General features: G+C 44.4%; 1 protein-coding gene, 2 long non-coding RNA genes and 1 pseudogene across 7 annotated transcripts; 2 read left to right on the top strand and 2 right to left on the bottom strand.

The window, feature by feature from the left end:
- Window positions 1-14,433: 14,433 nt before the first annotated feature.
- MCM3 (minichromosome maintenance complex component 3) lies at window positions 14,434-30,476 on the bottom strand. Of its 3 annotated transcripts, none has more exons than XM_070456316.1 (17): window positions 30,301-30,476; window positions 28,904-29,016; window positions 28,298-28,506; window positions 27,697-27,827; window positions 24,650-24,888; window positions 23,860-23,968; window positions 23,015-23,168; window positions 22,534-22,665; window positions 21,720-21,928; window positions 19,646-19,820; window positions 19,183-19,309; window positions 18,150-18,300; window positions 17,392-17,532; window positions 16,414-16,517; window positions 15,884-15,990; window positions 15,446-15,515; window positions 14,434-14,722 (listed from the first exon to the last, which is right to left on the bottom strand). In XM_070456316.1, the coding sequence occupies exons 1-17, from the start codon at window positions 30,376-30,378 to the stop codon at window positions 14,524-14,526; spliced, it is 2,448 nt and encodes an 815-aa protein (XP_070312417.1). In that variant the 5' UTR covers window positions 30,379-30,476; the 3' UTR covers window positions 14,434-14,523. The 3 variants fall into 3 exon arrangements, with proteins under 3 accessions (XP_070312417.1, XP_070312418.1, XP_070312419.1); XM_070456317.1 differs by having other exon boundaries at window positions 15,905-15,990; window positions 30,301-30,475; XM_070456318.1 differs by lacking the exon at window positions 28,904-29,016 and having other exon boundaries at window positions 15,905-15,990; window positions 30,301-30,466.
- An 88-nt stretch (window positions 30,477-30,564) lies between these two features.
- Window positions 30,565-39,742, top strand: LOC110146467 (uncharacterized). Of its 3 annotated transcripts, none has more exons than XR_011483879.1 (3): window positions 30,565-30,900; window positions 32,274-32,595; window positions 32,986-39,742. It is a non-coding gene; the product is annotated as an uncharacterized lncRNA (long non-coding RNA). The 3 variants fall into 3 exon arrangements; XR_011483880.1 differs by having other exon boundaries at window positions 32,274-36,044; window positions 36,492-39,742; XR_011483878.1 differs by having other exon boundaries at window positions 32,274-39,742.
- A 10,797-nt stretch (window positions 39,743-50,539) lies between these two features.
- On the bottom strand, window positions 50,540-52,894 carry LOC139031420 (uncharacterized). Its single transcript, XR_011483877.1, has 2 exons — window positions 52,729-52,894; window positions 50,540-50,693 (listed from the first exon to the last, which is right to left on the bottom strand). It is a non-coding gene; the product is annotated as an uncharacterized lncRNA (long non-coding RNA).
- Window positions 52,895-65,311: 12,417 nt separating this feature from the next.
- Window positions 65,312-66,110, top strand: LOC110143506 (ferritin light chain pseudogene; annotated as a pseudogene).
- Window positions 66,111-71,371: the final 5,261 nt, after the last annotated feature.

Here is a 71,371-nt window from a genome sequence, read left to right as displayed (position 1 = left end):
TGGTGGTCAGGTAGTAGACCATGAAGACAACGAAATCAGAGGCTAAAAAATGATGATCAATGTTGGTGGCTCAGACGGTAAAGAATCTGTCTGCAATGCCAGAGACCCAGGTTCGTTCCCTGGGCTGGGAAGATCCCCTGGAGAAGGAAATGGCAACCCATTGCAGTATTCTTGCCTGGAATATCACAGGGATGGAGGAGCCTGAAAGGCTACAAGCCACGGGGCCGCAAAGAGTCGGACACTACTGAGCGATTTCACTTCACTTTAATGTTATGAATGGCAAGACATTTGGTAAATTATTGCATGCAACAACTTCAGAGGCAGATATTGTACTTAGAGATCCAATAATACCTCTAGAGAAAAGTAAAACTGTTAGTCGCTCAGTCGTATTTGATTCTTTGCGATTCCATGGACGGTAGCCTGCCAGGCTCCTCTGTCCATGCAGTTCTCCAGGCAAGAATACTGGAGTGGGTTGCCATTCCCTTCTCCAGGGGATCTACCTGACCCAGGGATCGAACTGGGGTCTTCTGCACTGCAGGCAGATACCTTATCACCTGAGCCACCTGGAGGGCCCTGGAAAACAGAATATCAGCTATGTGTGTTGGAAGCTATCACCTGTATTTGGCAAGGTAACACAGGGAAGACAGCTCAGGAAAGAGACGGCAGGTCTGAAAAAAAACAGAAAAAAGAAAAAAAAATGAAGAGAGTCTAGAAATTCAGAGCCTTGCAAGACTGAAAAAAAAAAAACCCCAACTATTTCTATTCCTCCCCCAAAGCAAAAGATACTATTGGAAAAGCCTTTGAGACAGGAGTCCCCAGGAAAACCTTTCAACCAAATACATTTCCTATACGCATGAATCAAAAAGAAGCATTTGGAAATTTCTTAACATAGGTAAAAGGACTCAGAAAAAAATGGTCTAACGGTAGAGTTCTAGTAATCTACCATGAAATCAAGAGAGGGAGAATTATAGGAATGGAAAAGCAAAGAAGTAGAGATGTTCTAGGAATTAAGCCACAAAGAGAACTGACTTAAATAAGAAGTTCAGCAAATTTTTGAGAGAGTTCTCAAAATTAATCATGAACCAAAACCTCAGTCCCGTAACCATCTAGAAACTGGAACAGGGCACCAAGGAAGCTACATTTGCCATCATTATTTCAGATGTGGCCAAAGAGATCATCGGGGGGGAAAAACCTCCCAAGGCAGGAGGTGGAGGCAACGACCTCAAAAAGTATTGGGGAAGTAAGCCTCCCTCGAAAAGCAGAATTGGGGTATGATCAAAGAACATTCCACATGCTCTGGCCGTGGGATCCCCACAATGTCAGCCAAGCAGGATTTCAAGGTGGTAACAGATCAAAACAACTGCGTACATTTCCCATTCTTTCTCTCTCTAAATGGAAGTGTTTTATCCTAATTTAAACTGACTGAGAGAGATAGTAAATAAGTATAGGCTTCTCTGCTTATTTTCACTTTTTTATCAGAGCTCTGACTCCTTATTAACAGCCAGTTAAACAATGTTGTTATATAACAGGTTTAAAGAATATTTATAAAGAATTGAATGCAAAAAATGAATTATCACTATCTTATTATCATATCATTCACTATGTTATTCACCAAACAAAAACCATTAGCAAATAATTTACTTTAACTCCACTCTTCTTTTCCAAATGATATTAAAACACTCTCTCTAATTTCCCTGAAGTACTGATTTATGTTAGAGTTAGACTCCCTGAATATGGGTTAAAACATTAGGTCAGAATGGCCTCAAAGCATTATGGTTTTTATTCCTAACTTTCAAGTTTTCTTGCAGCTCTTCTCCTCAAACACAAAAATTCTTCCTCCTCTTGGGTTATTCAAACAAATTAAGTATATGGTTTATTTGCCTTTTCAGTCTGAAGATTATTTTGAAAGTGCATGTCCCATTCCCTTTCATAAACCAATTTCTCCATCCCCTAACAGAGAAAAAACATGGATCATTCTTATAACTATAAAGTCAGAGAGCCTACAAACTCCACATGATCCTTTTTTCTCCCTTTCAATGCAAAAGATTGTTTCTAGTTTCAGCATTCTTTGTATCCAATTCATTTTTACCTATTTGTTTGAGTCAAATATTCAAACCCATTATGTGTTGGGTTAGCCAAAAATATAAGATGTTACAGAGAAACTCAAATGAATTCTTTTGGCCAACCAATATTTAATAGAACCTCTGAAAAATGACATTCCATAGCAACCAATTCTTTTTTTTAAGGTCAATGTATTTCCACTGTGAAAAGATTTTCAAGAACAAAATGGCTTTACTTTCAGTTTAAAAATCAGAATTTATTGCAGTGATTGCTTGTCAGGTGAAAATATCGTGCCAGGGTCTTCATATGCTGATGACTGTGGGCATAGGAATTACTCAGGGCTTGAACACGGAAGCCTTCTTCCGTCTCTCTCACGCTTCCTTTCCCTCTCCTTCTCCCTTCCCTCCCTTCCTCTTCCTGTCCTTCCCTCCATGGGTGCGGTGATGTGTGTATCTCTCCATTGCCTAAAAAAACAGTACAATTCCTGATCTTCTGATGAAAAGGTGAAGAACCTATGAAAGAATTACAGGGGATAGAATTCAAAGGGGACAGAAATGAAGGGAGAGGATTGGAAGCAAAGGCTGAACAGAAGAAAAGTAACATATGGTGGGGGGAGACTTAGGAAAGGATTTTCCCAGAGTGCTGTGTGAGAACCCTGGATGGAATAGAGCTGAGGTCACTGGAGAAAAGTTCCAGATTGCATGCAGGACCACTCAATTCTTAATCTATTCTATGAACCATAGAACTATTTGCACCAGAATTTTATCTCTTTGTTAATAGAAACACCATTTATTAAATGCTCATTCTGTGTCAGTCACTGTGCTGAGTACTTGACACAGATAAGAAGAAGAAAATAAAAGTACTATCCAAAAAAGAAGAAAATCAACATTACAGTTTCCTCCATCCAGAAGTGCCGTGAACTTTCTGTTAGACCAGATGGCACTTCTGTTTTGGAGAGAACTCACCTTGGGCCTTTTTGGAAGTGCAAAGAAGAAGCCATCTCTCTCCAGGATAAACACACAGAAGGAAGTTCTATTCTTTGAGGGTGAAACAGAGAAGGAAATTGTTACCTGTACAATTAACAGGAACTTGAGTTATCACCCCAGAGAAGAGAAATGGAGAGAGATGCCAGTTAGAAACTTCAGAAGCTGACGTAACAAGGGAACTTTACAGTGTCCCGAGCCTAGTATTCAAATTGTTTCCACGTCTACATTGTGCCTTAATTCTCTTCCATGATTTCCATGCCTGAAATAAAATTCTTTATGTGCAAAACAGTCCTATGAGGTCCACACAGCAGCAAAGTGATGTAGAAAGAAAGAAAGACAAGGCAGCCTCAGAAAGGAGCCGGCAGAAATAGGTCAACAGGAATTTGGAAAGAAAAGTACTTTCCTGGTGGTCCAGGGGCTGAGATTCCTGTGCTCCCAAGGCAGGGGCCCAGGTTCGATCCCTGGCTGGGAAACTAAGATCCCACATGCCACAGCTAAGACCCAGCACAGCCAAAAAACGAATTTTAAAAAAGAAGGAGAATTTGGAATGAGAAAGTAAGCACAATCCCCGCAACCCCCATCTAGAAAAGGAGATTGTTAAAAAGGCAGAATCTCAGTTGATGGATGTTAACCAGACTTAGTATGGTGATCATTTAGCTATATATGCAAAGGTGGAATTGTTGTTTTATACCTGAAACTAATATACCAGGTCAATTATGTCTCAGTTATATATATATATAAAAGAAAAAGTTAAAAAGTTTAAATTAGAAGAAAATAGATAATGAATATATGAAGAAACAGGCTAGCCTCAAAAGCAAAGTAATGTAAATTAGAATAGAATTCCATATTTAGGCTATGAAATTGGCATCAATTTTTAAATGTGCAATATTAACAGGAGAATAGGAAAAAGGGGCATTTTCAGGTATTTTAGCCAGGAGTGTATTGGTACAACTTTTATAGGGTATTTAATACTGTAAAGCAAAAACCTAAAAAATGTTCTACCCCTGGGAATTGTTCTAAAGAAATAGAGAAGTACTCTAAGATCCACGTACAAGAATATTCAGTGTGGGAAAATTGAAAATACACTGGATTTCTAACAGTAGAGTAATAGTTAAGTACCTGTTAGCATGTATTTATGACAAAATCTATATAGCCACTAGAAATTATTTTCCAAGAAAATTTAATAACTAAAAATATCTTTTTCATAACAAAATTTTGAAAATATTAAGGTACAGTTCTTCATATAAAGCAGGACGTCCCTTTGATGTAGATACAAACATACTATATGCATGCATGTATATATTTGTATATATATGTATTAATGTATGCTCGGAAAAAAGCCTGAAAATATATGCAAAAAATAAATGCAGAATCTTGGGCCCTCATGGCAAACCTATTGAATCAGAGTCTTCCTTTTTATAAAATTTCCAAGTGATTCTCCTCACATGAAAGTCTGGGGTGTACTGCTTTAAGGAACATTAAAGAAAGTGTGGGACATAAGAAATTTCTTATGAAATCACAGCGGGGCTCACTGGACACATTCCATCTTCTTAAGCTGAGAAATTCAGTCAAGTACCCTTAAGAAGTGATTGGGATAAGGTCAGAGCCTTAAATCTCAGAGCTGCACTGCCTTAAAGCTAAGAACTGTTCACCTCATCTCCTGCTCTGGAGGGTCTCTTGGCAAATGCAGGGATGGAGAGACCAGAAAAGCAACGTCTTTTCAGGTCAAAACTCAGCAGCCGCTGCTTTAGGTTGACCTGACCAAGCCACTCATGGGCAAGCTGCAGGCAACTCAGGATTTCGTGCAGGCTTTCACTTACTCAGCAAATAAGCTAATTTCCTGCATTGAGGTGAATGGTATTAGTCAGCTGACTACCGGAGTGCCATGCTCGGGGAAAGCCCAAGTGAGTGTCTGTCAAATGTTCCTGGCTTCCTCCCACCATAATTTCTCCCCGGCTGTTTCTACCAGGGTCTTACAGGAACCGGGGATCAGCAACATTTGCTCCTGGACTTTCCCCAGTCCCAGGTAGACAACCCACAAAGTTTTGGGGTGGTGAGTGGGGATGGAGGAGCTTGCCCCAGAAAGATGTCCTTGCGCTCCACTCTTGCCTCTGGGTGGGGATGACCAATCCCTGAGACAGTGGCCTAAATCCGATGCATGGCCCCGACCTAGTTTGTTAAAGGAAATCACCTTCCCAAACCATCCACATGAAAGAAACTCATTTTCCAGCTTCTGCTCCACAACATGTGTTGTATTTCTGAGCCATTCTCCTCTGAAGGCCAGATCATTTTTCTGGGACGATCATATCAGTTCTTCTGCTGATTTGAAGTGTTGATCGCTCAGTCTTGTCTGACTCTTTGCAGACCCATGGACTGTAACAGACTGTAGCCTGTCAGGCTCCTCTGCCCATGGAATTCTCCAGGCAAGAATACCAGAGTGGGTAGCCATTCCCTTCTTCAGGGGATCTTCCCAACCCAGGGATGGAACCCAGGTCTCCCGCACTGCGGGGCAGATTCTTCGCCATCTGAGCCACCAGGAGATTTAGACTCCACCCAAACTCCTGGACTCTTCCACAAAATCCATCTCCTCTGATGCAAAACCCACTTGTATCTGTCCCTCTTCTGGCCTCTCTGCTTGCTCTCGTGGCATTTCATTCAGCAATTCCTGAAGACAACTTTTCTATTGTCCCCTTGAATGGCTATTTTTATGTACTTTGGCTTTTTAAACTTTCAAGTGTTTGTTTCTAATCTGCTCTCTGAATCTAGAACTCTTTAGAAGGGACACCCATGACTTCTGCACACCCACATCCCAACAAATACACTAGCCAAGGCTGATGCTCAGTGAATACTTACTCATTTGACTTGATTTAATTTGATGTCATACTAGTGAACTTCTTCTTCCACCCAGTTTCTTACTAATGAGAAGGCTTCGAATATGCCACACAAAAAATGCCACTTTGCCATAAGGTTTAATTTGAGCTGAAGGCAAACTGAGAAACAGCAGACTCAGGAAAAACTCTCTGCCTTCCCTGTTTCTGTCTAAACGTACTCAACTCTCTGTGACCCTATGGACTATAGCCCACCAGGTTCCTGTGTCCGTGGAATTTTCCAGGCTATTTTCCAGACAAGAATATGGAGCAGGTTGCGATTTCCTATTCCAGAGGATCTTCCCAACCCAAGAATCATTTGAACCAGAGTCTCTTGCATCTCCTGCATTGACAGGTATATTCTTTACCACTGCACCATCTGGAAGCCTTCTGTCTAGCAACCAGGCATTAATTTCCCTTTGTAAAGGTAATATAGATCTCCATTTGTAAAGGAAATTCACATATTACCAAGAGGTGGACAGCTCTTATGGATGGAAAAGACACCAGCTTGAGTCAGCATAACAAACCCTACTAAATTACCCTTATCTTTAATTAGCTTTCCCCATATACTTACCTTCCCACTATCTACTTGCCCTAAAAATTCGACACTCCCGGTTTCCTTTGTCTAGTTATCTCTCTACATTTATGACTCTTTGTTAAAATGGTATCTAAGCCACTGAGTCTAATTGCATCTTTGAGTCTTCACTTCCTTTCTGCAAAAGCCTCTGTATACACGCATAATAAATCCTTTCTCTGGTAATCTGTTTTTGTTCGTTTAATTTGCAGGACCCCAGGTACTGAATCCAAGAGGGTAAAGGACAAAGTTTTCCTCTATTTCATTATTTTCAATTTCTAGTAGACCACTAGCTTATGAAAAGTCTTAATTAGGACTTCCCTGGTGGTGCAGTGGATAAGAATCCACCTGCCATTGCAGGGGACGGGACATCCGTTCGATCCCTGGTCCAGGAAGATTCCAGGTGCTACAGAGCAGCTAAGCCCCTGCTTCACAACTAATCAGCCCATGCGCCACAGCTACTGAAGCCTGAACCCTAGAGTCTGTGCTCTGCAACAAGAGAAGCCCACTCAAGCAAGGAAGAGTAGACCCTGCTCACAACTAGAAAAGCCCACACAAAGCAATGAAGACCCAGCGCAGCCAAAAATAATTAAATTTCAAAAAAATCTTAATTAAAGAGGGATATTTTGGAGGAAAAAAAAAAAACTTACAGGCACATAACAGAAGTTCCAAGTATTTAGAAAATTTTTTAAAGGGAGAGGGATCAGACAGTCACTAGAAGATCATACTAAAGCTTGATAAACATCTGTAGTGACATTCCAGACAGGAATGGTGCACCAGGGAGCTCTATTTGAACTGGACCATCTCCATGTTCTCTTCCAATTTGGGGATCTGTCTCAGTCTCAGGAGTAGAGGTGTGTGTGAGTGCACACATATGTGTGTGTTTTAGTGTGTGCATATCCGTGGGGGGTGAGGAGTAACGTATCTTTGGTTTTTTTTCCCCTTTTTCTGAAAAGCAATTAGAATCATTCTAAATGCCATCATTTCATGTTTTCCATGAAAATACAGATTAAGAAGAGAAAAAAAATGGAGGGGAGGAGGACCAGAGAGAAAGTCGCTGAAACAACCACATTTCTGAGAAATGTGTCACTTTCACTCCTGCGTGGACTGACTCAGAATGACAAATGAATCTCAGGTTCTCCTAGTGTTCCTAGAAATGCTGTAGAACCGCAGGATGAAATGGGTTTCCCATGAGAGACAGTTCTTCATCTTTGCTGAGGCGAGGGGATGAAGGATGCTTGAAGAAGAGGGTGGAGGAGAAGGAAATCGAGAGAGAAGAGGGGAGGGAGGCAGGAAGGACAGTGGAAGGGGCGAAACAGAGAAGAAGTGCTTCCAGTGGGCAGAGCTCCTTTCAGATCTGCTCCATTGTGTTCATCCAGCAGGAGATCAGAGGAAGGTGGTAGGGACATGGAGAGAAAATGAGGACTCTGAGAAGGTTCCTGGCCACGCAGACCTGAGCACTTACCCAAACTGGAGAGGAAGCTTCCTGTAAATTGCACATGACCATGTGCATTACGCAGGTTTTATGCCAACCAAGAAACCAGAGGGGACCCCATTGCCAGATTTTCTATCCTGTGATCTTCTCATACCCACAGGTGTCCTGAGCACCCCTTCACCTAGCACCCAGTTTAGATTAGCCATTAAGATAGGGGAGACAACTCTATACCTTGGCTGTCTGCTTCCATTGTAACTTTCAGGAGTAATCTGATTCAACCCTCTGACTAACGAGGGTGTTGGATGGTTTTCCTACAGATGGACCCAGCAGGTGAGCCTTGCCTGGATCCAGGCTTCCCATTAGTCTCCACCTACAAATAAAGGGATCTCTCTCTCCAGCTCTTCCAGGGCTGTTTTTCTCTTTAACAAAATGCTATGGGGAGAGGAAAATGATTATAATATTATTAGCCTTACATTGTAGATAAAGCCATACAGCTCACAAAGTTTTTCTCATATATACCACTGTATTTGATGCTCACAACAAACCCATAAATCTCTCCACTTCACAGGTTAAGACTGCAAGGAAGTGCATGGAAGCAGTCATGTCTGACTCTTTGCAACCCCACGGACTGTAGATCACTAGGCTCCTCTGTCCATGAAATTCTCCAGGCAAGAATACTGGAGTGATAGCCATTCCCTTCTCCAGTCAAAAGTCACACAGCTATTAAATAGCAGAGCAGAAACTCAAACCCAGGGCTCATGATTCTGAGCCAAGAGAAGGAAAAATAACTTCCTCCAGATGCAGGCTGGAGAACATGTGAAACTGAGGCTCCCAGGGCCTGGTGGAGAGTGAGGGGTTGTCAAAGAATCAGACTTGTAGGATGAGGAGCATCTTCTAATCCATGTCTGCCCTGAAGTCAGCACATCTGAGACACTGTGCCTGCTCGCTGAAGAAGATGGGAAATAAAGCCAGTCTTTCATCTTTTTTTTATTCTAAATACTCTTTAGCCTTTGCACATAATCTTACACACATTTATTGGAATACCAAGATAAATGAACATGCAATCAGATGGTTTCAAAGACAGCTCTTAAGATGTCTCATTCTACCAACTTATCACCTCTGGTTCTCAAAGATTGTAAAGTGGTAGACAGTTGCCTTTTCTACATTTGTTATGTGTAATGAACTTACCACTTACATAACTCTAAATTGCTAGTGCTACTGAAGGTATGATATGAAAAGTGAATGATATGAGATCTTAAAACTTAATTTCAAATTCCAACCAGAGTAAATTTGGCAACTTTAAATAGGTAAGAATGGGAGGGGAGATGATATCCAATAAATCATAATGGAAAAGAATATGAAAAGGAATGTATATGTGTATAACTGAATGTTGTACAGCAGAAATTAACAAAATATTGTAAATCAACTGTATTTCAATAAATTTTTTAAAAAAAATTAAGATGGCCCTGGGTTTGGATCTAGAATTCACCATCTACTAGCCATGAGACCCTGGGAAACTACGTAATTTCTCTAAGCCTATTCCCTCCTCTACAAAATTGGGATCACAGAACCTACTTCATAGAATTACAGGGAAGGTTTATCAAGATAAACTATCTGATGCCTAGTCTATGGTAAGCCCTTAACCATGATAGTTATTAATGGGAGCCAACTCTTTCATACCTTCCCCAATCACTACTGCTCAAAGCAGTTGTCTCTGAGTCAGAGTTTGCTTGGGAACTTGGGACAGCATCCCTGTGTTAACTTTAAATTGCTTAGTTTTTTTTTTTTATCATCCATCAGAGTGAAAAATATGACAGGTGAACTTTTGCACTTCTTCTGTAGTAAGATTTTCAGAAATCTGAGTTTAATTCAATGTTTCAAAAATACTCCTAATCCAGGACTTCCCTGGTGGTCCAGTGGATAAGAACCCATCTTACAATGCAGTGGACACAGGTCTGATCCCTGGTCAGAGAACTAAGAACCCACGTGCCTAGGAGCAACAAGAGATCCCGCCTGACATAATGATGATCCCTCATACCACAGCTAAGACCAGACACAGCCAAATAAATAAGTAAATAAATAAATATTTAAAAATACTCCTAATCCCTAAATTCCTGTCGTATATGAATGTCAGTCTCAAACGCCTGATCTGTAACTTGCCGATACCACTGGATATGTTGTGAAGTGTCACCTTTAAAACTGGTTTTAAAGTTCACCAAACAAACAAACAAACAAATAAATAAATTCACCAAAAATAAATTATAGTAGTTACATTGGAGTGGTAAGATAATTTTTGTTCTCTGTTTTTCCCAATACTCTATATTGTTTTATTAGTCATAATTATCATTTTTAAAAAACAGAACTATGCCCAGAGTTAAATTTCAACTTTATTCAATGTTTTGCCATGCCCAGTTCTATCATCACTCTCATTCAGGACTCGACCCACTTAAATTAGTACAACAGCAGCAGGAGCTGACCTTTCTATGTCAAAGCTAGATATTGGAACTTAAATGTAGGAAGGTTTAGCTTGCTGGGAGTATCTTCTGGGAGAGCTATTATCAGAAGGCAAACCTCAGCAGAGGTTAATATCCTCCTACCAACTGTGGGGAAATACATAGGATTTTAATAGTAAAAATGTTTAGGAAAAAGAATTTAGAATCTTAATTCTCTCCCTTGAATTCTCTTTCCCTTGAGGGAAAATGGAAGAGAATGAGGTAGAAGTCCATTCTGGTTAGTAAAGAACCAGGCAGAAACCAGCATTCATCACCGAGGCAGTAGACCAGGGAAAAAAAAGAAAAAGAAGAACTTATTAAAACCAATTAAAGTGAAGTTAAATAAAAATTTTATTCTAAATTTTTTTTTCCTAGGAATTAAATACAATTCCCTGAGATAGTGGGAAACATCCTGGAGCTCCAGTCACAAAATCAAGAAGCACAAATATCACTAACCTCAAAAAGTGATAGTAGTGAAAGTAACAGGATAGTAAAAGTGAAGTAACAGGATAGTAGACTCATTCTGACCTGCCTCCAAGTGGTACCAGGGCTAACGTGTCTTCTGGGTAGAACTGACCCGGGTGTCTCATGTGTTACTGGAAGGGACCTCAGAGATCATCACCTAGTTCAACCACCTCCTCTTCCAGATCAAGAAACCAAGCACTTCCCTGCAAGTGGCTCAGCCAGCCTGGCACATGAACTCAGCCACTTACTGCCAGAAAGAAACTCACGCTCAGGGCCCCTGCTGCCCAGTATGTGTGTGTGTGTGTGTGTGTTGGGGGTGGGGGTCCTCACTTCCTCTGCCAACTTTAGGCTTTTGGGGGAGATTACCTGCCCATCCAGAACCAGGGCACGATGCCCCACCTCTCAACTCCCCTCCTGTGGAGCAGAAGTGGTGGCACCTGGCTCCTGGGGAGGGAAGGGGGACACTCGGGGAGGGAAGGACTTAGTTGGTATGAGGATGGAGCAGCCAGGGAGCTGCTCCACAGGTGACCCCAGCACCTGCCTGATTCCACTGACCGCACCCTCTGGGGAAACCTCACCCCAGAAAGTCTGGAGTCATCAGGACAATGGGTGGGTTGAAAATTCAGGGAAAATGAGAAGGGGATGACGGATGGATTCTTGGTTTCAGGGTCTTTCCCCTCCTTTCCTTCCTCATCCACGTTGTCCTGCTGACCCCATCTTGCAGGGCTCTTGTGAGGCCCGACATGACACTGCCCTCCTTGTGCAGGCTTTGTCCCTGGGGGATGGCCAAGAGCCCATTGTCATACACCAAGGCAGGGGTCCTCCCTGTGAGATGGGCCTGGGTCAGAGCTATTCAGACTGGAGGACAGGAACCATCAAGGAAAGCTTGGAAGGACCTCCCTGGGGGCCCAGTGGTTAAGACTTCACCTTTCAATGTAGGGGTTGCGGGTTTGATCCCGGATCGGGGAGCTAGGATCCCACATGCCTTCTGGCCAAAAAACCAAAACATAAAAACAGAAGCAATACTGTAACGAATTCAAAAGATTTAAAAAATGGTGCACATCAAAACAAACAAAAAAAATTTTTTTAATTAGAAAAAGAAAGGAAAGCCTGGAAAGGCAGGAAAGAGGACAGAGCTCTGGGACTCCACAGGGGGATATCATTTTCAATGATTTCAATCCAAGGATAGTGAGTCTTTTCCACACACCAAAATGACTCACTTTGTTTTAGTGAAATTTGGAATTTGCAGTGATAAGGGCAGAACCATGGAGTATTTCCCCGCCAGTTAGCACCTAACAGCTGCCCTCAGTCACCTCACAAAGGAGAGGTGCACCTGCAAAGCCAGAAGTTAGCCCCATTTTACAGATGAATTAGCAGCTCAACACTTGAAGTTATTTGGTAAGTGGCAGAGGACTGGATTCCATCTGCATGGACCAACTCTCTGTTTTGACAACTCTCCTCTCACACTATGTCCTTTATCTCCCGAGGGTTCAGGAATAAGGTAACAATCTTTCAAGATGTAACTGATTTCTCAAAGACCCCCAAAGTATTTGACCTCTTTTAGATGGCACACATAAATGGAAACAAACTTCTCTTTTGGAAAGAAGTGCTTTTCCCCCCTGGTAAATTTGGGCCACCTCTGCCATCTCTGCGGCCACGGCAATGCCCTGAGTACACTGACCCGCAGACCAGATCCCCTCTGCCCAGCAGCCTCCTTCAGGTCCCTGTAGCCGAAGAGGGGGTCTCTGGGCAAGAAGTGAGAATTATTTCCTTTAAATGCTCAGCAATGCTCTTCCGTTGCTGTAAGTTGGGAAACAACACACACATGTTTTTAGAAACTCAACATGGAGATTCACTGGGTACCCGAGTCAGGTTATTTAATTCAGGTAACATCTATTTTGACAACTGATACTCTTCTACCTTCCATTCTTATGGCTAAATGTGGTATTATAGCTGGTGCCAGATCACCTTATTCACCTAGTTACTCTCCCACCCCGTGCCTATTTCATCAGGTGTGAAGGGGAGAGGACTAAAGTCCCACTGACAAAGTATTCGGCCTTCCAAGAAACGCTCCCCTGAGGAGACCTTAGCTCTTCTTCCTACAGCACCACATCAGAAGCTCCCACCTCTTCCTGACTCTCCTAGCCTGTCAGTTCCTTCAGCTCTCATGTGCGTTATTTTGGTTTTCAACTCTTCATTGACACATTAGACATGTATATCCCCAGCCTGGAGGCCTCCAGAGCGAGTCCTCTAACTGCACCCAGCACAGTCCGAGACTTGCTGCCGGTGTGCAGTTCTGTCCAAGTCCTCCTCTCGTATCACTGCTCAGTCCCTGGGCTGTACTCTCTGGGGCTCTGCCAACAGAACTTGGTATTTCACATCTGTGAAAAAAACATGAAGATAAAACTGAACTCCCCACCACTGCTTCATGGCCTCAGGGTGACAGGCCCCCTCAGCAACAAGGGGAAGGAAGCAGCTCCCAGATCTCACAGCTGGGAACCCACACCACCTCTTCTCAGAGCAGACTCAAATCCATGCGACCCAGGCCTCCCGTTGACTCACAATTTTTTTTTTTTTTTTAAATAACCTCAAAAGTTCCTCGGAAGCTACCAAAACCATACAGATTGGATAGAAGTCTTGACCTGGACCCTCCAAGACTTCTGTGCAAACAAACAGACCCCAAGGGCTGGACACCAGGTGTTAGGAGGTTTCACAAGGATCCTGTAAGGGGATCTCTTAATGGGCAAGAATTCACCAATTCTGAAGGTCTGATATACTGGGTATTATTTTTGCATGAAGGGGCTTTGATTCCTGTTCAGAAAAGCCATGCAAAGGGTCAACTCTCCTAGATGTTCACACACTGGCCTCCTGTGGCCACTAAGCTATCCTGAATTGGCAAGGTTTGGTTTGCAGTTTTAACAGATAAATGCTGATGTCCTTGTGGAAGAAATCAGCCCAGAGAAGGCCTAACCCCAAAGAGCACGGCAGCCTGCTGCCATCTATTGGTGATGCGGTGCAAACGCAGGCAGCCCATCCCACAGGGTGGAACTTTGGAGGAAAATACAATGAAATGAGTCTAAAAAAATCACACAGTATTTAGGTCACATGGAGAGCATAAAACATGAGTGTTTATTAAATGTCTTGGATGTTTGGGTCAAAACTCCATGAGTCTTAACTGGTGCTACCGCAAAGCAAGCTTTCTAGGCCTGAGGATTTGCCTCAGTTTCTCCATCAGCACAGAACCACCAGAGTCTGTTCTAGACCAAACTGCTGGGGGGCAGAAGCAAACACAGAAAGGATGAACAGAAACAAGCTGTGACCCCCTAACATACTCAAAGTTGTGCTGTCTACAGTGAAAAATGGTGTGGCTTGTCTGGGGCCGGCAGTGGGGATGGTCCAGTCTTGTGCAGTGAAGATGCATTGCCTTGGTCCCGTCCACCTTCTCTTGACCCCACGGCAGTTTTCCTGACCCGTCCTCAGGCTTCTACCGAGTCCTGACTCTGCTTGTCACCCACCCTCCACTTCAGTTCAATTCAACACTGACATTCAAGGAATGAAGGCAAAGGCTGGGCTGGAGGGAGGGTGAAGAGGAAACTGGAAGGAACGTTCTTGGCTGGACCCCACGGTCGAAAGACGAGGGCCCTCAGATGAGGAAGACGATGCCCTCGGAGACCATGACCTGGTTGTCGTCCTGCATCCTGCTCAGCGCAGCCTGGATCTCTGTGGAGGAGAAGGGCTCTTCGTTGTCTCGGTTGACGGATTCTGTGAGGCGACTCATGCCAACTGATTGTGCGTGAGCTTCCCGGAACACCTCTAAGAGGGCCGCCTTGAAGGCCTTCAACCTGCCCAGGATGGGAGAGAGAGGGTGAAGGAGGAGGAAGCTGCCACAACGATGCCGGAGCCCATGAGCATCAGTGTACCCCACAGACTGCCCCTGATGGCCGCTCCGTGCCTGAGCTTCGCCCTCAAAGCTAAGCGATTAGGTTACAGAGCTTCCTGCCCATAGAGAAATAACAGCATTTTAAAAACCAGAAGCCACTGAGGATGTGGGAAACTGGCATCTGTACACTGTTGACAGAAATTCAAACTGGGATGACATCTTTGGGAAGCAAGTTAGCCACATGTGTTATAATTCTGAGGTGCATCTCCTCTGACTCTGGGAATCTATTCCTAGAAACTAACCCCACAGGTCCATCCTCACCACTACAGTGACATGTGTTAAGAATGCGTTTTACTGTAAACAGCAGTCTTAGGAAAGTCAGACATCCCTCATTAGAAAACACAAGAATGTACATGTTCATACTATGGAAAACCCGCAGTCACTGAAACGAGTCCTCCAAGATTCAAAGTACTTTCAAATGTAGTCGATTCGCTGTCCTGGGGGCTGGAGTTACACTTGATCTTAATGTTTCTTCCTGAATACTTTACACAATTTTCTAACTTTTTTCAAGCCTGAAATTGCCATCAGAATATAAACATTCTAGAAATCCCTGGGCCTCTAGTTTTGAGCTCTGTTGATAACAGCTTGTTTCCTACCTCCAGGGAAGAGGTCCTTCCCTACTCACCTGGATTCACTCAACTCCACCTTCTGGGACTCCTTGGTCTCCTGGGAGTCTGTAGCCTTTGGAGTGTGCACTTGAGGGGAAAAGGTTACAGAGAGCAGAAAACAACAAGGTGAAGCCACGTCCACGACCCCAGAGGCCCCTCTCCACCCGCTGAGCCTGCAACCCTGGGGCTCACGTGGGGCCGGCCAAAGCAGCTGGAAGAAAGGCTCTGGTCAGGCAGGAGCCCCCCAGCCCATGGGATCTGGGGCGCTCGTGCCAGGCCTGGCAAAGAGCATGGTGCACCGAGGAGGTAGACGAGAGGACAAAGCTTATTTCCAAAGCTCTGAGTTTCCTGGATTCTTGGACACAGGGCCCCAAGCAGTGAGCTGAATGGGAACCCACAAGCAAATGCATAACACAGAGCATTAAAGAGCCAGGAGACCCAGACCATCTTTTTACCAGTGGGGGCTGCTCGCTCACCCTGAGGCATTTCCTCCTCCGTGTTGGTGAAGTCATAAGGGTCATAGGAGTCCCCTTCCTTGGCATCCGAGGGATGGGTCCTCCTCCTAAAACACCGACAGTCCAAATGGAATGCTGGGCCCGGGCCTGTACAAACCGCTGCCTTTTCTCAAAGAGACCAAAGGTCCCTGGACTAGAGCACAAGCAGGCCCTGCTTGCCAAGGCTCTCTCCCTGTCGCCCACCCTCAGAAATTCAGTCTCAGGCCTGAAATGATAACCCAGAGGAAAGACTTCTGAAATGTGAACCCAGCAGTCCCCCAGAGCTTCTCTAGCAAGGCCAAATCCTCACACGGAGGACAAAGGAGGCTGTAACCCTGTCTGTCTGGGTCACCTCCACCCTCCAACCCTCTGCAGCATTGGTCTGGTCACCCCTTCCTGCAGCTATGACCTCCCCCCCCCCACCCCCCGCCGAACATCCTCCCCAGTCCCAACCAGAGTCTTTCATCTCCTTCCTCTGTGCCCCATCCAACCTCTTCGTCTTCTGCTCCTGGTCCTCCTGGCTCTTCTCCACTTCATCTTCCGTCTCTGATTCATCCTCATTTCGCTTCTTACGTTTCTTCTCCTTCTCGAGAACCTAGGACCAAGCCACGTGCGGGTGGGTGGGAGGGTCATGGATACCGGGGACTGAATGAAGAACAGCCCCCACCTGCCCGACTACCAGCAGCAGCAGTGACGCCCCTGGGTCTGATGCCCTGGCCTCTCACTCATTCCTGAGCCCAGGAGGGGGTGCAGGGAGTCGGCTGTGACCCATCTTTAAAACTGCTAGGAGTCGTGTGCCACACCCTTCTCACAGCATGCACTCTAAGAGTGTCCACTGAATACAGAAGTGAAAGAAAAAGTCTATCCCATATTGCTTAAGTGGAAAAACAAGCCATTTCTTTATAGATTAGGTATTTAAGACAACTCCCACGCGAGCAAAGAGATTGTCAAAAAAAGCTCATCAGACCCACAGTTGAACACCCAAGGGCTACAGTCCATCCGACTGGTGGGTGGGGAGGACAAGGTACAGAAAGGAGTCGAGGCCTCCAGGCCCACTGTGTAACCAGACAGACACAGTGTCACAGCAGCAGACACGGGGGACTTCCAGGAGGAGCTGCAGGTGTAAAGGACACCTGAAGAAGCTGCCAAGAGGAAGGCCGAGACTCTGGAAACACTCGCTTCTTCAAGAGGCAAAGAAGGAGCAGACAGAGGAGCCGTCAGCTGAGGTGCCGCTCATCAATGAAACCAGAGTCTTTGAGGCCTCCAGGGGCTCTGACTTCAGTGTTTTACAGCCTTCCAGCTGGTTCTCACATGCACCACGGCTGACAACCACTGGAGAGGGAGGGCACCGGAAAGGCCGCTGCTCTCTGCCCATGTTCCAGATGCCGGGGTCAGCCATGCCTGGCTGGGAGGCCCGAGCACAGACGACCCACTCAGAGGAGCTGCAGGCGCAGCGCCTGGACGCTCACCTTCTTGAAGTAAGCGTACTGGACGAGCTCCACAGCCTCCTCTGCGTCCTGCAGGTCCACGGTCTTGCTCATGCGGGCCTTGGCGTGGGCCGTGGCCAAGCGAATCAGGGTTTCCAGGGTCCGGGCTGTCACTGGAGACGTCTGGGGGGAGAGAACAGGGGGGACCATCCTCCAGAAACCCGGTGGCGTGCCCGTCAAACCCACCTGCACAGGGAGGGAAGTCCAAGCCACCTAGCCAGAAAAACGACGTGAAATTCCCAAAGAAAAGTAACCAGGGAAACATGATAGAGAGCGCTGAGGGAGGGGGGACGAGCTGAACAGGGAAGACAACCAGGTGCCTCCCGGCTGGAGTGAGGACAGTGGGGAAGAACCTTCGCCGCAGGGCCCGCCACACGCCAGGACCCCGCTTTCATGTTCGGTGTCAGTCATTAATAATCTGGAGCAGCTTTAGAGATGAGGAAGAGGGGACTCAAGAGTTTCAAATACTTTGTCCAGAGTCACACCCACATGTCGGGGGGAGGGGGTTATGAGAGGGGTTATCCGACGACAATCTTTCTAAAGCTGGGAGAACCCACTGAGGCCCAGATGACGAGCAACGGGGTAACAGGAAGCCCTTCAAGCCAGAGAGGAAAAGGGAAGGAATCACGGCACTAAAATGACTCCCGTGCTCCTGGGGGCGCGGGCACTCCCTCCCCGGCCTCATCCTGAGGGGCTCCGGTCCCCACTCTCCGGGTCATCGTCCCCGAGGGTGGGCTCACCCTGGCGGTGTCCGAGCTCATGCTGTCCTGACTGCGCAGGCGTGAGTACTCCTCCGCGATGTAGGCGGCTGACTCCTGCGTCAGCACCGGCTTGATGATTTTGGCCACGTGGATGTACTTCCGCATGAACGCCGCACTCACCATCCTCTCCCTGGACCCACACACACGGTGACTGTCAGTCCCCTGCCGCAGCCCGGGCACCTGCCTGGGGTCCTGGCCTTGCCCCTCCTCGGGGAAGCCAGGGTCACGCGACAGGGCACACATGACCTGGAACCCAGTGTCACAAACCCCTTATACAGGACATGTCCAAAACCCTCTCATGGGTTTTATTTAATTCTACAGTATTACTTAAGTATTACTTGTGAAGTAGGTAGTTTAGGTGTTATCTGTCCTGCTTTATCGGTGGGAGAAATATGGCTCAGAGAATTTTAAGTGGACTCAAAATTCCTTTTCTGACTCCAAACTCTACATTCTTAAACCAGTGTGTTTCAAGATTACACAGTGTTTCCTACTGCACCATGGCCAAACAGGCATGCCATGGCTACCCACTCCAGTATTCTTGCCTGGAGAAGTTTATGGACAGAGGAGCCTGCTGGGCCATGGACCACGGGGTCACAAGGAGTCGGACACAACTTAAGCAACTGAGCACACCTGTCAGGCTCTGGGCGCTTGAGCACAAGTCTCCTTTATCCAAATCTGCCTGCAGATTTTCCAGTGTTTGTGATCTACCAACCCCTTCAACATGCGCTCCAAGGGCCATGTGACTTGTGCAACGCTTCACGTACATGGGTAACAAGACACATCCACCACCGGTTAGGCGGGTCGTCAAAGCCTTCCGTTTTAGGAAAACACCAGAACCTAAGTTTGATCACCCACAAACATTCACAAGGCAAGTGACCATGAAAAATTATGCCAATCCGGAAAAGAAAACAGATCCCCACGATGATGACTCCAAGCATGACCTTGGCATGGGCAGCTCTAACGTGACACAGATCTCAGGTTCCCTCCAGGAGGAGGTGTGGAGAATGCTTACTTCTTCTTCTTGACCCCGTGCAGAAGGCTGTCATGCTTCTCGTAGATCTGGGTGTCCTGCTGGTCATCCGGGCTGAAGTTGGGATCATCAGTGGCCAGGATATCCACAGCGCTGCCTAGAGGCATAGCTGAGAAGCCCAAGTTGGGAGAATGGAGTAAGAAAGAGCTGAACCCAGAGAAAAATCACTTTTTCTGAAGACAGGTGAGACTCACAAAGTAAGGATCCAGAAGGAAGCAGACACATGGGCCCCACAAATAAGGAAGCAGAACCACTTGGTCCACAGGAGATGCTCTGAGGTGCTCCCAGACCCCAAAATGGACAAGAGACACACCATAGGAACCAGGGAGGCGAGGGCGCCTTCACATCACCCCAGATGCCACCACGCCCCCCGCCCCAGGCTGGGCCTGGGTGCGGCCTGTGTCTGGGCGCCCCCCACATCAGTCCGGCTCTCCCCCCGCCTCACCATCACCATCCTGCTCTCCGGGTGCCCTGTAGCGGTGCATTCGGAGGACGTGGTCTGAGATCTCCCGGTCCTGCTCGGGATCCATCTGGTCCAGCATGATGAAGAGGAGGTCGAATCGGGATAGCAGTGAGTCCTGCAGCCCGATGTTCTCCATGGGGGTCTTGTACTGATCATACTGTAGGGGGGAACACGGAGAAAAGGAGCAGGGAGATAACGTCGATCACAAGAAAGAACAAGGAGGCCAGATCAGTCATGGGAGTGAGAACAGAAGGCCAGACCCTCGGAATACAAACCAAACAAGCTGTGAAGAAGTACAGCATTTCAAAGCTACTAGGAAATGGAATTCACCTCCTCTGTGTGCAGCCCTTTCCTCATCTATGCTCTGTGAACAGAGCCCCAGCCTCCCAGCTCCAGTGCCTCTAACAGGCCGAGTGTGGGTCTCAGAGCCAGCCTCCTCCTTCTCAAGCTTTACTAGTGCTCACTCCCAGGCAGATCAGCTCTGGAAGATGAGTCCCTCTTTCTACCTGTGATGAAGACAGATAAGCTGGCTAAGCCAGAAACACCTGAAACCTTGGGCCTCTTTACTTGGAAGGTACTGCGTAAAGTCTCAACAAAAATGGGTGATAATCTATAAGCCACAGTACCTTAAGGACCCAAGGAGGTTTTCCTGGGATTCAAGAATGCCTATGCTCTTATCCTTCAACTCTAGGCCTACCAGCCGATGGCTCCCCACAGTCAGAGGCCTAAAAACCTCACAGGTAACATTCAGGTAACATTCCTGATCGCGTTCACATTTCAGGACCTGCCATTTTCTCCCTACATTTTCCAAATAAACCTTCAGAATGACGTATCACATGTTACCATTAATCTAAAAATCATACAGTTCTCAACCCACACTAACCCATTAGAAACAACCTACGGAGACTTCCTAAACCAGAGCCCCCAGGAGCCCCAATTCAGAGATTAGGATTCAGAGACTCTGGGCTGAGGCCTGAGCACCTGTATGTTTAAATATGCCACCAAAACAGGTGTTTCCATGCACTGTGGGATCATAAACTGTCCACGCACGGCATGGGCTCTGGGTTGAAACCCTCTCTGTCATTTTCTAGTCTGTGACTCAACAGGTACTTAACCTTTTGTGCTTTCATTTTCTCATCTGTAAAATGAAGATAATACCTCCCTCCCTCACACAGTTAGTGAATGAGAGGAGATAATAAATGTATAGCGTCTGTAAATATTAGTTAACAGTATAACAGTGGTACGGTCTTTAAAGGGGGCTAGTTGGTAATCTCTACCATAAAAATGCATGTAACTGTTAATCCAGTAATCCCATTGCCAAGTATTCATCCCTGAATGTTTAACATAATGCACATTAAGGGGTATTCACTGCAGCTTCAGTCATAGCAGCAGGCAGGAAAAAGGGAAAACACCAAATGTCTATCACGTGGAGACTGGCTAAATAAATCTTAAGTCCATACAATGGAATAGGCTGTTGCTTAAAAAAAAAAAAAAAAATCAACCCCCCAAACTAAGCAAACCCCAAGCTGCATAAATATAAAAGATTACACCTAAGCACATCATAGTCATACCAAGAAACAAAGACAAGTAGATTAATTCTTAACAAGGAGATAATATATTTACTGGCACACGCTAAAGTTTTGGTTTCCTGAAGCACTCAAGAGCTGTCAGTGGTCTTCTCTTGGGAAATGAATAGGAGAGAGAAGGCGGGCTGTCAATCTCCGTATTATATCTCTCTGCTCTGTTCATAAACCCTTCCACCACCTGCGTACAGTACTCTCATTTCAATGTCAATATCAGCTACCTGGGTTGTGACGCTGCAGGTCACTTTGGTTTTCTTCCTTGTATTTTTAAAAATGTGTTTTAAGTACCTTCCCAGGGGATTCTGATGTGGATGAATGGGTGAGGAACCACCGTCCTAAACCAAGGGCAGTAACAAGATGACGAACTTACTGTAGTCTGTGGTCTGGGTCACCTGGAATAAACTCCACAGCCCAGTTACTCAGCAAAACCAAATGAAGGTGAGGACAACAGCTGAGTGCCTGACTCCACTCACCCTGCCGTAGACGGGGTTGGCAGCTGCCAAAACACTGCAGCGGGCGTTGAGGCGGGCGTGGATGCCGGCCTTGGCGATGGTGACTCGGCCCTGCTCCATCACCTCGTGAATGGCCGTGCGGTCCATGTCAGACATCTTGTCAAACTCATCGATGCAAACCACGCCTCGGTCAGCCAGGACCATGGCCCCCGCCTCCAGACGGCGCTCACCTGGGAGGTGGGGAGGGAAAAACACACACTACCATCCAGGTTGTGGGGGGACGGGGGGGAGATGTCAATCTACTTTCTAAGCATCTTGCACCATCACATGAGTGGGAGAGTGGAATGAAGAGGTGTCAGCTTCTAAGACTCAGAGAAGACCCTGGGGTCATCTGTTCAAGCTCCAATCTGGACAGTATTACTTGTCCCACTTTGATACCTAAGTAGCCAGCCTCCAACGGCCTTCCTTCACAGATTTCCTCTTTGAGCCTCATCTTCAAGCCATTTCCCAACTAGATCTCTGTTCTCTTTTCACTGGCCTTCAAAACCCTATCTAATGTATAAAATAGTAACAATCTTCATTTTTATCTCTCTTCAAATGTCAGAAGCTTTTTCCTTCAGAACTCTCTCTGACAACCTTCCAGGAGACATTCTTGTCACTAGACAGCCACCCAAACCATTTACATGATTTACCCACTGTTGCCAGTCCCCTCCAGGCAGGCCTGCTCTAACCTCTCAGGTGTATCTTCCCAACACCAGCCAGGGCCCAGAGCAAGCTCAAACCATCTATGCGCACCTCACTGCCAGACCTCTGCTAAGGACCCTTCCACCCTTACCTGTTTCCTGGTCTGTGGTGACAGCGGCCGTGAGACCCACACCGGAGGAGCCCCGGCCGGTGGTGGGGATGGCCCGCGGTGCTGTGCAGAGCACGTATCGCAGCAGCTGGGACTTGGCGACCGATGGGTCTCCTGTAACGGGACGGGGCAGCGGTGACTCTCGGAACCCCCCCCACCCCCAGCGCCCTCAGCCAGTGCTGCTTTTCTAGCACAGATCTTGACACAACAGAAATATATAGTAACGGGTTGTTCATGTAATTTTTTTTCAATTTCCCTTTACCATTCCTGGAAGAATAGACATTAAAAATCAGAAAACCCAGAAATAATAAAGATATAACTTTAAAAATTCACTTTAGACTTCTGCCCTTTGAAGGAACTGAAACACAGCTAGGCACAGACACACACATTGACAGATGCCAGATTCCTGCAACCACACCCCACAGGGGAAGACCAGGCAGCTACCCAAGGCCCCACACCGTACCTATGAGAAGGATATTGATGTCCCCACGGATGTGGCTGCCGTTCTCGAGGTCTCGCTCCACCCCACCCAGCAGCAAGCAGAGGATCGCCTTCTTGACATAGTCGTGCCCGTGGATGCTGGGCGCCAGCGACCTGGCCAGCTGGTCAAAGATATCCTAGAGGAGGGACAACCACTGAGTAAAAAGCCTGAGGAAACGCCCTGGGGCTGGATGAACTGGCTTCATACTTCAGGCCACAGATGATGCTTGAAGAAATATTCTGTTTCTAATGGTAAAAGCTACTCCTCTAAGACTTTCACAATGATCAGAGCATTATCAGAATAGACACAGAGAAAGCCGGGATTCCAACTCCTGCTTGGAGCTTTAATTTTTAAGAAAAACAAAAAGTGTTTCCAGGCCCAAAACATTTTGGGTTTAGTAAGACTGTGTACTGTGCTTCAGCAGTAACCTTTGTCACACATGCACATATTCTGTTCAGTTCCAAATATGGGCACTCTATCTTTAAAGAGAGAAATTTTTTAAAGAAAAATAAGAGAACTAAAACAAAAAAAACATATTTCAAATTTAAATAGCAATCAGTGTATCACTGATATATCCCATATAGACTTTGTACACTAATATTCTAACTCCTATTCTAATATTTATATTAGGTTCACTTAACAGGGAGCACAACAGAAATATTAAAGAAAAACACCCTTTTGCTTACTGACTCAAAACTAGAAGCTGGCACCAAATACTTCAGAGAAAAAACCTTGACCTTCCTCCTGATCCAGGACAAAGATGGCCATGCCCAAATATGACCCTAACAAATTTATCTCCACCCTCAGATCCCCAGAGGACGCCAGACCTTGGAGCGGGTTTTACTGAACTTCTTGATCTTGGCTATGTCTTCAGCAGAGAAGGAAGGCTGAACATCCTTGCTCATCTGTTTCACGTTACAGGCAATCAAGACAGTCCTGGGATAGAGAGGAAAGCATGAGGCTATTTTCAGTTGCCAACACCAAAACCTTCTTGGGCTTCTAACCTAGAATGGCAAATCAAGAAAGGAAGGAAGTAGAGGGGAGGAAGAGTACAAAGAGGGAGTAAGGAAGAAAAAAAGAAAAGAAAAGCTGTTCTGAATTCAACCAGATTCTCTTCAGCTACACTAGTGGTAAAGAAGCTGCCTGCTAATGCAAGAGACATAAGAGATGTGGGTTTAATCCCTGCATTGGGAAGATCCCCCGGAGAAGGAAATGGCAACCCACTCCAGTATTCTTGCCTGAAGAATCCCATGGATGGACAAGCCTGGTGGGCTACAGTCCAAAGGGTTGCAAACAGTTGGACACGACTGAAGTGACCTGGCACGCATGACACAAATCTGCTCATGGCGCCTCACCTTGTGAATTTACCCCCTGCTGACCTAAAGAAATGAGTGTCCTGGAGGGAGGTGGAAACACACGAGAAACCCCCAGGCAAGCCAGGAGGCTCTAACATGAGACCAGTAATTTCCACTCTTAGCAAAAGACAGTTCATCTTGCAGGCAGGCAGTGTTCTGTCCATCTAATGGAACTCTCAGGACGATGGCAAACTGGAGAAAGATTGCCACCTGAATGCACTCTGCCAGCTGCGTTCCGGACACCTCAGGACGGACCAGGTACCTGAAGGTGCCCGAGGTGTAGCCTCCCTTCTTTCCCGGAAGGCAGCGGTAGGTCCCCACCACCTGCACCCGGTCACCGGGCTTCACTCTGTCCACCAAGTCGTCATCCAGGATGACGTCCACGGAGCGGGGAAGCTGGCCGGCGGGAGCCTTCTCCGGCATTTCCTGGATGGTGATGGTCTGGTGGTCCTTGTAGACAGAAAGGCCGTATTCTGTCTCAAGGGGATTGTTTTCCTCATCCTGAAAAAGGCACACGGAGCAGCAGTCACCTCAGCCCTGTCTTAGAAACACACTCATTTTGTTACAGGAAACAAATATAATTCAGATACCCTCACAAGATTAGTATCTAGGAACATAATGCCCCAAGTATCTTCTCCAGTTCTTCACAATCCTGTCCTAGTAACGAACCATCAATTGGAAGGGGTGATCTACAGCCAGAGGGACCATGGTTATATTAACACGTACATATAAGATACTCAATTCTTCTGTGCTAGGAATCGGCTTTTCCACTCCTAGGTTAATACCTAACACAAATGTTCACCCAAAGCCACATACTACAATGTTCACAGCAGCACTACTTGTAATAGCCCAAAACTAGGAAAAATACAAACACCATCAACAGGATGGTTAAATAAGTGTGGTACATCCACGTAAGTGAACACGACGCAGCAATGAATGTATGGAGTGCACCTATACACATGGATGAATCTCAAAAATATACACTGAACAAAAGAAGCCTGACACAGACAAGCATTTAAACATAAAAACAGAGAATACTCGTAACTGCTGTAGATGTCAGGATCTTGAGGGCAGAGTGGCCTCAGGAGGGACTTCTGAGCACTAGTAAGGTGCTGCTTCCTGCTTTGGATGTTGATTTTATAGTATATTCATCCTGTGAAATATCACTGAGCTGTACACTCAATGTAAGCTTTTCTGTACATTGTGTGTGTGTGTGTGTGTGTGTGTGTGTGTGTGTGTGTGTGTGTGTGTCTGCTGTGCTCAGTCATGTCCGACTCTTTGCGACCCCCTGGACTGTAGATCACCAGACTCCTCTGTCCACAGGATTCTCCAGGCAAGAATACTGAAGCAGGTTGCCATTACCTTCTCTAGGGTTCTGTATATTAAACTTGAATAAAAAAACATTTTGAAGTTTTACTTCCTTGCCATTTAAATTTTCTAAAAACACAACAGCTATCACTTATGGAGTGCCTACTATGTGCAAGGCACTGTGGTGTAACTTCATAAAATTATCTCGTAGGATCATCATCACAACTCAGTTCCCAAAGCAGGCCTTTTTCACATTTTACAAATAAGGAAACTGAAGCTGGGAGAGGTTAAAGAAGTTCCCCACGGTGATCGCCAAAGCCCATGCTCTTAAGAACCATGCTAGACGGTCGCCGGAACACCTGGTCTGGTATATTTCAGGTCCTGAGCTAAGAAGTTTGGCCATAGCAATCAGGAGAGTACCCCCTGAATAATTCCAGGAGAATAAATTCTAGAGAGTAGGGATCCTAACGAAAAAGAAAGCTGGGTGCCTCAGAAAATGCAAGTGGCCCGAGAGTAAAAAGACAGGGTCCTAGTCCTTGGGGCCATCAGTTACTGGAACATAAGCAAGTCATTCCACCTCTCCGACCTTCACGTTTCACCAGGAAATAGGCTAAATGGCTCTCAAGAACAACTCAAGTTACAATTCTAAGAAACTAAACCTTGCTTGGAGAAGGCAATGGCAACCCACTCCAGTACTCTTGCATGGAAAATCCCATGGACAGAAGAGCCTGGTAGGCTGCAGTCCATGGGGTCGTGAAGAGTCAGACACGATTGAGCGACTTCACTTTTCATGCGTTGGAGAAGGAAATGGCAACCCACTCCAGTGTTCTTGCCTGGAGAATCACAAGCACGAAGGGGCCTGGTAGGCTGCAGTCTATGGGGTCGAACAGAGTCGGACAGGACTGAAGTGACTTAGCAGCAGCAAACCTTGCTTATATGTTGATTCCTCCACCAGGTGATAAAACTGAAGACAAGGACCGAGTCTTCTTTAGATCTGTGTTCTCCGCAATGCCTGACAATCCTTTGGATACAGTCGCTCTAAATTAACATTGGATGGCAGGAACTTTTAAAAATTGCCAGTTTTCGTGAGATGCAAGTAAGATAATTTGGAACCAGGATATTAATGATTTCTCATCTTGACTTTTTTTTTTTTCAATTCTAACATAAAATGAATTTGACTGGAAAGGGAAACGGCTACTGGGAAGCAATTTGCTACTGTTACAGTTATCTGTACATTCCTTATTTAATTGAAAAACTAGAAATGGAGATTAAGAATTTAAGAGTACTGATTGGATGATTAGCATTGGCTTTTACCTTTTTGTTCTAACAGCAGGAAAATCATTTCTTTATATCCCCCTCCTTCACCTGTATCAATTTTGTTTTCTACTGTTAATTACATTGTATATTTATAGTTCTTTACTTACTGTTGTGCAGGTACTGGCAATAAAAACATCACTTGGAAAAAAAAAAATCTGATGGCAGGGACAGAATCAGTTCAGACATCAAATAATCAATGTTAATCATCTTCTTTTGTCTCATTCAGTAAGAAGGCCTTACACCATCCTTAAGTCAAATGAATTTGAACACCAAGACTAAAATCATGTTCTACGCCAACCTTCTCTCAAACCCAGAGTAAAACATTTGCAAAGATTTCAGAGTAACATGACTGCATTAAGTATTTTTCCATATATATTACTCTAAGTAGATTGTGAAATCATGATACTTTAACTTTGCTAAAAGATAAATGTACATTAAGTGACCTTTTTGCTTCCTTCAACTCTTCCCTAGTTTTCCAAATTTCCTAAGAGAACATTTTCCTTAAAAAAAAAAATTGTGGCCTTTTCATATTAAACGATGGCTAGCAATCTTCCTTCAAATGAATCCTTACTTTTCACCCTAGTCACATCTAGAGGAAGACTTTACATATTACCTAACTACTTGCATTAAAAAACAACTTTGAACCCAACCTCTGAAGAGGTCCGACTAATTGATTCCCCTCACCTTGGTGGGATAGACAGAGCTGGAAGGAAAGGCCACCAGGGTGGTGAGATCAGAATAACGTCGCTCTATGGTCTTCTTGGTAGCAGGACAGTAGTGGACACTGCGGACGACTTTGGGACGAACTAGAGAGCCTAGGAATAGAAAGTCACCCAACTAAGCAGTGAAAAGGGGATCTGACCCAGGCAAGTCCATGACGACTCCAAATTATGTTCTTCCAACTAGTCAAGTTATCCCAATACTAGCTGTCGTTAATTCATTTTTATATTTACACATAGAATAATACCATATCCATGTAAAACCTTAAAGTACCGCTGATCCCGACCAAGCAGAAGGAGGAATTCAGGGTCAGAAGGAGGAGACTGCCAAGAGCCAAGACTCCTCCATTCTCAGCAGATTCACCATTCAGCTGGCACAGGTGGCCACTCAAAGCTCCCCTAGTTACTGTGCAACGCTTGAGTTCCTTCAAGTTTCACCCGGTAATTCCAGGGCTCTACCTTTTTGAAGCCACAAGCTCCCCAACTCTATTCGGCCTCTCCTGCCTTCCACACGCCCAAGTCTACCCCACCTCCACTCCGCGGGTCTCCAGCCTTAGCCCACTTACATTTAGTAACAATGCCCTCCACACAGACGACACAGCTCAGGAAGCAGGAGGTAAGGGTCCGAGGAGAGACGTGCTTGGAGCCGAAGCTGCCCTCCAGGCCTATGTAGAACTCCTCATACTGCTTGGCGTACGCAGCATCAATGGAGGCCACGAAGTCCTTCAGAGCCCGCTGGAAGGCCACCAGCTCCTCAAAGGCGCTGCTCAGCAGGCTGCAGGAGTCCGTCAGGCGGAGACGGCAGAACTCAAACACTCGGCCCACAAAACACAAGTGGGCATTCTCACCTGACCAAAGCTTCAGGGGGGAACATCTAGACTCTACTTTCTCCTGCCATCCTACATGGCCCAGTAGAACACATCAGAGCTGCGGGCCAATTTTAACTCAGTGATGGGGAAATGATACTCAGTTAAACATGGAAGGAGAGGAAAACGCCCACCACCTACTTTGCGAAGAAGTAAAAAAACATAGAAGCAGGTGAGGGTGACGTACTAAGGGCTTCCTGGTCAAACATATTTCATCCAGGTCCTCCCCTGGGAAGCTTGCTCCAACATGGGGAAGGGAGAGGAGCCATTCTCACTCAGGACTAGGGATGTGACTTGGAAACTCACCGGTTAGCCCTCTTCTCGTTTTTCCTACGCAGGTCATTCACGTTGACAATCAACCGGTACTGGTTATCACTAATCAGCTCCCGAACTTTGCTCTGATAAATTCCCTGGTCTTCCTGCAAAATAACCACCACATGCTACAGCAGCTCACAAATTCAAAAACTGGATGTTTTTAAAGAGAGGTAGCTCTCACAGCAAGATAAATATATCCATCCCTGCGGCAGACCTGAGCCCCCACTTCACCCACATTTTCACTCACTAGCTTCGGATTCCAAATACACCCTAAAAAGCCAGTGTATAAATTATAACAACTTCCTCAAGGTTATTATTCCTATTATCACCAACAGCTCTTCTGTATGCAGTCACTTCTCAACTTTTAATGGGGAATTAAAACAAGCTCATAAGAAGTCTAAAAAGACAAGTAAAAAACTTGTCAAAATGTAAATTAAAAGGGCTTTTAATATATCAAAGTAACTATAACTTAGTTGCAGTAATATATCTGCAACTTCTGTGGCAGAATCTTGTATGAAAATAAAATATTTTACTTCCCTATCATCTGTATAATATAAAAAAAGTTCTCATATAAGGGACCTAGGAGTTGGGAGCCTTAGTTACATTTACAAACAGCACTATCAATCCTTCAAGATGCTTTACCAATATTCCATGGCTGTCAATCCTAAATTGCCTAAAGTGAAAGTGAAGTCACTCAGTCGTGTCCCACTCTTTGCGACCCCATGGACTGTAGCCTACCGGGCTCCTCCGTCCATGAGATTTTCCAGGCAAGAGTACTGGAGTGGGTTGCCATTTCCTTCTCCAGGGGATCTTCCCAATCCAGGGATCGAACCCAGGCCTCCCGCATTGTAGGCAGACGCTTTTACCGTCTAAGCCACCAGGATGTCTATAAAATCCCCTTTATTTGGGTACCAACCCTCTTTCCCCGCTTCCCATCAGGTACGGAAAAAGAATGCGGCCAAATTATAAAGTCTTTTCCTCCGGGTAGGAAGTCAGTCATTAAAGCCTGGGGACCCTATAACGGGGCGGGTCACTACCGATTTCCCGCGGTCCTTTCCCCACTCTCCCCCCAAATTAAGAGAGCGGGAAAAGTGGGAACGATCTCTAAAAGGTCAACGTGGGCTTTGCACTTGGAGAAAACCTGTTGACTTTCGTGAGACCTAGCCACCATTTGTACTGGAGAGAAAAATTACAGGATTGCTCTTAACCACTCCGTCGCCAGGAAAGCTACCAGATCGGGGCGGAAGGTCCCGAGCAGCCACCCAGCCGCCGCAGCCTGGAGGCCCGCGGTCGCCCTTGGCCCCTAGTGTCTCCGCGGCCTTCCTAGGCTCCTGCGCGGCCCCTGGGCCTCCGAGCGCCCTAATTTCGTGACTCGGCGCCTCTCTAACCTCGTCGTCCAGGAAGTCCAGGTAGTCTCTCTGCGCCTCTCGCAGCTCCACATCGTCCAGCACCACGGTCCCCGCCATGCTCGCCGCCCGGGTATTTCTGCGCGGAGTTCCTTTGGCTGACAAACCCCGGCGCGAAAACTTCCCAACTTTTCCCGCCAAGAAAAGTAATCTCGAGGAGGGGGCGGGGTATCGTGGAGCGTCTGTACATTCCGATTGGCTGATTTTCTTACGCTACAGCATCGAGCATCCAATCGAGAGCTGCTTCTTTTCCGGGTTTTCCGCGCGGCGTCTCGCAGTGGCGGGAAATGTTCCATCCGGCGCCCTCCCCTCTCCGCCCTTACTGACGAGAAGGCGGACCAATTGGACGAGGGGATACTCGCGAAACCAGGTCATTGCAGAGCCCGCGAACGCCCGGAGCTGCATTCTGGGAGTTGTAGTCGTCCCCCGTTTCCCGGTACTTTTACAAACGTTCGTGTTTTTTCCCACAAGTTGTTTCCTGACCTGCTGAAGAGTGAAGAAACTCAGCCCGGCTGTTGGACTGAAAGTAGCTTAGACGTCAGAGAACAGAGGTTTAGAACGCAGGGCGATAAAAACATAAAGGCAAGTCGTTTAAAAACTATATTCAAATCAGTTGTGCCTGGATATATTTTTCAGTCAACCAGTCTCTGGTGGTATCCGGGGCGGGTGGTTGGGGGGAGTGAATTTCGAGAATCTGAGGGGAAAATAGAATAACATCTTTGGAGAGGTTCTGTAGTTCAGTGACTTGTTTGCTAACTGAATACCGGGGCCTGAAGTAGCTCATAAAAATATCAAGCCGCAGAAGAGGGAAAAATAAGATAAAAATGGTCGGGATGTTACCCACTCTCACCCCTACTTCCCGCTGCCCTCCGAGGTGGCCTTATATATGTTACACGAAATTGTGGACGTAATTACTACACCGTCCTACTTGCAAGCGGGTAAGTTAAAGGCTTTCTCCCCTTATTAGAAGGTCACAAGTTCTTTTTTAAAAGCTTAGTTTATTGAAAGATAATTAGGAGAAACAAAGTTGTTTCAAGCCTCTTAAGTAATGAACAGGACTAGACATTTGGTAACCATATCTGAAATTTCGACCAATAACTTATTAAATTATGTTTGAAAGTCTCTGGGACTCACTGTACACTTAAATATAATCCGCCCAAGCAAAATGTATATGCCATCTATTTGTATGTGTGTATTCTTAGTTATTACACAGTTTATAGTTAGCATATTTTTTGTGTCATCCTAGCGGGCAGATCCTTAGTCAGAGGAAAAAGGCTGTCATCTGGCTAGCTGCTTTTGTTTATAAAGGGGAAAAAAGGAAGGAATTCTAGATGAGGATTCTGTTTGCAAGTATGTAGTAAGAGATAATTATTTATTCACTTGAGAATGCCTTTATCACTTGATCTTAACTGTCAGTTTATGACTATATTGAAGACCCAATGTCCTCTGCTCTGAAATCAACATGAAATTAATGCTAAAAGAACCAGGAAGCTTAGTTCAAATAAGTAAAAAAAAAAAAAAAAAATCAAGTTATTTGTAATGGAAAGTTCAAAAAAGTAGAAATATGAAAACCAAATCTTAATGTTTCCTTTTTTTTTTTTTTTTTTTTGGCCCTACTGTGGGACTTGTGGGATCTTAGTCCCTTTACCAGGGATTGAACCCAGGCCCCCAGCAGTGAAATTGTTGGAGTCCTAAGCACTGAACCACCAGGGAATTCCCAAAAATTTCATTCAGAGTTGTGGAATTTTGCACAGAGAACCGTCCTGCCATGGTTCTGGATAAAGACTGGGTTTACTTTAATGTCATTATCCTCAGCTGTGAAAGACATTCAGATTTTTTTTCAAGTTTTCATTTTATATTGGAGTATAGTTGATTAAAAATGTTATGTTAGTTTTAGGCATACTGCAAAGTGATTCATTTATACATACATGTGTTTCTATTGCTTTCACATTTAGGTTAGTACAGAATACTGCACAGAGTTCCGGAGAAGGCAATGGCACCCCACTCCAGTACACTTGCCTGGAAAATCCCATGGATGGAGGAGCCTGGTGGGCTGCAGTCCATGGGGTCGCGAAGAGTCGGACACGACTGAGCGACTTCACTTTCACTTTTCACTTTCATGCATTGGAGAAGGAAATGGCAACCCACTCCAGTGTTCTTGCCTGGAGAATCCCAGAGACGGGGGAGTCAAGTGGGCTGCCATCTATGGGGTCGCACAGAGTCCGACACGACTGAAGCGACTTAGCAGCAGCAGCACAGAGTTCACTGTGCTCCACAGTAAGTCCTTGTCAGTGACATTCAGATATTTAGTCTGTATTATCTTCCTTTCATTAAGGAGTGAGATATTTGAGCTGAGAAAGTGTATTTCCTTCGTTATGCTCTGCTTCTCCAAACTGTTCAGAAGGGACAGTCAATCACATTATTGCTTAAAAAAAAACGTTATGCTCTGCTTCTCCAAACTGTTCAGAAGGGACAATTAATCACGTTGTTGCTTAAAAAAAAGTTAGGGGCATTTGTATGTATGTCATATAGAATCCAGCAGAGCCAGTGGCCCTCCTCTACTTACCGATAATGAAGAAACAGGTGTCACCTGATGAAGCCCGGCATCTGTGGTTTCCGTTTTTGCTCACTTGTTTTCTCTCTGCATCTTTTTTCTTTCTACCCTAGGCCTTGGTAGACCTAAACCAGTCTCCTAAGCTGAAGAAACACTAGGGGTCTCCTTGTAGAGCAAAAGTATGCAGGAAGCCAGTGAAAAACAGATTGCAAAGTATGGTAATACTTAAATTTTCCCTTGTCCTCTAGGAATGAGAGGTACCCATAGGCACAAAACAAGCCCATAATAAATATACTAAATAACATATATGTTTGTTCAGACCAATGAACAATATTATAAGTTGCATAACTTTTTAAATAACACTTATGATTAATAACTAGTTTAAACAACACAGGGAATATAGTCAATAATACTGTAATAACTTTGTATGGTGACAAATGGTAACTAGACTTATCCTGGGGATCATTTTGTAATTTATAAAATAGATCACTGTGTTGTACCCTTGAACTTAATGTTGTAAGTCAATTATACTTCAACTTTTAAAACAAATAAAAGAAATATTTGGAACACACAAAACCCTAGCTTTAGGCACTCAGGAAAGTGCTAGAATCCATTACAGCTTTTTGGCAGTACCTCAAAGACCACAAAATTTTGGAGGTCAAAAACTGCACCTCTAGGTGTTGGAGCAGCTTAAATAAAAACCTAGGAGTCTAGGCTTTCCCTGATGAAGCAGATCTGTTCTCTTCTTTATCAGAAACTTCTCCCAATGCTGGAGTCTAGGGTCAAAAGGGGGCTTACCTGGGCTCAGTGGTAAAGAATCTGCCTACCAAGAAGGAGAGGCGGGTTCAATCCCTGGGTCAGAAAGATCCCCTGGAGAAGGAAATGGCGACCCACTTCAGTATTCTTGCCTAGGAAATCCATGTCAGAGGAGCCTGGCAGGCTACAGTCTGTGGGGGTTGCAGAAGAGTCAGAGGAGACTTAGTGTCTAAACAACAACAACGGGGTCAAGAACACCAAGACAAGCAGGCTCATTTTTCTTCTGGGCTGCTCTGCTATGTGACTGTGGTTAACTTAACCACTCTGTACCTTGGTTTTCTTTCCTACAAAATTAAAAGTAGCATCCAGTTCAAAGAATGGTCTGAATTTTGACTGGAACCAGTCCAGACACTTCTTTGAGTGAGACCTTCTTTGCTGCAAATTGGCTAAAGGAGGTATTGTTTGGCTCAGGCTCTGCCAGTATTGAAAGCAGTCAGAGGCATTTACTTCATGCTTAAAGAACATTGTGGAAGAAGATCACAAGGTCCTTAAGAGTTAGCCAGAGTGTCTTGTAAAGACAGGAGAGTTGCACAGCCTTTGCTCCATCTTTTGCTTCCTGCAGTCCTTCAAATTAGATGTGCTACAAAGAGCAGAAAAATCCAGGAGCCAGAGAGCTTCAGTGATCCTAATTTGCTCATTAGATTTGACAGCATAGTTGACCTGCCAACATTTGTGGTTCATTGTTATTTGCCAAGGTTAATTTCAGTAGCCAGGTTTCTTAGTCCCTGAAAAGTAATCATTCTTTTGGGGTTTTTTTCAACTTTATTGAGGTAAAAGTGACAAGTAAAGGGTCATCCCCATTCTTAATTGCACAGATTTCACAGAAGCTGTGTTTGAAGAGTTTTACTTCATTCCTTAAAGACTTCCAGAGAGAAATTACAAAAAACTTGAGTGAATATAGTATATGAAATTTGCTATTAATCACCCTACTCTGTAAATCGTGTCTAGATTTATATGCATTAAAAAAATAGTCCTTTATGCTTTTAACTGCCAATGCAAAGAAATGATGAAGAGATTTAGCTATATCAATCAACCAATCAAATATTAGTTGAGCATCTATATATTTTTGTTCTTGACCAGACTTTAGGTCAGCACTGCCCAACAGAAATAGAATGGAACACACTTATATAAAAATTTTCTAGTACCTCCATTTTAAAAAGTAAAAACAAACATGTTATATATGTATAACTGAATCACTTTGCTGTACACTTGAAACTAACACAACATTGTTAATCAACTATACTCCAACTTTAAATAAAAGCTTTTTAAAAAGGAGAAAATTTTTTGAATACTAAGAGAAAAAAGAAATGTGAGATTAGTTTGATAATGTGTTATTTAACACAGTATATCTAAAATAGCATTTTAACGTATGTGTGTGCTCCATTGCTTCAGACATGTCCAACTCTTTGTGACCCTATGGACTGTAGCCCACCAGGCTTCTCTGTCCATGGGATTCTCCAGGCAAGAATACTGGAGTAGGTTACCATTCCCTTTTTCAGGGGATCTTCCCAACCCAGGGATCAAACCTATGTCTCCTGTAGCTCCTGCATTGCAGGTGGATTCTTCACCTCTGAGACATCAGGGAACATGTAATCAATGTTTAAAAAATATTAACGAGGTATTTTGCATTTTATTTATAATGAGTTTTTAAAATCTGCTGTGATTTTTATACTTCCTACAACCTGGTTCAGACTAACTACATCTTAAGTGCTCAATCACCACATGTGGCTAGTGGTTACCATATTAGACAGCACAGCCTTACATCTGTGCTAATGATTTCCTGAAATAGCCTATAGAATCCGCCTACAATACGGGAGGCACAAGAGATGCAGGTTCAATCCCTGAGTCAGGACAATCCCTTGGAGAAGGAAATGGTAACCTACTCCAATATTCTTGCCTGGGAAATCCCATGGACAAAGGAGCCTGGCAGTCTACAGTCGATGGGGTTGCAAAGAGTTGCACATGAATCTGCAGCCAAGCCTTAGTTTGACATAATAGCAACCATGTACTGAACATGTACTTTATGCCAGACATTCTGCTAAGTATTGTGTAATCTCATTTAATCTTTTCAGTACCTAGTTACACGGTTTTTAAAAAATACTTATTTGTCTGCACCAGGTCTTAGTTGCAAAACTTAGTTGCAGCATGCAGAATCTTTAGGTGCAGCATAGGAACTCTTAGTTCATTGCATGTGGGGTCTAGCTCCGTGATCAGGGGTGGAACCCAGGCCCCCTGCATTGGGAGCGAGGAGTCTTAGCCACTGGACCACCAGGAAAGTCCTGTGATATGGTTATTTTCAATCCTTATTTTACAGGTGAGGAGACTACAGCATAAAAGATCCCAGTAAAGAACAGAGGTAGGATTTGGCCCCCGTCTATATGACTTTATCAAATAGCGTTTAAGAACAAATGAGTATGTTAAGATCCAAATACAAAATCTAACTCATGAAATTCAATAGAATTTACTTAAATATTAAGCAAACAGGTGTTTTATATTTTAAAATACTTTACTTGCATTAAAAACACAGTATATTGTATTTTTACATTAGTATATTATAGTTTTGCTTATCCATTTTACTGTCAAAGGTTTATAGGGACCTTTCTCTGGACATTATGGATAGTTTAAAATGGAGCAGCATCACACAACCTTATAAGTCAATTATACTTCAATTTAAAAAAAGTTGGAGTAGCATCTGTGTTTTATAACATTTGCTTATTCATTCATTTAATCAATTGCATGTAAGCTATGTATGAGACAATAAATTGTATGTAATTTATAATCAGTTTTTATTCTATCTTTCAAGTAAACCATACATCATCATTTTGTGTGGAAAGCTCGGCGGAGTAGACTCTGAAAAAAGGACATGGACAGCCTCTCTGGGAGACTGACAAAACTTTACTTCTACAGCAAATCATTTTATACATGAAAGCAAGGAAATAGCTTACAAAAACCAAGGTTACACAGATGGAGCTTGTACAAAAACCAAGGTTACACAGATGGAGCTTGAGCATGTACAAAGTTGATAACAGCAAGTTTACAAAGTTCATGAGACACATAGACTCTATTTTCTCAGGATCAAAAGACAGTCTGTTTTCCTCAAGGCAAGCTTGTTATCCTCAGCACTATTCTCATGCAGTCGTAAAAGCCATATATGCAGGAAATGTTTCCCAGGGCAAAACCTCTAGACATGCCTGGCGGCCCTGGCCCTTCGCCAGTTCCTTGTGAGGACCTTCTCCTCAAGGCAGTCGCGTAGTTTCCCTCAACAATTTTGAAGCTGCAAAAATTTTAAATACCTGTCTTTATTCAGCTTTGAGGTGAATTCAGCTTTGAGATGCTGGTATTTATTCATACTGTAAATAATACTACTGGTATTTTATTATGTGCAAGATATTTAGGGGGAATACAAAGGTAAGATGAAACGTGTACAATACAGTATCTAAAATAAGGCACAAACATAAATAACCATGAGAAAAGGCACATGTGTTCTAGCATGGTTCAGGGTGCCATGTGTATTAAAAGAGGCAGATTTTTATGCATGTTTTTGAGGCACCTTGCAGTACAAGCTGCAGATAACAAATTTGCACAGGAGTGATGAGGGGAAGCAAAAGAAAGAGGGTAGTATTTGATTTGAGGGTCAAAAGGTGGGCAGTAGTTCCTCTAGGGAGATGTGACAGCGGTGACATTCTAAGCAAAGTGTAAAGGCAGCGTTGACTGGGAGAGGCCGAGGTAGATGGAATGAAGGGTCAGTGGGATGGGTTGGGGCAGGGTAGAACTGGAAGCAATCAGGTGCATCCAGGCTGACTGTAGGGGACACTGACCAGCAGGGAAAGGAGATGTGCTTCAGTTAGTAGGCAAGAGGGAGCCATGGATAGCTTTTGAGCAGAAGAGAGACAGTATTAAATTTGTGCACCAGGAAGACTAATGTAGACAGAGGATGTGCAAAATGGATTATTTTAATCAGATTAAAAGAAGAGAGCTGGAAAAGATATTCAAAGAAGGGACAGAAAGAAGAGGATGAGAGAGACATATTCCAGAGTAAAAAATGGACAGATCTAAAAGCTGTTTGGATGAACTGAGAATGACGGGGAGAGAGAGAGAAAAATTACCTATATGTGGAATAGAATACATTCTCACAGACAGTGCCTCAAGGACTTACAAAAAGCATATAGTTTGTAAATGATCTTTAGTAAGAATCAGTAATTATTTTGCAGTTAGGACACAGAAAAAGAAACAAGAGACAAACAAGTCTCTTAAAACACCAGTAGTTGGGAGAGGAATACAATGCTAGTGTTAGTTTCACAACTTTATCTCAGACAGTATGGAAAAGGAAGGAAATTTATATTTTGTTGAATTTTAAAATGAGGTATATGTAAACTATATCTCCATAAAGTGAAGTATGTATAAATTATGCCTCAGACAAGTTTATTTTGAAAATGTAAGCGAAGAAAATAAATCATAAAAGCACTATGTGTGTGGTCAGCTTGACATGAGGGGGAGGAAGAGCAAGTGCTCTTTGAAGTAAGCTGAATGTTCCTTTTAATTGGTACCGTGCCATTTGCCTAAAAACCTACAGTTGCAGTCCATAGCATTTACAGTTTGATAGAGGCCAGGGTTTGGAAAGACTGAAATCTCTTCCTATCCTCTATTCACTAAACATTTGACAACAGCAGAGCAGGTTTTGAAAGATATATTTGTGAAGCACCGTGGTATACAAGCTTCAAAAATGGTTGTACTGATGACTCATCTGTCCTTTACAGAGATACACTTAGATCACCTCCTCTAGGCCCCACCCTCCAGCTCGTACCCACAGTTCACTTCTAGGACCTTACTATATTCTTCTAGCTCAATTGTGGAAATCTTTAGATAAAAATTAGTACAAGCCTTTGTTATCCTTCTTCCAGCCCTGCACTATTCTGTTTTTTTTTTTTTTAATAGTGTAGAAAATCCTTTAACACTCTTAATTTTATATGTTAAGTGCTACAATGTTCAAAACAAAATCTCTGAGAAGCAGAGAGGTTTAGTGTTCACCTCTTTCCCCAGCCTTTCACTGGGTTCTTTGATAAGCCTCCAGAAATATCTCAGGTCTGAAACCAAACCCAGATGGATATTTTTCCTGGCCTGTGTTCATCTGGTTAACCACCTGTTTCTCTCTGTGCTAACACAGGAAGGGGATATGAGAAAATGGAAGGTGTTGGCTCAGAGCCCGAGAGGTCTGGGGAGGGTGGCTTTTAAAATAATGATCCTTTATTCCCTGCCATGTTCCAGTGCTGCCTGCATTAATGTAAATTCAGAGTGTGCCAGCGATGTTTATTAGAAATAAATGAATATCCGAATTGCAGAACTGGAAGTCACCTTAGAAGCCATTTAGTCTAAAGCCTCATTTTATAATCTAGACAACTGAAGCCCAGTTTGATTCTGAAATCAATATATTTAAACCAGATTTTTTTTAAAGGTAAAGAAATATTCAGGAGACAACAAGACCCTGAAGGAAGGGTAGATTTGAGCAAATCAAACTTTTACAGTTGGAAAATAGTTATTGAAAGAATAAATTAAGACTAGTCAAAAGCAGAATAGAAACATTTGTAAAGTAGAAGATGGAGCTGAGGAAATTGCCATAATACAGCAGAGTGGGGAAAATGAAAACTAAAGAGAAATTAAAAGAAAGAAATGATAGAATGAAAAAGTTCAAAATACATCCAGTGGGAATTTCAGATGGAGAAAAACAAAGGAAATAATAGTTGAAAATTTTCCAACATTGATCAAAGACTAGAATCCTCAAACTAAAGAATCACAATGAATCCTAGGCAAGGAATATTAAACCTTCACTTAGACCCACTGTAATGAAACCCAGAAATATGGGAAAACTATTCAAAGAAATCCCAAAGAGAAGAGGAACATTCTGAATGATAATAGATTTCTCAATGTAATATCAAAGGCCAGAAGCAATGGAATAATATTTTAAAGGTTAAAAAAAAAAAAAACCAAAAACCTAACAACCTATAATTCTGTACCTTGTTAAACTGTTATTAAAGAGGTAAAATATTTTCAGAGTAACACTCTGGACCTTTGTTGAATGGACTCTGTATTTTTCTCTAGGGCTGCCATAACAAAATACCATAGGCTGGATGGCTTAAACAACAGGTCTAGAGGCTGAAGTCCCAGATCAAGATCTGGAAGGGTTTGGTTTCTGATGAAACCACATAGTCCTCACATAGTCCTTCCTTTGAGCATGTGCAGAGAAAGAAAAAGCTCTCTTACACTTGTAGTAAGGCAACCAGTCCTAGTGGATTAGGGCCTCACCCTTATGATCTCATCTAACCATAATTATCTCCTAAGGACCCTATCTCCAAATACAGTTAAATCGGGGGTTAGGGCCTCAACATATGAATTTTGGAAGGACACAGTTCTGCCCACAGCCAGCTCCCAAAGGATACATTTCAGAAAGAAATGAAATTGAATATGGAAGTAAGGAATGGGGTGTAAAAACATTGGTGAGCAAAGAAACTGGTAAACATAAAGGTAAATCTAAAGAAGTATTGACTCTAAAAAGCAATACTGCTAATAATGACTAATTTGGAGGGAGGTAAAAACTAGATGGAAATAACTCCATTGTCCAATAGTACCTTCCACAATGATAGTTTTCTATATCTGCTCAGTTCAGTATGGTAGCTATTAGCCACGTGTGGCTACTGAGTGCTTAAAATGTGGCTATGCAACCAAGGAAACGAATTTATTTAACATTACTTAGTTTAAACCTAAGTATCCACATGTGACTTGTGGTTACTGTCTTAAATAGCACAACTTTAGGTAATAGTAACATGGCAAAATTAAATGTTTTAAAGTCTTTATTCATTTGGAAGGAGAATGACATCTTGAAGGCAGTTATGTTAAAAGTTTATGTTAAAATTTTTTAGGGCTTCCCTGGTGGCTGAGCTGGTAAAGAATCTGCCAGCAATGTGGGAGACCTGGGATCAATCCCTGGGTTTCGAAGATCCCCTGGAGAAGGGAATGGCTACCCTCTCCAGTATTCTGGTCTGGAGAATTCCGTGGACTGTATAGTCCCTGGGGCCGCAAAAAGTTGGACACGACTGAGCAACTTTCACATACACACAGGTTAAAAATTTAAGGACAGGGGCTTCCCTGGTAGTCCAGCGGCTAGGACCCCATGCTCCCAGGTTCAGTACCTGATAGGGGAACTAGATCCTACATGCTGTGACTAAGAAGTTCGTGCACTGCAGCTAAGACACAGTGCAGCCATATAAATAAATACATCTTTTTTAAATTTAAGGGTAAAGACTAAAAAAAAATTTATCACTGCCAAAGCAATAAAGGGAAAAGAGAAAACACTATTGATGCATAGAAGACAGTAAAAGAGGTGGGGGGAAAAAATCAAAGAAAAGCTGAGTAAATAGCATAAGAACTATTATAAATAAGGAGTGAATTGGTTATTCTTATAATGGAATGTAGACATTTAATCAGGAGACTGCCACGTGAAAAAATAACATAGCAAAAGATACGTACAGTCCGTTTTATATGAATGCTCTCCTGGCCTCTCATTGAAGTCCTCCAAGCCTTTCTCACTTGCTCCACTACCTTCACGAGTCGTCTTTGAGACGTTTAGAATTTTAAACTTTGAAGTCTTTTCTCTCTCCTGCTCTAAGCTAGGACACTCAAACCAGCTTGCAGGGATCGCCCAGGGTGCTTTGTCAGGAAGACAAGGGAGACAGACTAGGGGCAGTGTCTGGAAATGAGAACTTTCTGGGGGGCCCCAGAAGCAGCACAGAATCGTACATCTGCCTTGTCTTACCTTGTGGGAGCTGCAGCAGGGAGCCAAGAGGGTAATGGAGAGGGATGTGACAGTTGCTGACACCTAGTGTTCATGCCCTTCCTACCCTGTGTCCCCAGCTGAAGTGCGGAGCCCCCAACAGCCTTCTCACACCCAGTCTTGGCCTTCCAAAGCCAGCCCTGGTCTTTATAACAGTCCTCTCTTTTCAAAAGGAGTCAGCTGGTGCTTACAGCTGTGGGTGGTATCTTAACAGAGACAGCAGTCTGGCCCAGCAAGATATTTCTGTCAGCTGTGCTGTGCGAACCGATCTGTTCTGTTTGGTTTCCATTGCAGGGATTTTCCAACAAAGATGTTTGTGCAGATGGTATGGTGGAGGGTGACTGGCCCTGCCTTGAGCCAGCTTCCTCACTGGCCAGCCAGCCTGAAAGATCTGCTGGCCTTTAGCAATGAGCAGTGCAGGGGCCCTGTTGAAGTGGAAGCAAGTAAGTGGGGGGCCAAGTAAACCCCCCTGCACAATGCAGTGAAGCAGACACACGAGGGCAGAGCAGTGGCTCATTTGGAGGAAGCCTGCTGTTTGCTTCAAGAGGGAACAAGACAATAGGTCTATACTTACCTCTCCCTGTTGACAGATCGGGGTGGCTGTGGTGGGTAGGAAACTCCTTGTTGGGACCTGGGCAGGTCTAGGTCAGCCAGAATGGATGAAAGCCAGGAGACCAGCTCTCTGGTTCTGTCCCTCCCTGCGCAGGCTCCAGCTGGAATGAAACCGGGGTCCAGCCTAAGGGCCTCGGACATTAGGAAGCGTTACTGTCTTGGACCCTCCACAGCATCATCTGTTGTACCAGGCACATCCCTAATTATCTCCAGCTGCTAAAGGAACCCAAAAGGCAGCAGCCACAACAAATTCTGCAGCAGTGGGGCTTCTCTGGGAGTCCTTTTCTCAATAACATCATCCTTCACCTACTGCCATTCCAGCCACTCTCTGAAATAGAGGTAGGAAGAGAGTGCAGGGCCTTTTGTGTTAAATTGGCCTAGGTTAAGCTAGGTTTAGCTCCACCCTGACCCTCCCATCAGCCCCAGCACCTTCCAGGGTGTCTGCAGTGCCCCCTACAGCACACGTGAGCCAAGTGCGCCAGCTCCAGCCCAGAGCCACAGTGTCAGGTGCCACCTGACTTGCTGCCATGATTGCCTCTGATACAGTAGAGAAGAGGTGCCTGGTCAGCGAAGTGGCCTGGGAATCAGCTGCTGGGCCACCAAGACCATCACAGTTCCCCCATGGCAGTCCTGGTCCAAGACACCTATACCCGGCTCCAGGAGGCAGAGCCATTCTTCAGGACAGAATGGGGTGAGGGTGATGACTAACTGCCTGACCTGACATTGGAACATTCTTGTGTGGTATTATGGTAGGTGTCTCGTGTACAAATGGTTTTAGTCTTTGTAGGCATAGATACTGGCCATTTTGGGCCTTAGGGTCTCAAAGCATCCTTGGTGTCTTATTTAGGGTCATATAGCAGAGAGTAGGGGGCTTCCCAGGTGGTGCAGTGGTTAAAAAAAAATCCACCTGCCAGTGCAGGAGACATGAGTTCAATCCCTGGGTTGGGAAGATCCCCTGGAGAAGCAAATGGAAACCCACTCCAGTATTCTTGCCTGGGAAATCCCATGAATAGAGGAGCCTGGTGGACTATAGTCCATGGGGTCTCAAAGAATCAGACTCGACTGAGCACACACTCACACAGTAGAGTAGAATACACAGATAACTCGTAATGATCACCTCCAACTCTCATCCTCAGGGGGAGGTGTGTCAGTGGATATTTTCAAACTGACGGGAAGACGGTCTCCTGTGATGCTCTCAGCAGGTGATGCTGAATCTGTGGGAGAGACTTATGTCTTTCTGTGCTTTTGACTTTCTCAACTTCTGCGCCATTGTTCAACTCCCCCCCTTAGCCTGGCCTCACTGAGGCCATGATCAGACCTCCAGGTAGATACCTGCCTTCTGTGGTTCCAGAAGGTTGAGGCTGCAGGGACAGCCTCTCTTCCCTTTCACTGTCACCCAGCTCCACCCAGGAACTGGGACTGACTCTGATCAGCAGCCAAACTTGACCGACACCCCAGAGAATGCTGCTGGGTCTACAGTGCTTAAGTACCGTGACATTTTCACATGAGAAGCCGAGTGATCCCGGAGCACCCTGATCTCAGTTGGGCTCGCTTGTGTAACAGAGAGACCAGTTGAGACCTGAAGAGATTCCAGGACCTTGGGGTCCTAGGAGATGGGCTTCCTGAGTTCAGAACTTGTCCAACTTTAGGATCCACCCAAAGCTTACCTTCACAGACCGCCTCAGCTCTCTCCCCAGAAGTTTTCTCTTGGCAGAGTGCCTGCGCCAAGTGAAACATGAGCCTGGGCTGTGCTTTTACCCTCCTGATCCAAGGACTGAGTGCCACCCCTTCTCCATGGTCACTGATTCCAGCTGCCTAGGGTCCCTGGGGCCCCAGGACCAGCCTTCCTCTTGTCTCAAGCCTGAAACAGCTCAGAAGGAGGCTTGTTCCTCTTCTTTCTCACCTCCAAATTAGCAAATAAATGCCTGTCCCATCTCTGCTGTACCCCCTGAGCAAAATAAAATCTTCCTTGTCGTCCTTGTTTTCATCATTAACATTAAAAACCCCCCACCAACGCCCCCCAGCATAAACCTTAAAGGAGGGGAAAAGAGTAACAAAAACTTTTACTAAGTTACACTTTTTTGACTGTAGAGCTATCTCATTGTGGTGTAGTTTTCACCCTGAAGTCGTCCCCACACCCCCCACCCACCTCCCCACCCTTACTGCACACACAACATGTTCACCAGTGAGTTTTTTCACTTCTAGGACACTGAGGGGAGGAGAGAAAAGTGAAAAGGGGCAGGACACAAGGTAAACACGGCAAAATCAAATCGTAGCTGGGTCTAGGGGTTGTCTGGCTCCACTTCGAAAGATGGGGAAACCAAGGCTCCTGTCCAGCTCTGCACGACTCCAGCCCACCATTTGTCTCTGACAGTTGTAGCCTCGGCTAGGTGGGTGAGGGTAGGCTGGAAGGAGGACCGAGATAGGCCAGGGAAATGTTCTCGCCTTCTGAAAACTGTAAGGGTCAGGGCAGAAACCACCTCTTTCAGGAATCCCTCTGGTTAACTCAACGCGGAGAACGAACAGCCCCATCATCCAATGAGCTACTGGGCTGCAGTCCTACAATGGCCAATCACAACCGGAAAAAGGCGGGTGCTTAACAAGGCAGAAGTTCTTGTTGGTCTAATTGATTACCCTGCACACACACGTATCCTAATTGTCTACCACACACACACCGCTGTACAGTTCACTCCACCCTTCCCTTGTAACTCCTGCTCCTCCTAGCTGGTCCTCCTGTCCCCAGCTCCCTCCTTCCCCCTCCAGTTCATCCCTCTTTACTCCCGAAGGGTTATCTTTTTTTAAAGGCCAAAGTGATCATGGTGCCTCTCTGGGTAATTTCCGTCAGTGACTCTCTTTGGCTCTTAGGAAGGTGTTCAAGCTCCTTAGCTTGGAGCCTCTGCAGCCCCACACCTCCCCTCTCACCCTACCCTGCAGAACTAACTGCAGTTCTCCCAAAGGACCGCACTGTGTCACCCCTGTGCCTTCTGCAAGTCCCACTTGTGTTACGTTGCTAAGTTTGTGGCAATTTGTTACAGCATATGTGCTCTGCATGTTTGCCTGCTAAGTCACTTCAGTTGTGTCCGACCTTTTTCAGCCCTGTGGGCCGTACCCTGCCAAGCTCTTCTGTCCACAAGTTTCTCCGTGCAAGGACACGGGAGTGGGTTGCCATCCCTCCTCTAGGGGATATTCCTGAGCCAGGGATCAAACCCATGACTCCCGTCTCCTGCATTGGCAGGCGGGTTCTTTACCAATAGTGGCACCTGGGAGGCCTGATACAGCAACAGTAGGAAACTAATACCGATGATTATTTGAACAGAGTTGGTTAAGAGAAGGGCATATTTGTGTGTGTACTGGTGTAAAGGGATATAGATAAATATTTATACCTTTATGAGTGATCAAAGTGGGGCCTAAGAAATTTAAAGTAGAACCAACAGATGAGTATGTCGGCCACTATCAACTACTTGGGCTATAAAGCAGCCACGCACATGTAACCAGTTGTTTACAGGCTCCTTTGACAGTGAAGACAATTTGTTCCCCTATGGCTGGGGATGATCGTGCATGCCCTCTCTCGGCACTTTATAAGAAAATAGAACACCTTGGAGCCTTATTAATACAAACATCAGCAACAGTACTTTCTTCTCAGGAATGGAAAAAGGGGGGTTAATGTGGAAGGAAGGAAAAGGACCTGAAGGGAAAAGTCAATGAAAAAGCAGGATGGATAGTTATCACCTCGGGTTGGCCCCGCCTGGAGTGCCAGGTGCTGGCTGTTGGCCTGATGCACTTGGAACTTCAGCGGCCTTTGTGCCTCATCCTTTGCGATTCTTCTCTGTGCCATAGCAAGGGTGGAGGCTGTGGTCCAACTCTGGGCATTAGACCTCTCCTCAAACAACCCAGAATATTCTTTGGAAGGACTGATGCTGAAGCTCCAATACTTTGGCCACCTGATGCAAAGAGCCAAGTCATTGGAAAAGACCCTGATGCTGGAAAAGATAGAAGGTAGGAGAAGGGGACAACAGAGGATGAGATGGTTGGATGGCATCACCAGTTCAATGGACATGACTTTGAGCAAGCTCTAGGAGATGGTGAAGGACAGCAAAGCCTATTGTGCTGCAGTCCATGGGGTCACAAGGAGTTGGACACAGCTGAGCAACTGAACAACAACAACAGCAATGCAGATTATGGAGCCAGCAACAACCAGTGACCACCTCACCGGTACACTCCGCTTCCCAGTGTCTATACTGCTGCTGGCCTGTCAGCTGCCTGAAGGCCTGCTCCACAGTGCCCCAGACAGCCTGCTGAAACAGCTCCTCAGGGGTGACAGGTTGGTGGTACTGGGCTGTATACCACTGATGGAGAGGTTACGTTCCACCGCCCACTGGGACAAGCCCTGTGACACCCCCCTATTTCTTTCTGGACAGTGGGTAAGAGAGTGCCTGCATCTCCCCTATGGCAAAGCTGACTTACTTCCAACACATGTGAATTATGGCTGGATCCAAGGCAGCTGACAAACACTTGGCTGAAATAAAGGTTGAGACCAGCAGGACATGAAGAATCACTGAAAGGCTCTGACAGCTGTTAAGATAGTTTTCCACATAGGCCTCCAGTAGCCCCACCTCATGTTGGGATCTTTCCACGACCTCTTGTAGGTCAGGCTGCCTTTTCTGGAGGTCCTGAAAGATGGCACAGATGGCATCTCCAGTGTCTCGAAAGGCATGCCCAGCTCTAGATCAACACTCAAGGTCAGAGGCACCAGGGAGGCCAGCCAATATGGTCTAACAGCTGCTTTCTGAGGCACAAAGAGAAGCAGTTCCAAGTGGGTGGCCTCCCTTTGAAGCTACAGGCCAGCTTTTTGCAGATATAATAAAATGTCTCCTGAGACATCCGCAAGGCTTGCCTCCATCTGTGGGGGCTTAGTCTACACACTCAGAGGTCCTGCCAAATATGAAGCAGCGTGGGGAGCACCCTGGTCCTGAGCTTGTCTTCCAAGGTCAGGGGGACAAAGTGTCTCTATAAGCAGAGTGTGGATGACCACAGATAGATGATGGCTTGATTCAGTTGGACCTGCATGGCCTGGGCCGGGGCAGCCACCACTCAGCCTCCCCACTCCCAGCCACAGCATGGCAGCCATGCAGCGCTTCCCCAGCTGGATCCACAGAGCCTGCTTGGGGGGTTGTAGGTGCCACTGAGCTGAGCTGGCCAGAGTGATGTGTGGGTGTGCATGCTTTTCCTCATGATGGTCAGTGAAATGTTTCTCCCCCAGGTAAGTATGGGCACCCACCAGGAAGCTCAAGGTTGAGTTAGCTGATGAATATCAGCCCTGCCATTATGAACCGTTTAAGGGTGTGAATGTCATTGCATCTGTGTAAACCACATATGGGCATCCTCTGCCCATTTCCTTACAGACTCAACAATACAGAAGCCAGGACAAAATGGTGGTGATTTAGTCACTAAGTACTGTCTGACTCTGGTGATAGAAGGGCCCAGAGCAAATAAAACTAGGTTCTTAGTGGGAATTTGAGATTGTTTTCTTTTCTTCACAGATGATTTCTGCTAAAGGACTTTTAATTTCTCCAGACCTTCTGATTCTCTTCTCCAAGCTAACATATTAGTGAAATTCAATGGAAAGTCCCCTCCCATGCACTAAAATCAAAGAGTGCCTTGAAAAACCAAATTACTTCACAGATTTTACTTGTCCCTGATCATGCAGTGCTCCCACAAAGAAACACATGAAGAGATAGTATTTTTTTGGACAAAAAATACAAGATCCTTTTCAATCTCAGATTTCTCTGGCTTTTAATTAAAATTTTAACTCTGGATTTTGACTTTATTATTATGAAGAAGGATCTGCTTCACAGGAGTGCAGAAAAAGGACAGATAAGTTATTCCTTAGCATTTTCAGGATGAACAACCACAAGGAAGAATAGACTTTAACATGAGAGTTCTGACATTGCCAACTCACATGGAAAGCCCTATGAACTGCCTAGAGCCAGAACTAAGAAGCTGCAGAGGACTTCTGCTCAGGCCACTGCAGTGCCTTTCCTGATCCTTTTCCTCCTAATGAAAATCCACTTTGATAATATGTGTCCTTTAGGTTACTCCTTCTCTAAGAGCTAGCATTCATCCTAGACAGAATTAGAAGTCAGAGATAATGCATTTGTATCCTAGCTCTTATAGGCTGTGTGACCTTAGAAAAGTTACCATCCCTCTCTGATTTTCAAGTGTTTCTTGTAGAACAAATAGGTTAACTCACCTTGCCCTAAAGTCCCTTGCTGCACTAACATCCTCATGCATGTCCAACTCTTTGTAACCCTATGGACTGTAGCCCACCAGGCTCCTCTGTCCATGGAATTCTCCAGGTAAGAATACTGGAGTGGGTCACCATTTCCTACTCCAGGGAATCTTCCAGACCCAGGGATAGCAATGGCATCTTCTGCATTGCAGGGGGCTTCTTTACCCACTGAGCCACCTGGGAAGCCCACTAACATCCTCAGGTTCTTTTAAAAGACCAGATCCCACAGGATGTCAGCTGAGAAGATGGCTGAATGCTATATCTCAGGGTTTGTCTCCAAGGTAGTTTAATAAATATAATGGAGTAAACATGAAACCAACAGTGCATTCCACAAATATTTATTGAGACTTACTATGTTCTAGGGATTGCAATAGGCACCGAGCATAAAGTGAAATAACCATCATAGATACAGAAACCAACCAAATTTCATGTTGGTTATTGGACCAGCATCTTGGAGAAGGAATGTACAATGGTCATCCCCTTCTAGGTGGTTGTTTATAACTGAAAAGTCTGCTTGTTATTGATGGCTGATTTTTGACTTGGACAGGACTGAATATTCTGACACTTAAGCATTTAATGATTAAGATTATTCCTTTTATGAAGTAATTAAACATATTTCCTAAAACCCTATCTGGGGTAGAGTTTATTAGCCACTGTCACAATCTTGGGGCTGACTTAAGTTTCATTGTAATAGCATATTCCTTGCCCACCTGTCTGGAAAATTATCTCACTAAACTTTTATCATTTTTCACTTAGAAATGACAATGTAGCCAACTCCTACTGATCTAGAGGAAATGTAGGTTTCTCTTCTGCTTTCTTGGCTTTATGATTTCCTTTGATGTAAGGTAAGACCTCTTCATGACCCGTCTTCAGCAATAACTTCTAAGATCTTCACAATTCTGGGCTTCCTCCTTAGTTACTACTAACTCATTACCATCTTAGGACTTCTCACAAATCATTTAAAGTTCCTCCAAGCAGTCCTAAACTGATCTCACTGGGCTGTATGCAAAGAGATGGAGGTGAAGGGGAGTCAACTGCTGATTTTCTCCCATCCCATCGCTACATAAGAAACAACTGCTGCTGCTAATAAGCCACTCTCTATTAATTCGTTGGTGAAAAGAGAGGAAAATTAAGGTTCCTACCTGGCCCCGCCCCACAGCTGGGGAAAAAAAGAAATGCATGAGGAAGGTTTAAGAACTTTATGTTCCCATTCAGGTTCAAAACTTCTCTCACAGAAGCTAGTCCCCATATCTCCTTTACTAATTGCTCAAATCGCTCCGTTCCCCCAGAAGTGTCTCTCCCCCCAAGCCACCCTCCAACCCGCGCCACCCGCAGTTTTTAAAGGAAAAGGTGTTCTGTTAAACATGAAAACCTGCACTAGGTCGTTGCAGTGCAGAAACCACCGATGAACGAAGACCGAAATCCTCGCTTTCCCGCCTTCCTGGTTCACTTCGAGAGGGGCTTCTGTTCACAGAACTTGAGCTTCAGGCTTCAAGCAGAGGCAGGTGAGAAACGCCGTCCCCGCCCCACCAATAGCCCCCTCTTCCCCAGAGCACTGGAAGCCGGTGGTCCACAAGCTGTGCACTCGCAGCCCGCACCCACCTTGCAGTCCTGACCGCCCGTTGCCCCGCCCCTTCTCCCGCCCCGCTCCTCCTCCTGCCGCCTGACACTGTCTCCGACCCCCTCTCAGACTCTCTGCTCTCGCTCTTTACGTTCTTCTTTTCCTCCTTCTAGCTTCCTCCACACAGAACTTAGTCACTTTTGTTAAAGTACCTTTTTTTTCTTCTTCAGTTTATGGGAAACTTTCAAAAAGGGTCGGAGGAATCCCCTTCCGCCATCTACCTAAAGTCGCCAGTGGTCGTCTTTTGCCCCATTTACCCTCCGTAAGTAGGAGGGGTCCTCTCTCCCTCCCCAGGCCACCTGGGGGTCTCGCTGCCACCCACTGAGGGCCTGCAATTCCAAGGGTGGGACGCCGACTGTGACGTTAAAGACGTTAAAGAACTGCAAAACCTTCCTCAGGAGGGAACAGGTGACCTCGAGTACCTTCTCAAACCTCGGGGCTGGGGGTTGGGGCGGGGAGAAAGAATCCCTGGGCCGCTGACCTGGCTCCTATTCCCTCTTGAAGTGAGGGAGTGTATTGGCTTTATTCCAGTCAGATTCTTAGCTGAAAGCAAAGGAAAGTAGGTCCTCAGAGACAGGTCCAGGGCGAGGGTGTCCCCGTCCAGGACCGTCTGACTCGGATTCTGCAGTTTGTGAACTTGGCGCTCACCAAGGGAAAGCTAGAATGAAAAAGAGAAAAGGGAAAGAAGAAAGTACTCCAGTGAAAGAACAAACAGAACCCCAAACAAAACAGAAGTTACACGTTCTGACTTCCCACTTCCTCTGTTTGCAGTCAAGGTTTTCCTGAGCAACTACAAAACAAAATTCAGAAGTAACACTCACTGGTGCAGCACGTTGGCCACTAGGGAACCTAAACTGTTAGAGAAGTTTACACTTAAATTCCACCTGTGAAAGTGAAATTGCTCAGGCTTTGTCAGCGTGCTTCTAGTTCTGTTGCATCTACAACCAGCTGTGTAGCTTCCAGAGTCCAATGTAAACGACTGGGGGGCTGTTTGCACCTAAAACATTGAACACTCTGAGGCCAGTCTCTTGGTCCAGTGCGCTCAACCTGAAACTTCACACTTCAGATGGAACTCAAACCCACAGTCTTCTAATTGAAACCACACAGCCTGTCTTAGGACTTTGTGAAGCCCAGGTTCTTTTTGTCTGGGCCAGAAGGAATTCAGCAAAGTGATAGGTAAGAAGTAGATTTATTAATAGCGTTTGTAAAGAGGTTGCAGGAAAATGGGGCTCTAGAGGATGGTCATGTCCCAGGTCTCAGGAGAGTTATGAAATAGGCTGGCATGTGAGGGTCTTTAGCTTTAGGTAGGAAAGAATTCCCAATGGCAACCCACTCCAGTACTTTTGCCTGGAAAATCCCATGGACAGAAGAGCCTGGTAGGCTGCAGTCCATGGGCTCTAGGAGTTGGACACGACTGAGCGACTTCACTTTTCACTTTAATGCATTGGAGAAGGAAATGGCAACCCACTCCAGTATTCTTGCCTGGAGAATCCCAGGGACGGCAGAACCTGGTGGGCTGCTGTCTACAGGGTCACACAGAGCCGACACAACCGAAGCGACATGGCAGCAGCAGCAGGAAAGAATTCAAGAGCGGAGCCATAGAAAAGTGAAAGCAGAGATACACAGTCCCTAGGCAGAATGAGGTCTGTCTCGGAAAGTGAGAATGGTCCCAAAAATATGAGGTAGTTAGTTTTTATGAGCTGGATAATTTCACAGGCTAATGAGGGGGAGGATTATTGCAACTATCTTGGGGTAAGAAGTGGAGATTTCTAGAAATTGGGCCACCACCCACTTGGGACCTTTTATGGTCAGCCTCAGAACTGTCATGGCACCTGTGGGCGTGTCAGTTAGCATATGCTGATGAATTACAGTGAGTGTATACTGAGGCTCAAAGTCTACTAAAAGTCAAATCTTCCTGCCATCTTGGGCCTAATCAGTCTATTTGGTTCTAACCAGTTTATGTTGTATCCTCAATGGCTGTGTTGTACCCTTTAAAGCTTGTGCCCTGCCCCCTTACCCCCTGTGTCAGATCTGTCTGTGGTCTTATGTTCTTTTAATTTTTAAAAGTTAATTGCTAATACTAAAATATGAGGAGATTTGTTATAAAATCTGGATTTCCAGCTTTGGGGAAAAAAAGATTCATTCTTTTCATCAACCCTGGACCTTTATTTCATCACATTTTAGCAGAAGACAGTTATTAGATACATTAGATGCTGTCCTTACCACACCAGATGCACATGTTGCTTCCTGTCCAGTCCCTGCGGGAATTTGAGTGTGGGCCTCTGCCCTAGCTCTCTGCCCACTGGGAGCACTCCTTCCCAGAAGGCTGGCCCTCATCTTCTGCACTTAGCCTACTCTCATACCTCCCAGGGACTCTTTGGAGCCTTGCCCTGCCTCTCCCAAGTCTTGAGAAAATATTTTAGGAAGTCAAGTTGAAGCCACCAATTGATATAAAACCAAAGGAAACTGAAGAGAAAAGGAAATGAATATGGTCATAGATGACAGTTAAAGAAATTTAACTACTTCATCAAAATAAATAAAAAGGAGTTGATAAAAGACTATTAGAAGACCTGTGAAAGGATATGGTTATTATTAACATTGGTATCCTGTGCTTCATTCTATCCTGTGCCCTCTTCTAGTCCCATGACTTAATAGTTTGTTGAAAATAATAATTCTCTCTATTGAATATTTACCATACACAAAAGGTAAACTCCCCAGTTTGGTAGCTGCCCAATATGCTACTGGAGAAGAGTGGAGAAATACCTCCAGAAAGAATGAAGAGGCTGAGCCAAAGCAAAAACAATGTCCAGTTGTGGGTGTGACTGGTGATGGAAATAAAATCCAATGCTGTAAAGAACAATGTTGCATAGCAACCTGGAATGTTAGGTCCATGAATTAAGGTAAATTGGAAGTGGTCAAACAGGAGTTGGCAAGAGTGAACATTGACATTTTAGGAATCAGTGAACTAAAATGGATGGGGATGGGTAAATATAATTTAGATGACCATTATATCTACTACTGTGGGCAAGAATCCCTTAAAAGAAATGGAGTAGCCCTCATAGTCAACAAAAGAGTCTGAAATGCAGTAGTTGGGGGCAATCTCAAAAATGAAAGAATGATATTTGTTCGTTTCCGAGGCAAATCATTCACTATGACAGTAATCCAAGTCTATGCCCCAACCACTAATTCCACTAATTCCAAAGAAGCTGAAGGTGAACAGTTCTATGAAGACCTATAAGACTTTTTAGAACTAACACCCAAAAAACATGTCCTTTTCATTATAGGGAACTGGAAGCAAAAGTAGGAAGTCAAGAGATACCTGGAGTAACAGGCAAGTTTGGCCTTGGAGTACAAAATGAAGCAGGGCAAAGGGTAACAGAGTTTTGCCAAGAGAACGCACTGATGATAGCAGACACCCTCTTCCAACAACATGAGAGATGACTACTCTACACATGGGCATCATAGATGGTCAATACCAAAATCAGATTGATTATATTCTTTATAGCCAAAGATGGAGAAGCTCTATACAGTCAGCAAAAACAAGACTGGGAGCTGACTGTGGCTCAGATCATGATCTCTTTATTGCAAAATTCAGACTTAAATTGAAGAAAGTGGGAAAAACCACTAGACCATTCAGGTATGACCTAAGTCAAATCCCTTATGATTATACAGTGGAAGTGACAAATAGATTTAAGGGATTAGATCTGATAGAGTGCCTGAAGAACTGTGGACAGGGTCTGTAACATTGTACAGATGGCCATGATCAAAACCATCCCTAAGAAAAAGAAATGCAAAAAGGCAAAATGGTTGTTTGAGGAGGCCTTACAAATAGCTATGAAAAGAAGAGAAAAGCAAAGGAGAAAAGGAGAGATATACCCATTTGAATGCAGAGTTCCAAAGAATAGCAAGGAGAGATAAGAAAGTATTCCTAAGTGATCAATGAAAAGAAATAGTGGAAGAGAGTAGAATGGAAAAGACTAGAGATTTCTTCAAGAAAATTAGAGCTGCCAAGGGAACATTTCTTGCGAAGATGGGCACAACAACAGGCAGGGACGATATGGACCTAACAGAAGCAGAAGAGACTAAGAAGGGGTGGCAAGAATATACAGAAGAACTATACAAAAAAGATGTTCATGACCCAGATAACCACGATCGTGTGATCACTCACCTAGAGCCAGATGAAGTTAAGTGGGCTTTAGGAAGCATCACTATGAACCAAGCTAGTGGAAGTGATAGAATTCCAGCTAAGCTATTTCAAATCCTAAAAGACAATGCTGTGAAAGTGCAGCACTCAATATGCCAGCAAATTTGGAAAACTTTGCAGTGGCCACAAGACTGGAAAAGGTCAGTTTTTATTCCAGTCCCAAAGAAAGGCAATGCCAAAGAATGTTCAAACTCCTGCACAGTTGTACTCATCTCACACGCTAGCAAAGTAATTCTCAAAATTGTCCAAGCTAGGCTTCAACAGTATGTGAACTGAGAACTTCCAGATGTTCAAGCTAGATTTATAAAAGACAGAGGACCAGAAATCAAATTGCCAACATCCATTGAATCATAGAAAAAGCAAGAGAATTCCAGAAAAATATCTACTTCTGCTTCATTGACTATGCTAAAGCCTTTGACTGTCTGTATCACAACAAACTGTGGAAAATTCTTCAAGAAATGGGAATACCAGACCACCTTACCTGCCTCCTGAGAAATCTGTATGCAGATCAAGAAGCAGTTAGAACTGGACATGGAACAACAGACTGGTTCCAAATCAGGAAAGGAGTACATCAAGGCTGTATATTGTCACCCTGATTATTTAACTTTTATGCGGAGTATATCATGCAAAATGCCAGGCTGGATGAAGCACAAGCTGGAATCAAGATTTCTGGGAGAAATATCAATAACCTCAGATATGCAAATGACACCACCCTATGGCAGAAAGTGAAGAGAAACTAAAGAGCCTCTTGATGAAAATGAAAGAGGAGAGTGAAAAAGCTGGCTTAAAACTCAATATTCAAAAAACTAAGATCATAGCATCCATGGCAAATAGATAGGGGAACAATGGAAACATTGATAGACTTTATTTTCTTGGGCTCCAAAATCACTGCAGATGGTGACTGCAGCCATGAAATTAAAAGATGCTTGCTCCTTGGAAGAAAAGTTATGACCAACCTAGACAGCATAGTAAAAAGCAGACAGATTACTTTACCAACAAAGGTCTGTCTAGTTAAAGGTATAGTTTTTCAAGCAGTCATGTATGGATGTGAGAGTTGGACTATAAAGAAAGCCGAGGACCAAAAAGTTGATGCTTTTGAACTGTGGTGTTGAAGAAGACTCTTGAGAGGCCCTTGGGCCACAAGGAGATCTAACCAGACAATCCTAAAGGAAATCAGTCCTGAATGGTCATTGGAAGGATTGATGCTGAAGTTGAAGCTCTAATACCTTGGCCACCTGATGTGAAGAACTGACTCACTGGAAAAGACTCTGATGTGAGGAAAGGTTGAAGGTGGATGGAGAGGGGATGACAGAGGATGAGGTGGTTGGATGGCATCACTGGCTTGAGGGACATGAGCTTGAGCAAGCTCTGGGAGTTGGTGATGGACAGGGAAGCCTGGTGTGCTGCAGTCCATGGGGTCACAAAGAGTTGGACTTGACTGAGCAACTGAACTGAACTGGACTGAACCATACACAAGGAATAGTAAGGTTAGTAATGTTATTATCTCCATTTTATGGGTGAAGAAGCTGATGCCCAGAGAGGTCACGTTCTTTCACAGGTCACAAAGCTAGTGAGCTCGTGGAGCTGGGATTTGGACTCAGGGTGTAATTCCAGAGTGGGAACTCTGGTGTCTGTGCCTTGGAATGCCTTGAAGTCTGGGAATTAAGTCTGCCTTTTTGCATCTCTCCAGAGAGATATAGATGCTCAGAAATTATTAAATGATAGTAAGGAAAGGAGAAAGAAGGGTGGAGAGAAAAGAAAGAAAAGAAAAATGGTGGTGAGAGGGATAAAGTTATCTTTCAGAATATGTAAAGCTGCCCTCATTCTGACTGATTTACCTGGTAAATACCTACTCTTGTTTCCAGTTATAATCTCAGTGGTTCCTCCTCTGTGAATCCTTTTCTGATTTAGATGCTAAGTGATGCAGCACTGCACCTAGTTCATGCCTTCACTGTTGCACTTTTCTTGATTACTGTAACTTTATATGCCTGTGTTGATTACAGAAAAACACAGCTTGAGTTTCAAGTTGTTTTATTTGGGGAACAAAACCAAAACAACAACAAAAGTTTTATTCAGAAACCTTACTGAAGACTATAGCCTGGGAGATAGCCTCTCAGATACTCTGAGGATCTGCTTCAAAGAGATAATGGAAGAGCCAGGATAGATTGATTTTGTTGGGAGAAAAAAACCCCACAGCTGAACATCAATAGATCACTGCTAATCACAAAAAAAACCCCAGATATCTCAAGTAAATAATTGTAGTGCTTTTCTATATATTGGAAGATGCAAGAGTCTGGGTTCACTGAAATGAACCCTTTGACATGCATCTTAACTATGTAGGGCCACTGTCCTGTTTTTTCTCCATCCTAAATCTCCCAAAGGATGCACCATCAGGGTCAGCTGTATTGGTTGATGGCTTGATGGTGGGATGGCTATCAGCATTCCTTTTCCACACATGTCTTCCACACTATGCTCTAAGCTCTTTGAAGGTAGGAGCTCTTTGGATGCCACCTAGTGCTTAGGATGGGCGCAAAATCTATAAATCATTGAATGGCCTATTATGGGGTCTGATCACAGATTGACAAATAATACCCTTCTATCCTCTTGCTACTCAGCCACAAAGACAGAGAGAATAGGAAGGAAAAATAGGAAGAGAGATGCAAGACCAAGGAGGCTTCAAAGCTGTATATGCCACAACTTCTACAGGCAGCCTGTTTATTCATTTCACAATTATTAAGCACCTGCTGTGTGCTGGTGCTGTGGTTGGCAGTTGATTACAGCTGTAAGCAAAACAGTCAAGATTTCTTTTCGCATGCTAGCTAGGCGGGGAAGAAATAATAAACAAGTAATTAAACACATACATATTTTTTAAATAATAAATGAAAAGAAATGAAAGAAAGAGGGAAGGTAAAGCAGAGTGAGCAGACTGGGCACCATAGGGTGGGTGATCAGGAAAGGCTCCCTTGCAGAGGTGACCTTTAATCTGAGACCTGAATAATGAAATGCAGTGAGATCTAAGTATCTGGAAAAGAGTGGATTGTTTGGGTTTTTTTAAAATATTTATTTATTTACTTGGCTATGCCTGGTCTTTGTTGCAGCACACAAGCTCTTTTAGTTGCTGTATGTGGGATCTAGTTCCCTGACCAGGGATCGAACCTGGGCCCTCTGTACTGGTAGCACAGAGTCACAAAGTCACAGAGTCTTAGCCACTGGACCACCAGGGAAGTCCCTGGAGAAAAGTGTTTTGTGTAAAGAGAATAGCAGGTGCAAAAACACTGATGCCTCTTTGTGCCATTGGCCACAGGAATGAATATCTGAATGCCATCTGAGAATTAGCTGGTATACTATTTTTATTTTGGGGGGCTGTGCCGTGCAGTTTGTGAGATCTTGGTTTGCCAGCCAGGGATTGAGGCCTGACCTAGCAGTGAAAGCACCAAATCCCAACCACTGGACCGTCAGAGAGGTCCCTATTTTTAAATACAAGTGATATGGTGCCTGATGTTCAGGCCATTTATAATGTGGCCATGCATCTTATTTAACTAATGTGATTACCTCTCTCCTCTCATTAGCCATCCCTCCCTTTAAGAGAGCTGGTGCCCTCCCTCCTAAATTCATCCATGTCTCTGATTTCTTTCTCTTCTTTACTCTGAAATACTCTCTTCTTTCCTTTGTCCTTCAAAGCTTACTTAAAATTTCATCTCCTCCATTAAAATTATTTTTGATGTGGAGCTATTCACTACCTTGACTGCAATGGTCAGTTCAGTTCAGTCACTCAGTTGTGTCCAACTCTATGTGACCCCATGGACTGCAGCACACCAGAATTCCCTATCCATCACCAACTCCCGGAACTTGCTAAAACTCATGTCCATCTAGTCAGTGATGCCATCAAACCATCTTATCCTCTGTTGTCCCCTTTTCCTACTGCCTTCAACCTTTCCCAACATCAGGGTCTTTTCCAGTAAGTCAGTTCTTTGCATCAGGTGGCCAAAGTATTGGAGCTTCACTTCAGCATCAGTCCTTCCAATGACTATTCAGAGCTAATTTCTTTTAAGATTGGCTGGTTGGATCTCCTTGCACTCCAGGGGTCTCTCAAGAGTCTTCTCCAACACCACAGTTCAAAAGCATCAATTATTCAGTGCTCAACTTTCTTTATGGTTCAACTATCACATCCATACATGACTACTGGAAAAACCATAGCTTTGACCAGACAGACCTTTGTTGGCAAAGTAATGTCTCTTCTTTTTAATATGCTTTCTAGGTTGGGCATAGCTTTTCTTCCAAGGAGCAAGCGTCTTTTAATTTCATGGCTGCAGTCACCATCTGCAGTGATTTTGGAGCCCCCCAAAGTAAAGCCTCTCAGTTTCCATTGTTTCCCCATCTATTTGCCATGAAGTGATGGGACCGGATGCCATGATCTTAGTTTTCTTAATGTTGAGTTTTAAGCCAACTCTTTGACTCTCCTCTTTCATTTTCATCAAGAGGCTCTTTAGTTCCTCTTCACTTTCTGCCATAAGGGTGGTGTCATCTGTGTATTATTGATACTTCTCCCAGAAATCTTGATTCTAGCTTGTGCTTCATCTAGCCCGGCATTTCGCGTGATGTACTCTGCATATAAGTTAAATCAGCAGGGTGACAATATACAGCCTTGACATACTCCTTTCCTGATTTGGAACCAGTCTGTTGTTCCATGTCCAGTTCTAACTGTTGCTTCTTGACCTGCATACAGATTTCTCAGGAGGCAGATAAGGTGGTCTGGTAGACTGCAATGGTAGATGAGCAGTACTGCATAGGTGATGAAATTGTGTAGAATTTAATGCACACATACAGATAAGTACAAGTAAAACTGGAGAAGTCAGAATAAGATCAGCAGGTTATATCATTAACTTGATTGTAAAATAGTACTGTAGTTTTGCAAACTATAACCACTGGGACAAACTGGATAGTGTACAGAAGAGCTCTCTGTTTTATTTCTTACAACAGCATGTAAATCTATAATTATCTCAATTATTAAGTAAACAATCCAAAAAATTAAATTTTTCCCTGAAAACAAGGAGAATTTAAATTCGTTATTAATTTGAAAAAAAAATTCCAACTTGCTTTGAGTCCATAAATGCTCATTATAATAAGCAAAAGACATTGTCTAAATGAAAAAATAGAATTCTTTTACCCTATAAAAAAATCCCACTGAGATTCATCTGGAATAATGTCTTCTCAGGGAAAACATGCTGGCACCTACTAATGATTTCTTTCCCCTTTTTGATGTTCATGAAATGCCCTTCAAGAACTTGCCCAGGACTGGCTCCTACCATTGGAAGAATCAACTTTCTTCCCCCTCTCCCAAATTGGAACAGTGTGTGCCCATTGACAGTCCTCTGGCATCCCTCCCTGGCTCCAGAGTCTCTGGAAACCTGCCACTGACCTTCTCATATATAAATTCTATTGGTATCCCAGCTGGAATTGGTCCAGGCTTGGAGACATAGCTCATTTAAAGGCAAGCATGCCTTCCCTTATAGTATCCCACACATTTTGTGCTTTGGTATCTTCCTACTGATATTTGTATGATGTGTATCCAACATCATGAAAGTCAGACCAGGTAAGGTGTTCTGACGTGGGAGCCAGGAGGTCCTGAATGCAAATCCACATCCCATGATTTTCTAGAAATATGATCTTGGGCTCATTGATCCAATTCTCTGACCTTCAGTTTGCCCATCTGCCAAATAAAACCAATAGGACTAGTAGTAGCTACCATTATTCTTAGGTGGTAAGATAATAGTGAAAAATAAATGAGATGGTATCTGTAAGGGTGCTGAGCACAAGTTGATAGTAACAACAGAGCAGATGAGATGAGTATATCTGCTTCCTCGTCAGTGTGTGGATATATATGAATTCACGGGACTGCAAGGTCCTGGAGAAATTGTCCAGTCCTCCCTACCACTTACTGAGACCAGTGTTCATGGAACAGCAGATTTCAGCGTTAAACTCCATCACCCAGTACCATCACAACTTCTGCACATGAGCAACATACCTGTAACCTGCTGTGCTCTGTCAGAACTTGGAAAAGCCCTTTTCTTTGGTCCAGGTACTTTAAACCTCTATCTCATTAATTCTTACTACAATCCTGTAATGAATGCCCATTTATCTTCATTTTACAGCTGTGAAAACGGAGGCTTAGAGATGTTAAGTAACTTGTCCGAGGTCACACAGTTAGTAAATGGGATTCAGCCCAATTCTGTCTGAATCTGAAGTTCTTGCTCTTTTCTGCATGATTTCACTACTTTAAAAAAAAAAAGTGTTTATTTTATTCAAGTCTTGTCCCCCTTTTGCTATGGACTGAATGATGCCGTCCTAAATGTGTATGTTGAAGCTTTAACCTCCCATATGATAGTATTTGAGGATGGGCCTTCAGGAGGTATTTAGGATTAGTTGAAGTCATGAGAGTGGGGCCCTCACAGTAGGATTAGTGCCCTTATAAGAGGACTTCCCTGGTGGTCCAGCAGCTAAGACTCCAAATTCCCAATGCAGGGAGCCTGGGTCAGGGAATTAGATCCCACATACTACAAATAAAGACTCTGGATGCCACAACAAAGATCAGAAGTGCCACAACCAAGACTCAATTCAGCCAAATAAATAAATATTTTTAAAAATCATTATAAGAAAAAAGAAGGAAAGGCACAAAAGAGCCCTCCCCACCTCCCTCATCCTTGCCCCCACCCCATGCATGCAAAGAAAAGGTTTTGTGAGCAGTCAGCGAGACGGTGGTCACATACAAGTCAAAAGTCAAGAAAGGAGGCCTCCCTCAGAGTGAAGCCTCCCTTTGCTAACACCTTGATCTTGGACTTCCCAGTCTTTAGAATGTGAGAAATAAATGTCTGTTGATTAAGTCTCAGTCTGTGTATTTTGTTCTGACACAGTCCAAACAGTTCAAACAGATTCAGACACTTGCTGCATTCTTACCTTCCTTTTCCAAACCTGACCTCATTCAAGGGCTTGCATTTCAGCCTGTCTGTCTCTCAGCTCCTGGCCTCCTGCCCTTCTGATTGTCAACTGAAGTTGGGTTGTGACAATAGATTTCTTTGAAAGAAAATAGGAGAAGAATGATGAAAAGTGGCCTAATTTCATTTTTAAATGTGCGGTAATTTTTGTGGTAATTATTTGCAAGAAAGATAATTGGACTGCCTACTTTATGTTTTGGGGCCTCCCTCGTGGCTCAGATGGTAAAGAACCTGCCTGCAATGTGGGAGACCCAGGTTCGATCTCTGGGTTGGGAAGACCCCCTGGAGAAGGATATGGCAACCCACTCTAGTATTCTTGCCTGGAGAATTTCATGGACAGAGGAGCCTGGTGGGCTACAGTCCATGGAGTGCCAAAAAGTCACACACGACTAAGCGACTAACACTTTCAGTACTTAACATTTTAATGCTCAATTTAGGGTTAGTAATGTTTAATTAACACTTCTCACATTTTACATGAAAAATGATAAATGAAAAGTATGTATCAGTCAGGATTCTCTGCAGTAAGTAACAGAAGTCAATTCTGGCTAATTTAAGCACAAACAGGATTTTTTTTTTCTTTTTAATATTGGGAAGGTCATAGAATTTTCCAGAGTATAAAAGCCATATTTCAGAACAGACATCCATGATGATGTTTAGATTCATGTGGACACCTAGTGAAAATGTACTGGTAAGCCAGGATGCAATATAGTGACCCAAGCATGATCTTGAAGGATAAAGGCACCCTTCGCTATAAAAATGGGAAAGTGTGGCCTTGAGGTTTAAATTGTATTTACATGATAGATGACAACCACTATTTCTAATTTAACTCAAGTACAAACACATCCACCATCTCATAAATCTTACAAAATTGAATCCACAGTGCACTGTAAATAATGCATATATCCTATCAGTTGTATTGCAAATACAGACTAACAAGCCCAATATTAAATAGCCACCTAATTTATTTGTGCATATTTAAGGCTCGAAAGTTGCCCCCCAAACTCTCACAATCATTTTGAAGCCACTTTTAAGAATTTGAGAGGGATTAAATTTAATGGATTAAATCCATTAAAATGGGTTATTGGCGGCCGTTCAGACTCAGGGCAAGCAGCCAGTCCTGACATTCTGACTGTGAGGGTTGCAATACAAAACAGCTCATTATTTCTTCCTCCCACCAGAACAGAAAGCACCTTTGTCCCCTCTGCAGATGGTTGCTGTAAGTCACCAAGATGCCTTCACTTCTGCTGGCTGCAGGTTAGAGAGATAGGGTGAGAAATAGTAATGGATGGTCTTTGGACACCTGAGTCTGGGACACCTTTGGGGTCTAACTTGACATTTTCTCAGGACATCGAGGACTATTGACACGACCTGAAAGTGTGGTTTCACTGTTATTTGCTGCTGTGAAAGAGGAAATGCCCCACCAATGTTCCCTGTTGCATCATCTTGCTACTTGTAAGATAAGAGAGAAAAATAAAGTTAACACAAAATCCCAGCTCTTATTGAGCAGACACTGTGTGCCTGGGATCGGGCCAAGCACTTGGATGCTTTCTATCCTTTTATCCTCGTGAGAATTCTGTGCAGAGGGCACTGCTACATCTCTGTTTTACAAATGAGGAAACTGAAGATCTGAAAGGTTGTACAACTTCTGCAAGGACAAACACGTAAATAGAGAAAGAGAGAGCCTGGAATTAGAATCCAGTCCGTGATGGAGCCACCATGCCTTGCTCTGCTCCTTTCTTGTGGGACCCTGGCCTTTCTTTCCTTCTTAGCATTTTTACTAACAAGGACTGCAGTCTCTCAGTGCCCTCCAGTTCTTTTCACACCTCTCTCTCTCTTACCTGTTAGGCCCACGCCGATGCCTTGTGTAACTATCAGCATGGCTTGCTGGCCAGTCTGTGTTCTTACTGGAACATCACAGAATACAGCTGACCCTTGAACAACATGAGTTTGAACCCATGTGTGCATCCATGAATACATGGGTTTTTTTTTTTCAATAATAAATGCTACAGTCCTACACAATCCGATGTTGATTGAATCCATGAATGTAGAGAGTCAGCTATAGATTATATGCAGATTTTTGGCTGCAGGAGGGTAGGTACCCACACTGATCAAGGATCAACTGGAATGAAGGTATTAATACCAAACTGACCACTACCTTAGGGGCATCTATTTATCACCCACCCTTTCAGATAATGATATCTTAGCCTCTTTTCCAAGTTTTCAGCCTCAAACTTCTTTGATTAATATTTAAAAATTACAAGATACTTTAGAACACTAGAACTCTAAAATATATAACTCACAACAAGAGAAGAAAGTCATCAAGTATCTTTTGATGGCTGTGGTTATTACACGGTCTTATAGTGTGTGTGTGCTCACTCAGTCATGTCCAACTCTTCACGACCCCATGGACTGTAGACTGCCAGGCTCCTCTATCCATGGGATTTTCCAGCAAGAATACTGGAGTGGGTTGCCACTTTCTACTCCAGAGGATCTTCCCCACCCAGGAATCGAAACTGTGCCTCTTGCGTCTCCTGCATTGGCAGGTGGATTCTTTACAACTGTGCCACCTGGGAAGCCGTATTGTAGTAGTTACTCTTTTTTTGGCCACCTTTCTCAGCTTGTGGGATCTTGGTTTCCTGATCAGGGATTGAACCCAGGACTGCTGCAGTGCAAGTGCTGAGTCCTCACCACTGGACTGCCAGAGAATTACCTGTAGTTATAACCTTTTACATGGTGGTCTCCATTGTTAAGTTATGATCTTCCTTGAGGGCTGGAACCGTTTTATTCCTTTTTATATTTCTAGCATTAGCTCAGTGCTTCAATAATGTTTGTTGAAAAATTAAAGAAAAACTAAATATCTAATCCTAAATAGACTAAAATAACTATCATTTGCAAAGTGTCTGTTAATGTCAACTGGCATTGATGTCAACCAGCCCTATTTATCTTAAATTTTTTGAGACCGTGAAACATAAAATAATGTTTTTAGGTGACAGCTCCTTCCCATCTTGGCCTGGTTCTCTCTTTTGCCAACAAAATTTCCACTTCAGATGCCCACCAGCCCCTCTATCACCAAACACCATCTGCTTAAACTGATATTACTATGCTGGACAGCCCAGTGGCCTGAACAATGTAGACAATTGAAGATTCCACCTTCAGATGGAGGGCAGAATAAGGTGGATACTTCTGGGTGTTACTTTTTTTTTTTTTTTTGCCTGTGCTGTGGGGCATGTAGGATCTCAGTTCCCTGACCAAAGATTGAACCCACACCCCCTGCACTGGAAGCATGGAATCTTAACCACTGGACCACCAGGCAAGTCCCCTGAGTATTGCTTGATACAGCATTTTGTAGAGCAGAACAAGGGACTGAAATACTTCTGAATAATTCCTATATTTGTTTTCTGTCATTTCCAACTTTTTTGCAAAAAAGGGGGGAGGGGAATCAAACTAGGGCCTGGCCTACTTTTGGATCTCTCCATTTTATTGGTGGTCTAAAACATTCTCAACATAACACAAGTCATAACTGACTCAGAACTCAAAGCAGCATCCACTGACTCCAAGTCCAGTGCACTTTGCAATAGATTAGGACTTTGCTTCTACTTGAATTTTACTCATCAGAAACCCATTCACTAATTTGGTGACAGAGGTGAGAGTGTGCCTTCCAATTTGTAAAAATGTCAATAACCCCAGGAACATTAATACACAAGAGGAAATTCAAATAACAATAAATTTAACCTGTTATGATCTTCCAAAAAGACACCAAGAACAAAGTAAGATGATAATGAGGTACTGTTTTACATTTATGATTCTACCAACAAAGTCTATTGTGGTCATTTTGAATGATGGGAGGATTATGCTGAAATCCTCCTTGATGCAACAAGATAGACTGCTATCATTTTGGAGAAAGCAGTTTGTTAACAAATACCACAGGCCCCCAAGATAGATTGTTCACACCCTCCCACTGGATCACTTGAGTACACAGGGTTTAAATCTATTGAAGAAGATAACCATCTGAAGGAAGATACTGATTTTATGGAAGATATATTCTATAATATAAATAAATCTAAGTGCCCAACAATACAAGATGGTTTTAAAAAATTATGTTACAGAGACTTCCCTGGAAGGCCAGTGGTTAAGACGCCACACTTTCAGCAGTGTGGTCCCAGCAAACAGACCCAGGGTCGCCCCTTGCTTCAGCTTCCGACCACCCTCCAACGTTTATCCCGGTAGCAACCTTCAGAATCAGCCACTCAGCTGTCTGTGATCACCAGGTCCAGCCAACACCATTAATTTTTTTTTTTTTTTTTAGCTAAACTGCTTATTACCAATCAACCATGGGCTCCCAGGTTTGTCAGAATTATTTCACTGAGATGCAGGCCACCATCTCTATGCACCTGCTGGCCTCCTACACCTACCCATCTCTGGGCTTCTCTTTCAACATCAACGATGTGGCTCTGGAGGATAGGGGTCACATTTTCCCTCGAATTGGCCAAGGGGAAGCACGAACGCCTCTTGAAAATGCAAAACCAGTGCGGCGCCAGGACCCTCTTCCTAAACGTGCAGAAGCTCAAGATGAGTGGGGTAAAGCCCCGGGTGCTATGGAAGCCGCCCTTCTGCTGGAGAGAAACCTGTACTAGGCCTTTTGGATCTGTGTGGCCTGGGTTCTGCCCGAGCAGACCCCCCACTTCCATGGCTTCCTAGAGAACCCCTTCCTAGATGAGGAGGTGAAATTCATCAAGAAGCTGAGTGACCACCTGATGAACCTTGAAGGCTGGCTAGCCCCCAGGCTGGGCTGGGTGGATATCTTTTCAAAAGGCTCACCTTCAAGCACAACTGGGAGTCTCTGGAGCCCACTGGGCTTTGAGGAGCCCCGCTAATGTCAGGGCTTCTGCCTGAAGCCCCTCTCTGCAGCCACTGGGCAACTTTTTAACACCCTGGAGCCCTCTCCCAAGCCTTGGACCAAATGGAAACAATAAAGCTTTTAGTAGCAAAAAAAAGATGCTGCACTCTCCCTTGCAGAGGGCACAAGTTTGATTCCTGGACAGGGCATTAAGATCCCACATGCTATGTGATGTGGCCAAAAAAAACAAACCAAAAATTATGCTACAACAAATGAAGGGAATGTTATACTGATATTAAAATTATAATTAGGAATAATCTGTAATATGTGAAATAATATGTGAGTTTATAATGTTTAGTTAAAAAATAAGGAGCACAGAAGTACATATAACGAAAGATAACAAACAATAACAAATATATATATGAAAGAGAGAGAGAGATGGAAATTTGAATGTAAGAGGTTTTTTACCTCTTGATTTCTTGGGATCAGCAACTGAGGGAAAGTTGGACTGAGGCAGAGTGGAATTCCAGGAGGAACATTCCTAGGAAGTTGCAGTGGCTTTGGGTGAGGCAGCTCTTTGCAGCCTGGTGGGCCTCCTTCCTCAAGGGAAACTCAAGGGAAACTTCTAAGAGAAAGGTTAATGGGAAAAACTAGAGTCTCCACCGCTGCAGCTGGTCTTGAGACCCACTCAGTAGTCAGTTATCTCCATCTTCTATCAATACTGTCCACGTTGAAGTCCCCGCCCCCTAGGCGAGCACATTTGCTGGTCTAGGTGGCTTTCCTAGGCGGGGTGACCAGGACTCTTGGGCCTTAGGAGTCTGAGCTCCTGGTCACTTTGCCCTTCTCAGGCTAAGGCTGCTGCAAGGGAGTACCAAGTAGGTCATCTGGAGTCAGATACAGTCTCCCATGCCCCCACTGTATTAGGTTGGCCAAAAAATTCACTTGGATTTTTCTGCACTTACAGAAAACAGGCCTACCTCAGGATGATTCTTTCCCTGTTTGAGCAGGTGACTTCTTTCCAAGTTTGCTCATTTCTTGGTATGAGGAAGTTGAAGTGACTGGACAGTAGACAAAACTTGAATGGGATTCCTGCTGTGCACCCTGGTGGAACAGCCTCTTCCTGGGAGCCAAGATCTGTAAGCCCTCAGAGCCCAGAGGGCTCCTCAGGAACATGAGAAAAGGATTCTCCCAGTAGGTCTCTGGGTGTGTGGGGAGACAGGGCCTTGCTTCTCAGATGCATGTGTTCTATCATTCAGGGACCCCACACCATAGAATGGTGGTGGATTTAGGGAATATACTCTAAGGTACAGCCTCCCAGACAGTCTCTCAGTTCTGCCACAACTATTACACTGTTCTGTGTGGTGCAGTTCAGAAGAGGGCCACGTCCCCATGGGCAGGTACCCACTACGACACTTTATTTCCTACCAAGTATGTCCCTTACTCAAATGTGATCTTTGGCAGCATCTCCTTTTAGTAGATCAAACACTTTGTAAGCCCTTGAAAAATGGTGCTGAGGCCTGTAAAAAATTTTTGTGTGTGTGCTGAGCCGCTCAGTCGTGTCCGACTCTTTGCGACCCGATGGACTGCAGCACACCAGGCTCCTCTGTCCATGGGGATTCTCCAATCAAGAATACTGGAGTGGGTTGCCATGACTCCTCCAGGGGATCTTCCCAACCCAGGGATCAACCCAGATCTCCTGTGTTGCAAGCAGATTCTTTACCAACTGAGCCACCAGAAAAGCCCCCCAAATTATTAAAGAACCTCAATGAAGTAGAGTTGGGAGACCAGAAGGGGGAGCTCTCATGCCCTGCTACAATAGCAGAGCCCAACAGGAAGAAGACAGGCCTTTTCCCAGCAAGGACTCAGTCAATGAAAAGCCTCAGACTCTTCTTTAAAAAAAAAACAACAAAAAACTACAGTCCTCCCGACTTCCTTTCCCCCTCTATAAAAGGGGTCTCCTTCCCTTGCTGTTTTGGGACTTGCATGTGGCTTGCCATGCAGACCCCAAACTGCAATTCTCTGCTGATCTGAATCAACAGATCTTTGCTGGAGAAATATCTAGCAGTCTATTTGTTTCAGGGCAACAGGTCCTATAAATAGGAAAGGCAAACTCAAGAGCTGGAATGTATGGATTTTAAAAAATTTTCTTTTTAAATTGAAGTATAGCTGATTTATAATGTTGGGTTAATTTCTGCTGTACAGCAAAATGATTCAGTTTTATATATATATATATACACACATTCTTTTTTATATTCTTTCCCATTATGGTTTATCACAGGATATTGAATATAGTTCCCTGTGCTACCCAGTAGGATGTTGTTGTTTATCCATTCTATATATAATAGCTTATACTTGCTAACCCCAACTGCCAAATCCATCCCATGGACTATTTGATTCCAATCAAGATGAATTGTTGCCCCTTCTGGAGTAGGAGTTCAGTGAAGTTAATTTGGGTCTTCTTCAAGAAGTGGTGCTGTAACCAGGGACATAGTGCTGGTCTTTGGTAGCAGCTGCAGCTAGAGCAGGCTTGCTGAGTGGGAGCTGGGGCTGTTGGGCCCATACCTGCCTTCCATCCCTCCAATTGCCAACAGTTGAGGCACAACAAAAAGGCTAGCTGATATCAACTGATGGAGTCATTCTGTCTTCTTAATGCGAGACATCTTCTGTGGTTTAGTCAAGAGTTCTGGGAGTGAAAACTGACTCAGATATAGACACTTGCATGAGAGAGGGATCATGAGTTTATACTGAGGAAGCTGCCCTTAGCCTCTTGATCATTCATCCTTGATTATTCTGATTGGATAGATTGAACAGTACTTTTGTTGTTACCTTGCCCATAAGGATGATCTGTTCTATTAACCATCTTCACAGCTTTCTGTGTGGGCAAAGGTCCATCTAGTCAAAGCTATGGTTTTTCCAGTAGCCATATATGGACATGAGAGTTGGATCATAAAGAAGGCTGAGTGCCAAAGAACTGATGCTTCTGAACTGTGGTGTTGGAGAAGACTCTTGAGAGTTCCTCAGACAGCAAGATCAAACAAGTCAATCCTAAAGGAAATCAACTCTGAGTATCCATTGGAAGGACTGGTGCTGAAGCTGAAGCTCCATACTTTGGCCTCCTGATGGCCTCATTGGAAAAGACCCTGATGATGGAAAAGACTGAAGGCAGGAGGAGAAGGGGACAACAGAGGATGAGATGGTTGGATAACATCACTGACTCAGTGGACATGAGTTTGGGCAAGCTCCGAGAGAAGGTGAGAGACCAGGAAGCCTGGTGTGCTGCAGTCCATGGAGGTAGCCAAGAGTCAGACGTGACTGAGTGACAACAACAGCTTTCTGTAGGTCAGGCCTTTCTTGCTGCCTCTCCAGCGTTGCCTGTCACTGCAACAGCTGAATGTACCTTGTTTCTAATGGTTAAGGCACTCCCATGACCTCTCATATTTCAGGCTGTTATCTTTCCCATCAAGGAGCTCAGTTCTATAATGACACCTCTCACCATGAGCTCTGGACCATAAAGGAGAGCCCCCAATGCGTTTCTCAGTGAATCTTATATCCCTCTTACCATAGCCTGTATTGCTACTTTGGTAAACGTCCTCTTGGCCCACACATGGTAAACCTGATTCAATTTCCCACCTCGTCTAATAAATCCGCTCAAGTATACCCCCTTCTATGAGACATTTGGTTCCTTTTTTTCACTGCCTAAAAAAGAAGTTCCAGCATTTATTGCTCATTGAGTGTGGGCATCACTTTTCCAAGTGCCAAGGAGACATTTGAGCGGCGTGTTCTGGGGGGTTCTAACAGTCCTATCGGCTGGGGAGTTCCCTGATGGCCCAGTGGTTAGGACTCTGCACTTTCACTACCAAGGGCTCAGGTTCAATCCCTGAATGGGGAACTAAGATCCCACAGACTGTGCAGGGTAGCCAAGGGAAAAAAAGAAAGAATGCTCCCATATTAATTAATACTCTCTTAGTAAACTTTATATTCTGCTTCCCATTGACCTCCCATTGATCTGCTGGTACAGATCAGCCAGGATCCGCAGCTCCTTCAAGGAACACTCTTTTCTCCTTAGCAGATCTAAGTGTGGTACTTGTTTTGACTTAATGGGCTATGTTGTTGGCTATAATGGGTTATGGTGGGTCTAATGTCAGTAAGGCAAAAGTGGCAGAACGTTTGGGGGATACATGTTGTCCTGCAAGACCTCAGGCTTTCCCAATTGTAGCTTGAATTTAGGTGTAGCAGACTTGCCAAGGGGAATTCAATTTTTTCTGAAGCCTATTACTTTTATGCTTAAATCTTGAACCTGAGTTTCGGCGTCATCTACCCTCCAGCTATGGGATATGTGCCCATGCCACTGTACTCTGCCAAGGAGGCCCTCTGATTTTTCTGCTTAGCCTTTAATTGCTCATTCATTACCCTCAGCCTTTCCTTGTCTTTCTCCAGAACTTCCTTTGCCCCCAGGAACAGCCATTTGATACCATTACCCTTATAATTATTAACTTGCTCCTGCTTCTCAAATTACTGGTTCCATCACCTCAGCCGAAGCATGCCCTTCCAAAGGCATGCCCTCCCAGAAAACATCACCACTCCTACTACTGCTGCATGCCTGGCTTTATCCGTGCTCCGCCAGCCACCCACCATGGGCTCCTTATTTCTAGCCAGCTGGTGGGTGACCCAGCTTTAGCATCTGCTTTCTTGCACCCACTCTTACCACCACAAGCCAGGTTTCCCTGGAAGGCAGACTCTGCAGTGGAGATCAGCATGCAGGAGGCTTATTGGAGGATGCCCTTGGAGAAACATCTGTAGGGGTGTGAAGAGGTGGGATTGAACAGAGAAGGAAGTCTTGACTGTGAGGCTGTCACTGGAGAGGCCTCCGCAGATTCCGTGAGGGTCCTGACAGAGCTGTCCTCAAATCCAAGACACTGGCCAGGCTTTGGATATGGGCTGCCCCTCGGAAGACGACATCGATTTGGATGAATCTGCTCACTTCAGCAGAGGGTGATCGGAGGGAGGGGAGACTTCAGTGGGATCTGCCAGTCACCCACCCTCCCTCTCCAAGCAACTGGAGGAGGAGGCATAAACGATGAGCTCCATCTGGGCAGCACACCACAGTGTCCACCGCCACGTTTTTGAAGTTGTTATAATTGTCTTTTAGTTGTTAAAAAAAAATCAAGTCATTAAAAAAAATTGCTCAGGAGAAAAATGATGACATCCTTTTGTCCAGAGACTCCATGGTTTGTCCTAGGGAAGTTTCCCCCACCTGAAGAATGGTCCAGACCTCCCACAAAACAAATAGAAACTCAGGAGTG

This window comes from Odocoileus virginianus, chromosome 27 (genome assembly GCF_023699985.2).
Source record: "Odocoileus virginianus isolate 20LAN1187 ecotype Illinois chromosome 27, Ovbor_1.2, whole genome shotgun sequence".
In the NCBI taxonomy this organism is placed as follows: domain Eukaryota; kingdom Metazoa; phylum Chordata; class Mammalia; order Artiodactyla; family Cervidae; genus Odocoileus; species Odocoileus virginianus.
Note: the sequence above shows the minus strand (reverse complement) of the source record. Positions and strands in the feature narration are given on the sequence as shown.

Coding starts and splice junctions, on each gene's coding strand:
- MCM3 (XM_070456316.1), bottom strand. CDS start 30,378: ATGGCGGGGACCGTGGTGCTGGACGATGTGGAGCTGCGAGAGGCGCAG. Junction 29,017..30,300: donor TGGACTTCCTGGACGACGAG/GTTAGAGAGGCG, acceptor GTTATTTTGCAG/GAAGACCAGGGAATTTATCA. Junction 27,828..28,297: donor GGAGGGCATTGTTACTAAAT/GTAAGTGGGCTA, acceptor TTCTATTCCTAG/GCTCTCTAGTTCGTCCCAAA.